This window comes from Chenopodium quinoa, unplaced genomic scaffold, assembly GCF_001683475.1.
Source record: "Chenopodium quinoa cultivar QQ74 unplaced genomic scaffold, ASM168347v1, whole genome shotgun sequence".
Classification (NCBI taxonomy): domain Eukaryota; kingdom Viridiplantae; phylum Streptophyta; class Magnoliopsida; order Caryophyllales; family Amaranthaceae; genus Chenopodium; species Chenopodium quinoa.
The window spans coordinates 7,471,392-7,543,480 of NW_018742390.1; the positions used below are offsets into that span (position 1 = coordinate 7,471,392).

The window sequence follows — 72,089 nt, forward strand, 5'->3', positions numbered from 1 at the left end:
AGAGAAAGCACTAATAGTGCTATCGAATGGCAGCGCAGTCGAGCAAAACTCCAGTCCCGAGATGAGACTGAAGTCGGTTGGGGTGATAGTCATCTCACCCCAGGGAAAGTGAAAAGTGTTGGTGGTGTCCAAGAAGAACTCCACCAAAGCACGAACCACGTGGTGGCCCACGTCAAACGAATACATGTCCTGAGTAGCCTGAAATAGGGCAGTCAGCCCACAGGACTCCCAAAGCCATTGCAGCCCCTCATCGCCGCAAAAATACCTGTCATATAGCTTGCCTATGGTTTCGTTGCTTGAACTATGGGCACGCGTCCTACCGCTAATGATCCCACGACGCACCCTATCAGAAATGTGGTGCTCGGGGGCAAAAAACAACGTCCGCTCATCCCACTCAGGGAAGGGACCGAGAGAAGTGGACGGATCCGCATCCTCCTGTATGGGCTCGTGCTTCCGTCGTGTGTCTCGAGACCGGGAATCAGAACCTCGCTGTATAGCCATACTACATTGTGCAAAATTGACAAAAAATAAGGCTCTATAGTATCTAAGGTTCTCCTAGCCGCATGATACTATGTTCGCAAAAAAAAAACATAAAAAAAAACAGAGTACGTAGTACTAAAACAGAGCACAATTTCAATTCAAGTATATATGGCATTTTTCAAGCAATCAAACAATTTCTTGCAATTTTATGATAGTTATTGTGACAAATTGGACAAGAATTGCTAGCAAAAAGTCAAGAACAAGCCACATTGTTCTCACGACTTTAAGGGGTTCAACAATGGTGAATCGCTCATTTCTCCACCAAATTAAGTCAAACAAGTCTCAAAATACTCCCAAGGCAACATACAAACATAATCAAGCAATATCATGGCATAATATTTGACAAACAAAGTAAATTGAGCAATATAAGTTCCGAATTTTCAAGAAATTTGTGAATAAACATGTGCAAAATTCAGAAAAAATCGAGTGAGTTTGGAAAAAACTTACATAGATCAGCAAACTACATGAACAAAGCTTCAATTTGCAACAAGTTTGAGCGAATTTGGTTGAGAAACGAGCAAAAACGGACGATTTGAAGTTTCGTGGCGAAATTTCGAACGAAAAGCAGCAGCGAAATGAGGAAGAAAGGGCTTTTTATTCGGAAAACCCGAGTGCAGCGCCGTGTGAAAGAGGCTGTCGCCGGGCGACAAGAAAAAATCGCGGTGACAGCAGCTTCCAGCAGCCGCTGTAGTGGCGACAGAACGTGAGGCCTTTCAAAATGATTATTTAGACCTCGTGTAGCAGTTTGGGTTCCTTGGTACGCCAGTTAGCCCCTCTAAGAATCTTGACATGATTTAGTAATCGACTCGGTTACAAACACATTAAGTGATCGACCTGATAAATGATCATCTCACTTAGCTTAAAGCGGCTAAACATTGGCCCATCGCAAAAGCACCGACATAATGGTTCATAAGCAGCAAAGGCACCGACGCAATGGTTCATAAACAACAAAAGCACCAACATACTGGTTCACAAGCAGCAAAAGCGCCGACGCACTGGCATAGCAAAAGCGAAGTTCAAGCGAACTTTAAAGGATCGACAGGCGTTGATCTTCGGTGATGTTCTTCGGAATATTATTGCAACAAATGAGGATGGCTTCAGGCGAAGCAATCTTCGATCATATTCCGTAGCTTGCGGAGGATGGTTGCAAAGCGGTAGAAGATCGTTTCAGGCGAAGCAATCTTCGATAGGATTCTCTGGCTTGTAGAAGACTATCACAGCGGAAATTGGAGGCAGTTACAGGTGTAGCAGTCTTCAGGTGGCGGTATCCCCTAGCTTGAGGAAGATCGTCAAAGCTCTTTGTTCAGAGACGCGTGGACATATTAACATCAAAACAGCAAGATGGCGTTCCCTAGCTTATGGAAGGTTGTCACAACGACAAATGCAGCAACAAATTAGTTACTAATAGAGACGTGAGCTTGACGGTGCAAGATACGCGTTTCTTAACTCTCTTATCTGTTTAACTAACGCTAGTTTGTAGGTATCGGCGTTACAAGAATGATTTAGGATCGCAGAACGTTCTGAATCATTCTTCGTCCCTATCAATACTCTGACTTTTGTTTTCGAAACTTGTGTTTCTCCAAACTTAGTCAAAGTGGGGGTTTATGTAGACACCCATTTGTGTCTCCCCAAAAACCAAACCCGGTAATGAACATCTTTCACGTCAAATCATAATCGAATGAAGTGAAAGTATGGAAAGTCTAGTGTCACGGTTAGTTTTAATTCTCTTATTTCTCTCTGTTTTCGAAAACCTATTTTATGAAAATAGCCAATAAAGTTTATTTTTTTGGTCCATGGCAAGGGTCCAATAATAGTGTAGTTAGATCGGGTTTGAAAAGAGCTTTCCAATGATATATTATAAGCCCAATTCCAATGAATAATGAGGAAGTTATGGCCAAATTACTAAATTGGGCCCGGTTTGATCTTTATGAGCGGCCTAATGATCTAGAGGAGGTCCTATTATGATTTATCATTCCTAATAAAATTAGGTTTGTTTATAGTCTTATAGAATCTTCTAGAAGGTTCTTTTGAATCCTAATGTGATTAGGATTGATAATTGAGTTTTATGAGTTTTATTTGGATTAAAAGAAGTGTTTTAAATGAAATTACGAATTTACCCCTCGTACGGACTTTTACGCTTAATTATATCAAAAAATAGAAAACGTGTGGGAAAATTTCCTACAGCGCCGCACACTAGGCTGTCGCCTGGCGACAAGCTTGTCGCGCGGCGACAAAGGTTATTGCGGCGCCAACGTCGTGTTTTATTCCTCTTGAAACTCCGATTCTTTTTTTTTTTTTTTATCATATTCCAAACTATTTTTCATTATAAATAGCGTCCTTTAATCTTTGTTTGTAATTACCAACTCTTATCAAGAAATCTTGATTCTCTCTCTCTCTCTTTTTCTGAACCAACTTTTCACAGACAAAACTACGCATTCACAAGATCTGGACACACCTAGCCCAATTTAAAGTTGCCTTCGCCCTAGACGTGAAAGTTTTGGTATTTCTGAGGGTTTGGTCCTAAATCTCTCTTTCAATTATTTAATTTAATTATTTTGATTTTATATTTTCCTTGAAGTTACTAACGTGTGTATTTTGTTATTAGAAAGAGGTACGAGGCATCCAAGTAAGTGTTTTAACTGATCTATTGATATTATGATATAGAAATCATGTTTAGGTTGTTATTTTGATTCCTAATATCATGTTAGGATACTTTTTTTAGTATGATGTTTAGGGTGACAACAATAAGTTCCTTATATCAATTATGATTTCTATGATGCTTCCTATTGTCTTCCTAATATTATGTTTGTATCATGTTAGGGTTAAATCTTTGATCTTTTATTGTTTAGTAACATGCTAGGATTTGTTATTAACCTCGTTAGTATCATGCCTAGGATCTTGCTATTATTATGCTTTATTTTCAACATGAACATGATTATTTTAATTATGATTATAATTATTGTTATTATTATGATTATGTTGCTTGAAATATTATTTTTATTGCTTGATCACGCCTGTTATGCATGTTTAAAGGGAATTTGTACTTATAATCACGCTTAATAAGATAATTTATAATCTTGTTTAGGGTTAATTTGATTATAATTCAAGTGATCGCCAATAATAGTTTTGTTTGTGCGTTAATATTTAACCAACATAGATAAATAGATTTAGGGTTAATCTATTGATTGCATGTTAGTCAGAAAGCGCACATGAATACGAGAAGAATAAAGTAGAGGCCTATTATTAGGGCAGGTTCAGTCTCTTTTAGATTGGATTTGTACCTTCATCCCCGAACTTCCAGTCTTGGTTCCAGACCTATTAGAGTTAACGATCTCCTGGATCGTTAAAGGGTGTAACCTTCATCCTGTGAAAGGTTTACAAGTTCCTAAAACTTGTTGGCGACTCTTTTGCTCTAGCTTCCTTCCCTTTGGACGCCACCATGCTTAATTGTATGATCACAGTGGGGTTCAAGTTTTGGGTAATGCTTGAAATATTCCCTACACGACTCATTCAAGTAGACCACTCATAATAAGCATACATATAATTCACTTTTAATCTTATTTAGGACAACGATGTTCACATAACAAATTGACCTTTAATTCCATTATATTCCAAATTATCCATAAGTGTTGAACATAGTCAACCTACTTAACCATTTCGGATTAATCAACTTTAACTCAGCATACTAACAAGTCATGTTTGAGTAATAAATTAATAATAACCTTGTGGAATAATTAATAAATTCATTCCACTTAAACCATTCAGTTCCAATCCTTCAATAATCCAAATGTGGTTAACAAACGAATCCAGTAAAAATATGCTTGTATCAACATTCCCTACAAGAAATTAATCAAATATAAATCAACATGCTTGCATCCATAATTCCATACAAACATAATTAATTCCACCAAAATATGTCTCATAAACATAATCACATGAAACTAAGGTCTTTCCTTTCTGTACCTAAACATGATACTACTTACAACGAAGTAGACATGTACGTACTTTGTATAAACAATCCTTTGTGCCACTGTTAATCACTTAAAAGTCTCCTAAGAAATAATCACTTTCTAGAAAACAACCAAAAATCATAAATTAATACTTAAACAAATTTCCAACAATATAAATTTGATTAAAACTCCTTAAAACTTCCTTCAAAACATGTTTTTATGCTTAAAAATTAATAGAAATTTAATAGGGACAAAAGCCCCAATTTAATTGATCATAAGAACCCTAAAATCCCAATTTAAATAAAGGAAATTTTTTAAATTACCACCCAAAAATGTATCCATTTTCAAATTAAAATAAACCCCGTTATTTTTTTTTTTACTTTACCACCCCTTAAATTCAAAAACTACTCAGGTTACCACCCATTTTAAAATTCCGGTGGATTTCTCTTATGTAGGCCCCACCCAACGACTCTTAGTGGTGACAGTAAAAGATTATCAATAGTAGTGGCAATTCAGACAACAAGCTCTTGGATTTTTTAGTTATTTTCTTTTGGTTTTAGGTTGACTTGTACTCAATAAACTGGTTTAAGGGGGAGGTGGAGTGAAGACAGGGTTGATTGTAATGCTTAAACATAGTCGTTACTAGTCGTTGAGTGGGTCCACATAACATAAATTCACCGAAATTTTAAAATGGGTGGTAAGCTGAGTATTTTTTAATTTAAAGGGTGGTAAAATAAAAATAAAAATAAAACGGGTGGTTATTGTGAAAATGAATACATTTTAGGGTGGTAATTTAAATGTTTCTTAAATAAATTAAAACCCTAGGTTCTAAAACTCATAAAATTTGAAATTTAAAACATGATTACAAATATGAAATTAAAAAACATGAATAAATGGTTAATTGCAATTTGCAACAAATGAGTTGTGTGCGGACTCTAATGCAAAAATTTTATTACTTGTGAATTGTAATGTAAACCCATGTGATTAACAATAAAAAGGAGGGAAAGAATTTTGGGCCTACATAACATTTTTAAAAATGGAGGAAATCTGATTTTTAGGTGTACTTTTCCTCCTAAACTTTACATCCAAATTCAAATTTTTGCTTTCAAATTTACCTCTAATTGTTTTTCCTCCTAGCAATTTAACACTTGCTAAGGAGGGTATAAATATTACAACACTTTATAGAAGTTTCAAGAATTCAAAAGATACAAACCATGGCTTATCACTAACCAAATTATATCAACAACTTTAAACCACAAAACCTAGCACTAAATATGTTCTACTTTTAGCATAATTACCCAAAAACTACAATCCTAACTCTAATGGTGCTACATTAGTGACAACGTCTTCTACATCAATTGAGTCTTACTACGGTTCAGCTTGAGTTGTCCAAAAAAAGCCACCTTCACTTCATCACCTTTTTGATCTGCAAACAACAGAATATAAAAAAGGGAGAAATCTTTGAAGAAGACTTCTATGGGATTGATCAACTACTCATGGAAGAAGACATGCTTTACTGTTCAGATTTTAGTGACTGAAAATTCATCAAGTGAAGAAGAAAATGCACAAACTGAAGATGCAACTAACCAACAGATCCCACATGGTAGGGGCAGGTCTAAAAATGTCTACGATTTTGGGGACCCTGTTCAAATTTCATAAATTGGGCCTTTATTTTATTGGTAAGAAATTAAAAAGCCAAAAAAAAAGAAACCTATAGGTTTTGAACCCTGGTCTTGAGGTTATCATAAGTACAACAAAACCACTGATCCAACTTCAACTCTATGTAATTAGTAATGGGGGCCCTTTGTTTTTAGGGGCCCTAAGCTGTCGCCCACCTTGCACCGGCCCAGCCCCGCCACTGCCACGTGATAGAGGTCCAAAATATGGCAAGAAAGATCTAACTGTTGAGCAATCAAGACAAATTGCTGATGTAATTTTGCTAAAAATGACAGATGGTGAATTGCCAAGGGAAATTCTGACTCAACAAGCAAAAAAATTCAATGTGCATAGATCCACATTATCTAGGTTATTCAAGAGAATCAAGAAACAAATTAATAAGGGGAATGTAATTGATGTCAGGTCCAATAAATTGGGTAGATGTGGTCCAAAACCAACAGAATACTCAGATGAGTTTCTGATGTCTTTCCCATTATACAAGAGGATCACAAAAAGAAGTTATGCAGCAGCTTTGAAAATTTCACATGTCACATTGCATAAGCTAGGGAAAAAGGGCAGGCTTAGAACTCACACAAGCACCAACCACCCATCCCTTACTTCTAACAACATGATTGCAAGGATTAAGTGGGCTTTAGCTCACATAAATCCTATACCAGCAGAAGGGAACCCCAAATTTGTTAACATGCAACAAGTTATCCACATTGATGAAAAATGGTTCTACTTGAACCTAGAAGAAAGAAATTTGTATCTCCTTCTAAAAGAAAAAGACCCTTATAGATGTCAGCAATAAAAAATATTCAAGGTTAAGGCCATGTTTAAGGGAATGATAGGGAAGCTCCTATATAGCACACATGTCAGCTTCTAAATTTAGGAAAGTATGTAATTTTTCCTTTGGTGTACAAATCCAGGGTAAAAAAAAAGAAGCAAGAATAGGAAGGTTGGTATACTTGAAACAAAGGTTAGTCAAAGTGTCAATAAGGAAGCAATTAGGACAATGTTAATGGAGCATATAATACCAGCAATCCACACACAATGGCTTGAAAGCTTACCAAAAAGATGTGCTCATTCAGTGGGATAATGCTAAGCCCCACCAGATCCCAATGATCTAGAGTTCAGAGTAGCTTGTCAGGCAAATGGGTTTAACATACAACTAGTGTACCAACCAGCACAAAGTCCTAACTTAAATGTGTTAAATTTAGGGTTGTTCAAATTGATTCAGTCATTACAGTACCAGTCATTCCCATAGACAAGTGATGATCTCATTGAGAAAGTTAAAGAAGCATATGGAGAGTTTGATCCAATTCTTAACAAGTACACTTGACTCAGTCTACAAGGTGTGATGAAGAAAATACTAGAGAAGGATGGTAATAATAACTTCAATACCCCATATGGACAAAAAAAAGTTAGATAGGTTGAGAATTCTCTGTAACACCCTAGAAATTCCTTTCCTTTAAAATACCTGTTTTACTCTTTAAAACTCGAATTTGGAAAATCTAAGACATTACCGCCACCGTGAAAACGGCTAAGGCAACTATCAAAGACGCACAGTGGAAGAATAATTTCAAAACCATTAAAAACAAGTCAACTTAAAAGTCAACCAAACGAAGGTAAAGTAAAAAACCAAAGTCAAATGAAGTCAAATAAAATCAACCTACAACTTGGAACCATTGTAGGCCCTTATTAAATACCAAGTCTAAAACTTTGTGTTAGTCCCACATAATAATAATAATCATAATTAAATCAAAGCATTAAACAAATCATAAACTAATAGAAAATAGCATGATTCGCTCTTCACTCATGCCCCGTCATGAATATGCTTCAATCACCTAAAAAGCTTCTCCCTACTTGTTCCCACTACTCTCCATTAAAAATGGGTCATCATAGGGCCAAGGTAAAGAAAATGCCATTAAACAAACAAACACACAATCATCAAAGCTGAGTACATACGCGCATTCAAACACACTAACATGCTCTCACCTATCAACACACACTTATCTCAATGCACTTGTATACAAGCACACAACATTCAATAAAACTTTTTAACTAAACCCTAAATAATTTATTTAGCATTGATTACGCATCCAGCGGGTTTCCCAACCAACCTCCTCCAATAATTGGGGTTTCTAACGCGAGAGCTAACCGTGCTAGCATCAAATAACCACTCGTACGTGGCGGAATCCATGCGCATAATAATAAATAAATGGAATGTACAGTATCTTGTACTCCAGTAGAAGTTATGGTTAAATATAAAATCCCATAACTCCCCCCATGTGTTCATACTCAAGGTATATACGTTCCAAGAGTTTTGGTGCTTAATCTCTTTCCCTTTACATTATTTACATATTACTTCCTCCGTTCTATTAATATTGCAACAATGGACTTTTGCACTATTCATCACTCTTGTTTGACCTTATAACATAGATTTATACGTTAAGTAAAATATAGTCATGTGGGATTTTATTGGATTCGTCTCATAAAATACTTTCACAATATCAACTTTTTATAATTTTTACTCTTACACAATTATAGATATTTAGCATATAAAATGTGCTTTGGGATGCGTAATTTTCTCCTTGTTGCAATATTAATAGAAGGGAGGAAGTATTAGACTTGGTGATGATTCTTAACTATAAATATGCAATCCACAATAATTATTCAAACAAACAACGTACCAATTTAATACTTGAATAATTAATGACCACATAATATTTTATGTTGAACCCTTTTTAAATCTACCTCTGTGTCAAAAACACCTTAAACACATAAAGCGCCACAAATCCTATCCCTCGATGTTAAAAGCACCCTAAGTGCACTAAGGCAACAACATTCAATTTATTCCTCATATACATAGACACTTACATAGCTTCTTTCTCATGCTTATAGCATTAATAAAAATTATATGAACCATAATTAGATTCCTTTTCATTATTCTAAACCAAATTAAACATTTAGTTTAATTAAACATGCATTCTAACATGCCATAAATAAAAGTGTCGTTCATACAAAACATGCCAAACAATAGTTTCCAATCCATATTCCATCACCAACAAATCATGCTTCATAATTCAATCACCAACATCAATAATCTACAATTCCAAACATAAATCTTAGCATGATACTACTTGTAATTAAATTATCCAAACCTAGCATGCTACTAAATTACTCACAAATATGCCAAGTACGCGAACGTACCTTGAATATGATCTTAAAATTGCAGCGACTAAGCGAAATCACTTAATTGGAATTCTCCTACAAACCAAAATCATAATGAGGCATTCATATCCACTCTATACATATTTTCAACAATATATAATCTTATTAAACCACCCAAAATTAATTAAAAATATGTTGAAATTTATTTAAAACCTCGTACTTTAATCCTAAATAATGGGTAATTAAAATTCTTTAAAGAAACTTAACTTTTAGCATATTACCGAAAATTCTAGCATTATTTAATCATGAAAAATTGCTGTAATTATGATTTAAAACACTTGAATTAAAGGTTTAATCCACCCTACATCATAATTCTTCAATAAATAATAATTTATGAATTTAGGGTTTCAAAATTGAGGCTTTTTAATTAGAATTAAAATTTGAAAATTTAATTACATATTAATCATAATCAAACATCATAATATAAATCACAAAACCCATAATTAGAAATTAGATTCAAGATTAATCAAGAATTTAAAACAAAATTAATTTTTTTTGGGGAAAAACCGAGCAGCATCAGCCACCTCAACACAGCTGGGCTGCTGCCGTGCCCCGCCTGTGCCGTCGCGGTTGCTGGTCGTGCGTCGGTGGCCTTAGGTGGTGGTCGGTGGTGTGATGATGGTGGCCAGCCGTGCAAAAAAAAAAGGGGAAGGGGAAAAGAAAGATAGAAAAAGAAAATAAAAGAAAAATAAAGGAGAAGGGAGAGAAACTTTACCTTGGGTTTTCTCCACTCTAGGAAAAGTTTGATTTGCCTCAAGTGTTGAATATTTATACCCTTTTTCTCTAGAAACCCTTCTTAGTTCTTACCTAAACTTTCCTTCTTTACTCTTTCCTAAAAATTATTTAAATACTATACAAAATACATATTTTAAATAAAATACGGGGCATTACATTCTCCCTGAGTATTTAGAGGTGGAAAGGGAACGCATTGAAAATGCTGTCACATACCTCAACACACTTTTCAAACAAGTAGGTGAAGCTAATGTGGATGATGCAGGAATGGAGGTGGATGCTGATTAGACAAAAGTGTTGATGTTTGTAAAACCAATAGAAGGACTGCCACACATAACCATTGAAGAAAGAAGAAAGTATGCATAATATTAACATGTTAGTCTTGTGTATATCTTTGTTGTTTATTTTGGGAATGTAAGTGTTTTTGGTTCTTGTACTGTGGTTATGTGTATTTTGACAAACAATGTAAATGTAGGATAAGGCAGTCCTTTATCAGGTTTTATGTTCTAAGCTATGTGTAACAACTTCTTATTATTGTATGTCATGTATGAGGTATTTTGACAAGCCCTTAATGAAATGACAAACAATTGATTTTGCCTCATTCTTACCTAAATCATTGGTCATGTTGTGTAACTCCATCAGAAAGAGTGTTTGTATGCATATAAAATGTCCATGAAGTTACCTCAACAACAATTCATTACTGAATATGTTGGAGCAAATCAAACAAAGCTATACATCATTTGAAGTTTTACTAGGATGCACACATTCAAGGGAGGGACTCATTTCACATGCAGGCAACCACCAACCATCAACACAGTCACAATAAGGTAAAAATTAAGGGGAAGGGCTCATTTAAATTGTAGGCAACCACTAACTATCAACACAATCACAATAAGGGATGAAATAAAGGGAGGGACTCATTTAAAATGCAGGCAACCACCAAGCATCAAAACATTCACAGTAAGTCAACCACCAACCATTGACATAGGAATTCAGAATTAGGCAACCACAGACAGAAAAAACAAAAGTTACAAACAACATCAGGGACTCTGTTCTCTTACATAATGTCATTGAGAACAAATTAATTTAGGCCAATTATCAATCCAATTCTATGAAAAACTATGAAGAAGTTACATACAAGATCATCATCCATCAATTACATTCCCCAACAGCAAACACATGCAACAATTGTAGTAAAAGGCAATCATTCAACAACAATAGCCAACAACCCGGCCAAAAAATCACAGTAATTACAAGTAAATGATGATAAATCAAGGGTTTGATAGTAGTTACGCTGCGAAATCAATTGTCATGAAACATTTCTAGATGGAACTCCTTCAAGTAAGCCAGATAATCCTCATCATGTTGTCCATGTCAATTGGGTACCCATAACGATCCCTTTTATGCCCAGAAAGAGGACCCTTGCTCTGTTGTTTAGCAGGAGCAGATCTAACTGTCTCAAGGTTGCTAATGACAGCAACCTCATGGGTATCATCAACAACAATAACCTTCCTTTTCAGATTTGGGCAGAGTATCCCAACATCAGGCTTCACAACGATTTTTTTACCTAGATCTGCATGAGGACAATTCTCTGCTTCACTTTTTTTCCCCAAATTTGTATCATCCTTATATGATATTTACTCAGAGATCTTTGCACCGTAACCGCTTTTTTGAATCTCATTGTTTTCAAAGTGCACCGACGAGCGAGTTTCATTTTTTCTATTTTGCGCTCACACTTGTACACCTGGACATCGAGAGGGGGAAGGTCGGTATCATCTTTCTCAACTCTCAGATTCTTATACGCGAAGAGATTGGAGGAATTTTCAGGTGGGGAACTCATAATTTTGGACGAAATTTTTAGAAAAAATAATGCCAGTAACTTTGAGAAGAGAGAGAGAGAAGAGAAGTTGGGAGATGAAGGTTATACGCGTGGAGTGCAAGGAGAGGGGGTTTTATATGTAGAGAAGAGTTAGGGTTTAAAGCCTTGGAGTAAATGCAGGTGGTTGAAGGTTTCAATGAATGAGTAAGATGGGTAGTTGAATAAATTTGAGGGAAGTCAGATTAAAAGGAAATGAGAGAGGAAGTGGGATCTAATTTTTTTGGTGGGAATGGTTAGACAGTAATGTTAGATTAGGATTTTAATTGGTTGTAGTTAAGTGTATAAGTGTAGGTTAATTAGTTTATTTTAAGGGTATATTGGTAATTTTGGTATAAAAAAACTTACTAAAAATGGAAAGAAAATTGTTGTAATTAAAGGTTAGCACCCATTTTTAGTAATTGTTGCAATTAACCTTTAACGGAAGAAGTATTAAAAACATAAAATTTATACTATAAAATCAAAACTCAAACAATTACATGTAAAATTATTCAAAATAATAAAAATAAAAAGGAGGAGGAAGTGGTGAGGGCCACGTAGGCCACATATTGGGTTTTAATCTACAGTCGACCATGACCGACATAGATCAAAATAGGTCTACTTTGAGTATCATAGATCAACGTTGGTCTATGCTGAGTACTGTAGATCAACGTTGGTCTACTATGACAATCATAGATCAATGTCGGTCCAAAGTGTAAGAGTAGACCAACGTTGATTTACAATGGCACCGTAGACCACCATTGATCAACAATTGGTAGATCAACGTCGGTCTACTCTAAGCTCTATAGATAAACTTTGACAATATGTTCAAAAACAGAAATTGAAGACTCATATAATCATAAGAGCTATAGATACATTGAGCTATAATGTATAGCTCTTTATTAACAATCTCAAAGAATTCCATGATTTCGGCGATGTAATCTCTCTGTCCTTCCTCTCACTGGAGAACGGGACATTATTGAGTAAAATAAACACTTGCAACAAGTTCAATTTTGTATTATAGATATAATTTTTTTGATCTTAGTGTTGGAAATTTTGATGTGTCTAAGGGTTCAGGGTTTTAATATACATTCGACAAAGTTGGTCTACGTTGAGTACTATAGATCAACGTTGGTCTACTATGACCACCATAGATCAACGTTGGTCTATAGTGTAAGAGTAGACCAACGTTGATTTACAATGGCACCGTAGACCACCAATGATCAACAATAGGTAGATTAATGTTGGTCTACTCTTAGCTCTATAGATCAACATCGGGTCAAATCAGGTCGAGTATAATCAATTCGGGTCACAATCAAAACCATGTTCCTAGGGGTGTCAATTCCGGTCAACGTTTCGGTTTTGGGCTGGGTTTATCAGTTTTGAATTATAACGGGTCGAGCAATAAAATATTTAAACAACTAACGGATTGGTTCGGATCGACTTTGAAAATTATCGAGTCGATTAGGTTTTTTTTTATTTATTATGATTTTATTCAGGTCGGGTCTTAATCGGGTCAGTCCTTAATCGGTTCGAGTCCTTAAATTCGGATTGGGTTATTATTGATTTAGGTCATAATCAGTTTGGGTTGAAATGGGTATGTTTAAAAACAGGTTTTGACCTAAAACAAATTGGTTTAAACCAGGTCAAGTCATTAAATGAGTTACGAGAAATTACTTGAAATCGTAAACAATCTCCCATAAACTAATCAAAAAATTTCACACAAAACAAATTCAATGTTATACACTAGACTAAATTTACCCCAGCACACTAGCAGAAAACTAGGGTAAAATTTGACCAACAATATGCACAAATGACCTCAAATAATCTCAATTGAAATACAGAAAGCTTAGCAAACCGAGAGTAAATTAGCAGCAAATATAACAAAAAAAAAACTCAATTTGCAAACCAATTCAACCAAAGATACCTCAACATTTTTGTTTTCCCCATTTCTTTTTTGGTTCTTACCGGTTTCTCCTTTGCCTCTCATTAAATTACTAGCTGTTTTCAATAGCAGTAGCGCCATATATAAATTAAAAAGCATAAGAGAAATTACTAGTTTATTGATTGATTTGAATAGTTTGGGTGAGAAATTGCATTAAAAGCCTATGCCACCTAAGAAAAAAAGCAAAAGAGAGATTTAATGCTAGTTTGAGTGTAGAGGTTTTCTTTTTTTTTTTTTTTTTTCTTTTTTTTTTTAAGGAAAGTTTGAGTGTAGAGGTCGAGGAGAAGTTGGGAAATTCATTTATTGTGCCATGTACCAGGTAGGGGTGTATAAAAGAATCTAATCCGAAATATCCGATCCGATAATCCCATGATCCGATCCAAAATTTTGGGTATCTGATCCGATTTTAAAGTTTCGGATATTATTAATCGGATATCCGGAAAAAAATTTGGATTTTTGGATCGGACCTTTTCTAAAAATTTTAACTATCCGATCCGAAAATTGGGAATGCTGACAAATTATAACCCTAAGGTCATGGGTTCGAGGGTTGGTACAACTGTGATTTCGTATATGTCTAAAATAAGATACTTCATCCGTCCCTTTTTTACATTCTTGTTTGTAATACACGGGAATTAAGGAAATAAGAATAAAACGAATAACAATAAAACAAAACACAATAGGAAGTACAAAACATTAAATGATGTCTTTGAGTAAAACAAAGATAGATTAATATTTAATAATGATGTAATCCTTTGCAAAAAAAAAAAAGACCAATAACATGCTCCTACTAGAAAATTAAGAACCAATCATATTCATCTAAATTTAGGAGTGAGAATAGGAAAGTAAGAGTGAGAAAATAAGAGTGAAATTAATTACATAACAGAAAAAGGAGGGATAATTTGGGATATTTGGAAAAAAAATACTTACTAAAAAAGAAAAGGAGAAATATAATTTTAGAATACCTAAAAAGGAAAGCAGGAATGTAAAAAAGAGACGGAGGAAGTATTCTAAAATATCTTTTTATAAGCAGTGCTAATATTCGGTATGGTTTGGGAAATCAGGGAAATTCGATTTTCAGTTCAAATTTGGTTTGAGGATGTGAAAAACCGAAAATCGAATTTGAAACCGAGTTATAAGTATAAGCTCAAATTATCCTATAGTCCAATTTGAAAACTCAGCCCCGAATTATAGCAGGGGATAAGATAGTAGGGGTTAGGATAGTAGGGGTTAAGTATCCAAATGCTAGGCTGTTAGTGGTTTTACCCAAGGTATCCTTCCCAAGGGTGGACTTGTGGGTCAGGGTTGCGAAATATCTTGATTCACTTAATTAAACTAATCTCTTCCAATTTTCTCTCTTACACTTCCCATTTATCTCACAACGCTTGACAATTACCTGAACAAGGTATGCTTATGAGGATTTTGGTCGCTGTGAGTGGGGTATTTTGGGATTATTTTGTGAATTCTGTTTTATAATTTTTTTTTTTTTCTGTTTTTTGCATTTTTTGTGCAAATTATTATACTTATTGGTGCATCTAAGATTGTAAAGCTTGTTATCTTCTGTTTTTCTGACTTGCTTAGCTTTGTTCTATAGTTGTATTGGTTCACCAATTCAAATATGAGAATCTTTGACTTCATGCCTTTCAAATGTTTGTCTAATGCTATTTAAGCATAATTATGTTCATAGTTGTGCATCTACTAATCCATCTAAAAGTATGATACCAAGCCAGAATAGAAAACTCTTTATAATAGACTAAGTACCACCAAAACACCAACATTAACCAACACCAAGGGCACAACACGCACATCAAACGTATTAATAAACTAGTTAAATTCTAATTAATATAACAAAAGATCTACCTATGTTGTTCTAATGAACATATATTAAGTTCAAGGCCAGATTGTTTTGGTACAATTACATAACTGCAGGTCAGCAAAAACATATCTTCATCTTCTTAAAAATGTGGTGTCACTTCAAAGGTCATCATCGGTAGAAATATCTACAAGAAAAATCCAGAAAAGAATAAGTGTCTTTCTCATTTAACAGCCAAAAATAAAATAAATTACGATAAAACAGTGAAATTGTATACGTTATTCCAACCATTATTTTGAGGAGTTTCATACACAGAGATATTACCATTATTGACCAAAAGGTTAGTAAGATCTTTAATAATGTCAACCAAGGAATTGTTTGATATTTGTGATACTTCTAAAGACCTCAAAATTGCTTCCCTGCACTTTTCTTCGGTGAATCTGGGAGTAGCAAGGGTATTTGTGGAAGGCTGGCAGGGGATACTTGTGGAAGACCGGCATGGTGTTGTAGGGGATTTGGAAGGCACTTATGCCTCAAATCCACAATCACCATCAGTACCCTACCAAAACATGTAATTAGACACGGTTGATAATACAATACCATAAATGGGTAGATAAGTGTATTATACAAACCTTAGAATCATGGACAACACCAATATTTCACCTTTTTCTTGAAGGTATTGCGGTAGTATCCCTTACCACACTCGCAGAGTCTTAGTTCGTCTTGAAAAGAATAGAAACCACAAACTCCATGTTCCTGATAAAATAAGTGCATACAAAATTAATTAAAGAAACAATGTACTCAACATTTCTCAATTCTGCATTATTGTTCATTTGTAATTTTCTGCAAAAGTTGTCAATTTTGTAACAAGACACTACATCAGCATTCATAGAAACAAAGAGTAAGAATCAGATGACATATCTTACAGAAGGACATTTTAGATACTTCCTATTGTGATCCACCCCTGTTTTTTTGTTACTGCCATAATAAGACCGTCTGCTCCACATGGACATGGATATCTCGTTGCCATTTCTACAATTTGAAAAATAAAATAATTTAAATCGTACAAACAACAAAAAAATTAAGACCAAGTACAATACTTCAATTAGATATTGTTAATTTAGATTAGAATATAAAATAAAATTAATTTGTAATGTAAACTTTAATTTTAATAAACTTTAATTGTAAATATCAGAAACTGTAAATTAGAATCGTGGAATTAGCAATTAGAATAACAAAATGAAAAGATGATAAAAACAATCATGAATTATATATATAGACAACGGTTGATCTAGGAGTTAGGAGACGGGAATAAAGATTAACAAAAAAATTTACAGAAAAAATTTCACAATCAAGCAACGTCTGAAAAAAAAAATAAACGGAAAAAATCGAATAACCCAAGAGCTAGACTCCCTAGAAAATTAAATGAAATTAGTCAAGAAAATTAGAGCTCGCAATACAATTAAATTAATGAAAAAAAAAGAAACATTACTATTTCACAAATGAGGAGGAAGACGAATGAATTATGGAGCTGACCAAAGTATTCGAATTGTGATGAATTCATCCATTTTCGAAATTGTGGAGCTAAGAAATTAAACCACCTTTAAGCGTCAAAAATAAGTGAATAACTTTAAAAAGATGAGAATAAGTTACCTGTGAATTGGGGTCAAGACAAAATGGCGTCACGAAGAAGAAGACGATTTTTTTTCTTAGGAAGAACAGTAAGACGAATTATGGAATGAGGAATGAAAATTAGTGAATTTATTTTATTTTACTTTATTATATTTTTAATTAAGGGCCATACTAACACCATTAGAATCCAGCCCACTAAGTCTGTCTATGCCCAGCCCACCTCTCCCCTTCCCCGACCCCCGAAACAACCCCCTCCCTTGAGTACTTAAGGGGCGTCAGTATGAAAACTGCCAATGAATTTTTAGAATATGTTACAACTTTCATCTCTATTACGGGGTGTCCTCCTCGCTTTAAGGTAATTTTATGACATACTTGTTATTATATCTACTTCATGGATCTCTTTCCATAATTATTGTTGGGAAAAACCCCAATTCCCAAAATACAATTTTGATTTTAGGTCAAGTCAAGAAGAATTTTAAGGGCCATGCTAGCCTACTGAACTCAGTGAGCATTAGCAATCTGGGCATCTGTACGATATAGATTAAGCCAAAAATAGGAAATATTGAAATTAGAAATCCCAAATTACTTGGAGCAACTGAAAGACCCTGAACCAATATAAATGATGACAGAAAAGTGAAAATAATTTAAAAATTGATAAAACTGAACAGGGGAAAAAAAAATCCTACCATTGCCAAGCTTTTGAATGATCAAATCCATCTTCCTAGGTGGAGTATAGTCTAGAAAAACACTAGCCTTATTTGTATTATCAATATCCAACTACTCTACTACATTACCCAACATCTCAAACTTCAGCCTATGGTGTCGCACTAATTCACTAAAGGCCACACGTAAAGTTGTCCTCCGCTTATCTTCAGGTGACTCTTCTACTACTCCATAACTTGCTGTGGAGCGGGGTCTAGACCGTGCCCTACTACGTGACCTATTACTACTGGCTTCACTGCTTGCCCCAAAGTCTACAGGGGCCCTAGGCACTTTAGGGACAGGGTCCCATTGGTATATAGAAGCAATCTTCTTGTCCAACAGTTGGAGTAGCACCCTGCCACGCACAAAAGATATATGAGTATTGTTGAACAAAGGAACAACTACAATTTGTCACCATGTTCTAAAACAGAATTTGAAGACTCACATAATCATAAGCTCTATAGATACATTGATATGTAATGTATGGCTCTTTATTAACAGTCTCAAAGAATTCCATGATTTTGGCAATGTAAACTCTCTTTATTTCCTCTCACTGAAGAACAGGACATTGTGCAAAATATACACTTGCAACAAGTTCAATTTTATATTATAGAATTCCTTACTTGGTAGTTCAATTTTTTATTACAGAATTTGTCAACGTGACCATAAAACTACTTGGATTTAGACAACTTTTTGCCGTTGTTGCTCTAAGATTTGTTGATGCAAAATTTTATTAAGTCTATACAATAGATTTCCTATTCCAATCATGGAAATCAATGTAATTTGATTTAGAATTCTATAAATATAAGTGCAAAGTATAACCATTTATCAAGAAAATAACATAATAAGTTTAAAATTTAAAAGCATACATGCAAACTTTCAATCTTATTAGACGTCTTATCCACGCACTAAATTTGTCCCCATTTGACGTGAATAAGGCGATTCTAAGATCCAAAAAATCAATGAGTGATTCAGCATGCTTTGGCTTGTCTTAACACTTACTACTCTAAGTTAAGCAACTCTTTGATAATGGATCTAAGCCACTCTTGGTAAGATAAATCGTCGCATCTAATGCTTTCGTGACAATTTATCTCTTTTGCCACCACATGTTAGGACTCCATCACTCATATCGTTGAGTCTAACCAAAATCAACATGCATATGATGTCTTGCTTTGGAAAACCCATCAACATACCTTACGTTCCTAGGAAAGTAGTGATGTATCGCTTTGGCGTAGTCCATCACTATTCTCAGTAGTTCGCTAAGTGTTGTTTTGGAACGTGTTGTTTTGAAATGACAAATTTTACTCAATATTTTAGGGACCTAGGGTTTAAAGTTTAGTGCTTAGGGTTTAGGGTTTAGGATTTTAGGGTTTAATACATCAAAAGATAAATGCGTCATAAGTTTTTAGGAATTTATTATACCGGATACACGCAAGAAGTGGTCCTCTACTTCACTCAAACAACTATTCTATCTGTCTCAAAAAAAAATTAATAATAATTTACTCGTATTTTAAAATACTAGTTGTCCCATCTCGCGCAAGGCGCATGATAGTCCAAAATGGTTAATATTGGGTGTTTATATTGTTGATCGTTTTTCTTAGTTTTAATTTCTGTATATACTTTGAGAATTTAGTGTTTTTCTTTAAATGTAGGAATAATTTGTATTGTAAAATGAAATAAAGTATGTTTTTTTTATAAAAATAAGTGGTATTACAATCTCACAATAATGATATTTTGATGTGTTGGTTAAATATATACTTCGTATTGTGTAAGTAAGTTGTGCGTATCAGTTATGATTCCTTTAATAAAATAAAATTAAAAAAAAATCGAGTGATTTTAAAGTGTGTGTAAATGTTTTGCTAGTTGTAAGTGGAAACTTTCGTGCCTTTTTTTTAAGACGAAAAAGTTTAAAATTTTGAGTGAGCCATTCAAACTTAGAAGTCTATGTTACCGAGTGATTTTTCGGCGCGATATTTTTGTGGTACGATAATTTTGTACTAATTAGATTGTACGTAGTATATTTTCAGCTTTTTTGCTATTTTTAGAATGTTCTCGTTCTTATTCTTGTGTAGTACGTTTGCAGTGTTATTACAAACAAAAGAAGAAGAAACATGCATCACAATTTTCAATGGCACTAATTCACTGTTGCAAATTGCAGATAAAGAGACACGAAATTGACATAATGGTTTCATTTTGCTATTTATTTCTTTTTTTAAGCGGTTTTCTTTGTGAAATTCTTCTTCCTAAAAATGATCTCAAAGAGACACCCTTTGAGTTCCTCTGAAAATGGCTGATTTTAATGGTGGTTCCTCGTCAAAGTTTCTTCAAGTCGTTTTCTAGGAGGAAAGCTGAACTCGAAGATTCCTTATCCGTGAATTTGCATGTCCTTATAGAGGCTGATTGGAGATGTGAGGTTTTACGGCGGGAGTTGGCTGAGTTGGAGGCCGAGATGTCTCAGTTTAAGGATTTTGAAAAAAAAATCATGGAATAAGAGGGTTAGGGTTGATAGTGATTGTGTTGGTGTTATAGAAGTTGTTAGTGGTAGTGATGGTGAGGCGGAAGTTTGTTCTAAGTTAAAGGCGTCTAGGTCCGTGGGTGTCGCAGGAGAGACGTCTGGTGTGGTGGTTAATGTCGAGGGTGGGGTTGTTGACATGGAGATTTCCTCAGATGATGAGGATGTTCAGTTTTTTGCAGAGGTTCCTTGTCGAGTTTTTGAGGAGGTGCAAGGACAAGGTGCTGATCAGGCTGCTTTGGTGGTTCATCAGGAACCACAGGAACCACCAGTGGTTCATGAGGAAGTTCAGCCTGAATTAGAAGAGCAACAGGAAGAAGATGAGGAAGGAGATAAGGATGAGGCACAAGACGAGGAAGAAGAAGATGAAGAAGACGAGGAGGGTGAGCCTCAAGAAGAGCAGGTTCAGGGGGAAGTGTTTGAAGAAGAGGCAGGGGATGATGATGATGAGGGACAAGAAGTGGATCCCGGGGAGTGTAATGTAGATTCCGATGATGAATTTGGAGATAACATATATCATTACTCTCCCGGGGATTCTGATGTAGATTCGGAAGCATTCAAGTTTCCCTCGCCCTAATAGTTCAGGTAGTGGTTTGTTCAGGGGGTTTTTTTTGGCAAGCTTTTGAAGTTTAGATTATAGTTTTTTGTATTAGTTTGAAGTTGTTAGTATCTTTTTAGTTTATTAGATGCAAATATATATAGCTTTATTAGGTAGTAGGTTGTAATTGAAAATTCTAAGTAAATGAAATATGGTTAATATTCAGATTATTGTTTTTGGAGTTTTGTTTTGTTCTGTTTCTTTGTTTTTAAAAATAATATATGCATCTTTTGTAACATTGTGTGCTGTGATAGTATTTTGAGATGTGTTATTGGCTTTGTCATGGAATGCTATTATTTTTCTTCCAAAAGATTTGTTGTTTTGAACTTGTATGGCTTATTAGGATCATTTTGCATTTCAAGCAAATTTATGTTGTGATTAGCTATCTTGAAAATACTGATGAGAGTGTCGAGGGAATAAAAAATGAGGTCTAACTTAACTATTGTGGCGGAGTGGTAGAAGCTTTAATAATTTTAGACTATTTGAGCACTCTTAAGTATTGGATCAGAAATTTTAGTGGTGACACAATTCGAAGGTTGTCTAATGATATACATGCTTATAGAGAAACTAAGTTATAAAAGCTTTGAAAGGTTAATATTTGTAGCATGTTTTTGTCTGACTTTTAATGCTGGATCCATGGAACTTGATGCTAGGTATAGAATGTCAGCCTTAGAAAAAAAAAGGGTATTTTCCTAAATTTCAGGTCATTTGTTTAAGTTTCATATCAATATACAAAGTCTGAATCAAAAACTCCTACATTTATGCCTTTAGATGAGTGTGATCAGGTTGCATGAGCTCTTAAGTCAAATATTTATGTTGGAGATGTTATTATAATTAATTGCATGTTTGACTCACGCTTAAACTCTTTTATTATTAGTTTAAATTCTGGATATAAATTGAATACTTCTATATATTTTTTCTAGTCTTGTGGTCTTTTTGGGTAAGGATGGTAAAAAAATGTGGGTGAAAGCCTCTGATTCAAGGTTAGTCTTCGATGATTGAGGTGAATTCTTGGGCAAATAGTATGTCAGCTAGCTGTGAAGGGGCAGATTTTCATTTTGTATTTTCCGAGTGCTACCATTCAAATGGAATTATTGTATGTGTTGTTTGGAAAATTGAATTTATAATGTAGTTTGCTTATGTTTTAGTCAATCATATTTTATTTTTTTTCATTGACACGTTTTCGTGATGCAGAATGTTCCATTAGATTTTGCTGCGACTTTATCATACAGAGTTCAAAGCCAAATTGAAGATAAATACTTAGGATGGAAGAATGGTGCAATGTTTTATTAAGGATGGAGTTGATGCAGTGATCGATGAGTACAAAGTTCAAGTTGATAAAGGTGCTGTAATTGGGCTTTTGCAGCGGAATCCTATTGTTTAATATATAAATTTACAACTGAGTACTGATTCTTGATGTATTAATATTGTAGGCAAGAGTGTTGAACTTGATATATCTGATGATTTAATAAATTTAAGATTTTTGATGATTTTGGTATTTTTGTTTATATAGTTTTGTAAAGCTTAAGTTTTACATGACTTGATGTTTATTGTTTTTAGTTTTGTTTGAGATTTTTCTACATTTATTAATAAAATATTTCATTTTTAAAATTTTCACTACCTACATTGCTGTATTTGTCTTTCTGTCCATATTCAGGAGTTTTTTTAGATCTACATAGAAAGAAATGTATAATTCAGTGATTTAAAGAAAAAGAAATGTATAAAGGAGGAAAAAAAGGTTGTGAGAAAAAGTAAGGGAGGGATGTAGTGATGATTTAAGAGAAAAAAGAGGTTCTGAGATAGAGAGAAGAAGGGGTATAGTGATAATTTAGAATGTAATTAAGATATCTAGGAGAAGATGGCAGAGTTGGTTAGTGATGAGTAATAACTTGAAAATGCTAAATATCAAGGTGTTTAGAGAGTATAATATCAGAAAATTTATGTCTGAATGGTATATAGTGTGGCTTGTTAGTTTGCTAGTTTTCAGAGTTTAAGGCTAGAAAATATGAGTAAAATCACATATAGGACAGTAATCAAAATTCATGCACAAATCAGGAAAAAAAACTTAGTAAAATATTAAAAGCATTTCAAACATTTAGGTTGTTTTTATGACATTTAAAACATTACTGTTTATTTATCTTTAAAATAACTTGTCAAAGGTGTCAATATCTTCAACTTAGGCTCCTCTTTCCGTTGTCTGATTGCAGTAGTCAGAAGCTATAAGTTAGACAAGGAGTTTAGAGTGTTAAGCTTAATGAAAAGTTAGTTGATAGGTAATGCTAAAAATGAATGCTTGATAATTAGAGTGTGAGGCCTAATCAAGAGACTGTTTGAAAAAGGATCCAAATTTGTAAAGTTAATTTGCTTTACACATCAGTGGTTTGTTGAGTGTGGAGATAATTTAAAAGAGTTGATTTTGGTAGCACTTAATTTCTAATTTTGGTGCAGAACTCTTAGTTTTAGAAGATAATATTGGTTTACATTGTTTTGTGTGAATGTGGTGACAAGGAGTCTTTATGCTCTTCTCTGTATGAATGTTGTAATTGCTATTTGATTCTATCTCACATCACAATTTGTCCATGAATACATATTATGGCATTAATTTATATTATTGTAAGTTAAATGAAAATTTAGTTAGCTATTATGGCATTTACTTGACTTTATGTTTTTATTGCTTTTATTATTGGTGAAATGGAATATGCTGAAGTTACATTTGTATTGTGAAGGTTACTTGTAGAAGTGTTAGTTTTAGTTCAGATTTGAATTTAATTAATGGTGTTGTAGTTTCAAAGTTTTGACTTAGCTTATATATTGAATAATTTTGTGAAGGGTATGAAGTATTTTAAGTTAGGAAAAATTGCTCCCATTAATCTGAACTTTGCCTCGTCCGCCAAAAATAATCCCAACTTTCATTTATTATCTATCACTCCTAACTTTAGGGGATATTAACTTCTATTGCACCCAAATGACTTGCAACCGGTTAATCAGGTAAACATTGCCGACTTGTGATTAATTGCACACGTGTCGCATCATGGTAGGTTTAAAAAAAACATTAAAAAAACCCACGCACAGCCACCCTCACCACCACCACCACCCTCAATCGCCGAAACCCTAACCCCGACCCTCAATTTCACCGTAAAACGGTCGGACAACCTCCGACTTCCACTAAAAACCACCTGCCTTCCTCCACCACCCATCCCAGACCCTAGAAACAACCTTAGCATAGCTGTATCGTGGCTAATTGACGGGGAAGGGAGTGCCGTTTTCGTGGTTAATTTTCGGGGAAGGGGGTAAAATTGAGGGTGAGGGAAGGGAAAGGGATGGATTTCGAGGGTGAGGGAGGGATGGGTGCCGTTTTCCAACAATGGGGGAGGGGTTTTCGGGGGTGGGGGAAGGAAGGGTGAATTTCAGGGGAAGGGGGAGTACTGGGCGGCAGATCTGGGGTGTTTGGGGTGGTTGTTCGATGCAAGGGAGGGGTTTTTGGGGGTGGGGGAAGGGTTTTCGGGGGTGGGGGAAGGGAAGGGGTGGCTGGGCGGCGGTTTTCGGCAGTAGGGGGGTTTCCGGGGGGTGGGCGCGAATTTCTAGCGGGGTGGGGGTGGTGATGGAGCGTTTTCCGGGAATAGGGGGTAGTGGCTGGGTTTGGTAGTTTTTTTTTAAAAATTTTTTTTTGTTTTTATTTATGTTTTCTTTATTTTTTATTTTTTTTGGACCTATCACGTGTTGACACGTGTCTAGGTAACCTGCTACATCAGGTTGGATGACCTGTTGGGTGCAATAGAAATTAATACCTCCTAAAGTTGGGAGTAATAGATAATAAACAAAAGTTGGGATTAATTTTGGCGGATGAGGCAAAGTTCAGATTAATGGGACCAATTTTTCCTTTAAGTTAAGCTATTACATATACTTACATTTTAATTCATTTGTTTCGAGTTCTAAGTATTCTGACATTAGAAATTTCCATGGACAAAATCTCTCTTTCGTTTACCATTCTATATGAAAATGATATTCAACAACATGAAAAATTGGTATGCATTCTTGTTTCTGTTTTTGTTTTTTGTAGTTGTATTGTTATTGCTAATTTGCGCTATTTAATTCATTTTTGTTGATGATTAGTTTTTGGAATTTTGATTTTGGATTATGATTTTGTGCTTGTACTGTGGTGTGTGTTTCTTGTGTGCCTCTAAATAGCGTATTTCAGATGGCTTTAGGGATGTCCTGGATGATGGTTTTTTTAACATAGAGTTGTTAGTGGATGGTAAGGACAAGTCATGGTTTGTTCCTTTAGTGCATGAAGAGTGTGGTAGTGGATGGGGAACATATCTTGATGCTGGGTGGTCTGATTTTGTAGAGGATAATAATGTAGATGCTGGTGATGCTTTGATATTTGCTTATTTAAGGGATAGCTCATTTGATGTTGAAATCCGCAGACCCAGGGGAAGTAAGAGAGTTGAGGAAAATGGATATGGTGGAAGTTCGGTTACTTCAGGTAAAAGTTGTGGGAGGAAACCTGCTATTGAAAGGCTCTCATCTAAAATGATCGAAACTAATGATTGCCTTGCCAAGCTTGCAGCTTCCTATTGTGAACATCATTTCTTATTAACTTTTACCAATGCTTATGTCGATCAAGGAATTATAGTATGATTTTTGTTAACTATCTTCAAGTTTGTTTTGTTTTTTTTTTTATTCTATTCTTCTTTCTCTTGGCATAAATATTTGATTTTGTGTTTTATTTTCAATGACAGAATGTTCCATTCGATTTTGCTAAACGGTATTTCATTGATTTCCCTGAGACTACTGATGTCATTCTTCAGCTTGCCGATACACATTTCAATGTGCAGCAGAAAGTCTTGAAGAAACAGAGAGCTATTAGTAAATGTTCCATTAAAAATGGTGTTAGTCAGTTCATTGATTTCTATAATGTTCAAGTAGATGTAGGTGCTTTGATCAAATATAGAAAAGGAGTCCCTATTGTGTTTCACATTGATTTAGTTTCAATGTAAGCCTATAAAATGACCATCTTAATCAAGGCCTTGTTGTTGTTAGGTTTCCCTTTTTTTAATATATAATAATGGTTATAAATTGTTTTTGGTGGATCTTACTTTTCTTTTTTGTTCCACACATCTGAATAACTACATGATACGTAAATTTATTTCAAGTGGAAAATGATATACTATAATCCGATTCTATATTTTTATAAACTAAAAACATCGGTTACATCTTCAAGTATAATATATACATAGCTGTTGATTTTTCATATAACTATTACTTGATATTGTAGATTGCTACCTATTTACATATATCGCATACTATATAGTTATTACATTAGTCTTAACACCCAAAAGCATTATAGTTCCTAGCCGGTTGCAAAATATTTAAGTGCCTAGTTTAGGCTAATCCCTTAATAAGTGGTGTTATTTAGGAACAAGTAATTTTAGTATACTTGTTCCTAGTTAATGCCACACATTACAAAATATTTATAAAATATATTTTTGTGACTGTTGATACTTGTTGAAGCTATTGTTGACATGATCTTCTATGAGAGTAGTTTCATGATTCTAGGAATCATCTTGATCATCATCTTGCAATATGAGTGTTCGGCGCCTGGTAACCCTTTCCTGCTTGACTTTGCATAACATGATTTCAGATTTCACCTGCTCCTCAGACCCGATAGCCTTGCCTTCCTTCACACCTACAGAAGCTTGATCTGATTCCATTGCACTGTCAATGACTATTTTGGTAGTTGTGTCTTGAGCCGCCATTTCAATCACTTTTTTCGATGGTGTGTGGATATCTAATTCTGCTTCATTTTCAGGCCTCTTCCGTTTCTGGCTGATATCTTCAACAATGTCTTAGTTTTTGGTATTTCTTGTAATCAAATATTCAGCAAAAACACAAGCATCTTCTTCCTCTTGGCTGGAGATTGTAAGATCATCCTCATGTGGCGTTTCTTTTGTGTCACTTGTGCTTGCACGTTTTGCTGACTGGAGTAGTGTCTTCTGAATCACTTCACCCTCTGCATTTTTTTGTGCTAGTGTCTGTTGCTGCTTTCTTGTTTTCATAACCAGAAATAGCATTTGATGCGCTGACTTGTTCATTGATGGCTGCTGTTGGTTCCACTATCCTATGCACACCCTTAAGTCCCCATTGCAAAACCTTTTTCTTTGACAGTGCAGTTGTGGGTCCAACTTTAATCAGGAAATGCTCTTCTGCTAACTTGTAAACTATCTCTTGGAATTTGTCAAGTAGCTCCTGATTACATAGAAATCAAGAATAAAGTAAGATTCACATTTGTAGTATGTACTGAGGCTAGTGTTGTATAATGAAGTGATAATTATTGAAAAACATGTTGTATACCATTGTTTTCATTTCATAGATGTCTTAAATTGACATTCGGAAAAGCTTATCACAAAGTTCATTGAATGCAGTGAGTTCCAATGATCCAGTTCCATCAGAGACATTGAAAGTTATGGTTGTCCTGCTCATTGAAAGCAATAGTGTTAGCATGATTAGATGTATAACAACATTCTTGTGAAAAATTTATTGAATATACTATTTTAATGATTATTATACCTGTGAGAAGCATGTATGTCTTTCCTTGAGCATGCGTTGCAGTTGTAGACAGTTCCAAGAGCGAGGTATGTTCGCTTTCCACAGTGGGAGCATCCTATATATGCTCTTAATCTTTCAAATTCTATATCAATAGTTACAACATTCAACCAAAACACTTCTTGTGGAAGTGTACCTGTTGACTGCATTGTACATATATAAATTAAGGTTGTTATGATGTTAGATGTGAACATGTTCTGAAATAGTGTTTGTTGTGTTTGCTGATACTGTTTACCATTTCAAAGATATGCTGCAAAAATATACCTTCTTGGTTTTTAGGCGACTAATAGTTGTCACAACGTTTTCTGCTGTTGGATTGAAGACTTCCTTGATTCTGTGTTGTTCAATGATCAGCATACTTCGATATCTTTTTGCCCTTTTTTACAAGAATAATAAAAAATTGTAAGAAGTTTATGGTCTTGTAAATTACTGTATGTTCAATATTAAGAGAAACTTCACGGAAAAGACTCGGCATTCAGGCAAGCCGCCCGGCATTTAAGCTATTATTAGTAAATCAAATTAACAAGTGAAATATCAATGTGTGTTTTATACAAATCACAAAAATTGTAATTTGGATTTCTCTTAAAATTCTGAATTCATGATCAAGAAATTATTATGCTAACACTTTCAATATTCAGAAAAGACATTTATTCAAAACTTTACCATTCAGCTAAAGCTTCCGCCTTTTCACCTTGAGGGTCCTTCAGAATGAAAGTTGACATGGTTGATTCAAGTGAAAATCCTGACATTTAAAGAATACCAAAGCTCATGTTATGATTCTGATATTTTAGATATGTTTGTCATTTGAACATTTAAATATGATCTAATTTGTTATATCACCTTGTCGAGTCACAGGTCGTAGAGTTGTGATACCAATTACTTTGAAAGAATCACTGTTTGAGACAATAGATTCTAATTGTTCTCCAGCAAGGTCGTTCTAAGTGCATACTTTCATTGGCTGATTAGTGCTGGAATTAGAAGATTTAAAATATTCACTTTGTGTTAGTATAACATGTATTGAAATGAATACAAAGATATTAGTCCGTCTTTAAAAGCAATTACCTGTGATCTATCACCATAAGATCTCGAATTGATGTCTCTTTGTTAGCTGCTGTCACTATTCTTCTTAGTTCTTCTGATGCATATAGAACTATCGCGAGAATATCTAAAACAGAAAAATAAAAAACTAAATATTTATATTCTGTATTATGCCACTCTAGTATAATTTACATATTTTATTGTTGTATATGTAATTTATATAGTCTGTTTACCATGTTTGTCATCGTCTACATGGATGCTTGGAATAGAAGCAAGTGTTTGATATCTGGGGTAAATTGTTTCTCCTTCAGGATCCAAAGACCGAATGACAGTCTTGCTTCCTAATGACAAATGGAATGGAAGATAATCTTCTCTAGCTCTCCATTGTGCATCCAAGTTCCTTACTACAGCATCAGCAATTTCTTAATTTCCTCTGAAACTAATAACATCCCTGTATGCTTGAATTTGGTCACCAAAAAGTGTCATCTTCATTCTGTTATTCTGTAAAAAGCAAGAAGATGTTCATTTTTTTTAGTGTTTTCATTAACTTGTGCAAAATGAGTGTTGAGTTTGAAAATGTTTGTAGAACAAACTGATATACCTTGTCATCATTGAAAAATATACACTGATATCGTGTATTTTTTTTTATGTCTGTGGACGACCTTTTTCTACAACTCTTACTTTGACCTTTAAATTTTTTGTAGTAGTATCAATTTCATCTAGGAATTTTCGATGTGGCGCCATGAAACCGTTCTTTGTGTAACAATTTTTGAATTACATGATCAAAGTAAATATATTTAAATACTACAAACATGTTTCATATTGCATGCCTTAAATGGAAGAAATCTGAATTTTAATTAATAATCTTTATGTCTGCAAAATGTTAGAAATATAAATATCATTAGTCTTCTGTTTTTTATTGAAAACTATTTAATGTAAATGATTTTTAAATCATTCTACATGCCTTAACTTGATGTTCAAGAAGAAGAAATCAAAGATAATAATGCATGCAATATGTACAGGTTCAAAATACATTTATAATTCTGTAGGTTTTTTAAGTTTTTTTTTAGGATTTTTTATATTTTAAATGTATGAGTATTATTGTATGTCTTTAGTGTATGTTTTGCAAAAATAAATTAACAATTGTTGTGCATGCAAAATGTTAGACATGAAAATATCATCAATCCACTGCTCTTATTGTACAATATTTGATGTATATGATTTATAAATCAGTTTGTATGCCTTGAATTATTGTTTATAAGGCATAAATGTAAGATAACTGTGCATGAACTTGTAGGTATTCAGAATATATTACTTATTATGCAAAATCTAATAAATTTTTGAAGCATGTTGTGATTTAAAAATAAAAGTTTCATACCGCACGCTTAAAACAGATGCTTTGCAAACTTAAATTAGTAATTATCAGCATGCAGAATGTTTATAACAAAGAAAATTAAGAGGCCATATACTGAAAAATAACAACACATGCAGATCTATCTAAATTCATGAAGTAAAATCAGATTTTTTTGTGTAAACATGAAAATTAGATTGATCATACCTATGAAGTAGCCAATGATTGATTGCTGTGTGTTGAACCTAGTAAAGCTTAACCAATTGTTTAGGTATTTGATATTTTTTGATATGTATAGCCTAAGTTTAAATGTAGAGGTTTTTTTTAGAGAATGTAAATGATGTTATACATTGCTTATATAGTGGAAAATTAAGTGGAAAAAGAATGCATGCGCAAGTTGACGTGGGAAACTTCCATCCCCTTTCTAACCTAAAAGAAAATTGCATGCACATAACTATCTCAACATGTAATAGTGTTCTTGTTTCCTCCTTTTTCTTCCTTTTTTTTAAAAAAATTTTCACCTTTTTTTTCCCCTTGATAATGAAAATAAGATTAACATATCTAATTTTCCATTATTTACATTTACATTATAATATGTGGCATTATTCTTACAGAAACTTCCATCCCCTTTCTAATCTAAAAGAAAATTGCAAGCATGCATAGCTATCTCAGCATGTAATAGTGTTCTTGTCTCCCCCTTTTTCTTCCCTTTATTTTTTAATTTTTTAATTTTTCTTCCTTTTTTTTCCTTGATAATGAAAAGAATATTAACATATCTAATTTTCCACTATTTACATTTACATTATAATAATATGTGGACATATCTAATTTTGCACTATTTACATTTACATTATAATATGTGGCATTACTCTTTTGGCTAAATTCCAAGCTATTCCATTACTGCAAAAACATAGAAAAATAAGTAGAAGTTATACACAAATTAAAATAATCTCTCAAATGGTTATAAAAAAATATACACAATCTCCTAACTAATATGTATGAAAAAATGATGATAACTTACCCTTTGAATCTGCTAGATGATTCCTGCCAAACGAAGAATATCATAAGATACTATATTTTTCACCTTTGTTTCATCTTGTTGCTTAGTGTTAGCTTCAGTTATTACACTGACATTAGCTGATTTTCGAGCTCTAGAGAGCGCAACATATAATTGTCCATGTGAAAAACATGATCGTGGTAGAAAAACCACAACTTGACTAAGTGTCTGTCCCTGAGCTTTATTGATTGTCATTGCAAAGCTAAGTTTCAAAGGAAACTGTTTCCTCTGAAATTGAAAAGGATAGCCTGCTGAGTCTGATGGGCGTACATATATTCTCGAAATTAACACATGCTGAACTTTGTTATGTCCAAGAGCAATAACACACTCGATGAGATTACGAAAAAATCGTTTACATATTAGTCTTGTTCCCTTACACAAGCCAGATGATGGCAGAATGTTTCTTAACAGAATAACAGGACTATTTACTTTCAGCTCTAGCACATGTGGACTCATACCACCAGGACAAAGCTTGTTTAGAAATTTAGTAGGATATACGACACAATATTCATCAATCATTTGTCATAGCTTTTATATACTACTGATTCACCTAGGAATTCGCAAATCAAGCTTGAATTAATAGCATCAACATCCTCATTCATCGGTGTTAGTATAGCTCTTGTGATAAAAATATCTGAGCTGAATGGAAGCATATCCATTTCTGGAAATGCTACAGCTATTAGATGTACATCATCAGCTTCTCCATTATAACAAGGCTTAACAATTTCCAGTGGCAGCTCAACAAACGCATCCTCGGTGTTTTGCAATTCACCATTTCCCAGTGCCAACAAAAAGCGGCATATGCAGGATCATCTTTAGCTCTTAAGTTTTCAGTAAGCCTGAACTTCAGTAGCTATGGCCTTAGAGAAAAAGTGACTTAACTCGCAGATACTGCCTCTCGCTGTGTTTTGCGTGGAACAATAGGAAGAACTTGTCTAAAATCCCCACCAAAAACTACTATTTTTCCTCCAAATAATTCACTTGAACTACAAATATATCTGAGTAGTGAGTCGAGGGATTCGATATTCTCCTTTTAGCCATAGAAGCTTCATCCCAAATAATCAACGTTTTTTCCCTTAGAAGTGTAGCTAGACTTCCCTGCTTAGGAACATTACAAGCAAGAGAGCCTAAAGGATCTAAAGGGATTTTAAACCGTGAATGTGCAGTTCTACCTGAAGGAATATTGGCTGCAGCAATACCTGAAGTGGCTGTTGGTAAAACAATCTTATTCATTGATTTGATTTCTGCATATAGAGCATTATATAAAAAAGTTTTCCCTGTTCCACCAGGACCATCTATGAAAAAGGCACCGGGCTTTCCTTTTGTAACATGATCCATAATGACATCAAATGCAACTCGTTGAGCCTGATTTAACTTATCTTTACATTTCAGACATTTTGGTGGTATCGGTGCATTCAATGCATCTTCTATGTCTTTGGTTACATGTATAAAATCACCATCATCTTCTACTAAATCATGTAACCCAAATGCTTTCAACGTACTTCCCATTGACTCAACAAACTGCTCAACTGATCTTATGGTTAGCTGTTTCACTCTTGCAGCATCTGTAGGATGTTTATGTCGGAGAAAATGAATCATAATATTTCAACCACAAAGACAAAGGATTGCTAGGCTGACAGAAAATAAGTAATGTAGCAAACAATTTTCGAATAACATGAGGCATCTGAATGGCACATACTTTAGTTAAGCACAACTCAATTGCATCATCCTCTTCCATTAATCCCAACTTTAGTGCTGCCTGCTGAAAAGTGTGACACACGTAGCCATTGACTGTTCATAGATCTTCAAACGACTTTGGACTCCTGAAATTGTGAAGCAGCAACCGTAAATAGTATCTTTCACCTTCAGAAGGTCCAACAAATACTAACCTTCCAACCTGAATTTTCTTATTCTTTCTTTTATACCACTGCTTATCTGATGAATCCCACCGATAATGTTCTGAAAATTCATTGTATAGCCATCCTGTTCCCAAAGATGATTTACAATTCATTTTGAAGAACTCTTTTAAACAGGTCCTAGTACGCTTATCATCTGAAACAATTGACGTAAGATTTTCATGAGGTCTCATTTGTATCAGCTGAGAGTTAGGCAAGTGAATAGGAAGAGGTAAAACTGAAGGATACATTTCATATATATTAAAACCAAAAAGGCGTCACGCAGCCTCACAGGGTGAAACCCATCGACCTAATTGATACTGTTCAATTTCATCCTGTACAGGAACTCCATCTTTTGTCTAGACAATATTGAATGATATCCTGTCATGTCCTTTATAAACATACTTATACAGATACTTCACTGTTTCAATAGTTGAACAAACTTCAACATTTAAATGACAATTGAAATGTGCTAAAAGATATGGATTATATGGAATCACCCATGAATTATCCATTTCAACACTCCAAACTTTAACAATATCACACGTAGCTCTCCTTTGATACATAGGATATCCATCACGATTACTTTTAGTTTCTTCACAATTTTGCTTTGGATAACCATACATACAATGTCCACGTCGTTCTTTATGTTTCATAGAAGGCTATTCTGGATTAAGATGACCACATGGACCAAGCATTAAATGCTTGATCACAATTTCTCTTAAATATCCATTCTCAGAAGATGGAATTTCAGCACAAACAAACTTATCAAAGTCATCAGGAGTCTTTATTTTGAATTCTGATTTCAAATAATGAGAAAATAAGCATTAGGAAAACCTCTTTTTTGGAATTCAATAACATATATCATTGCAGCTACTTCTCCATATATTTTTTTCTTCCTGATTAAGTGTTTTAAAGTAAGTACCTTTTCTCTAAAAACTCTTGAGACAATATCTGGCCTATTTTTTGCTTCTTCTCCAACATTGTTTAATTTCAAGCTAATTAGGATTGCATGTCATAGTTATAAATAAATCAGGCTTGCCAAATCTCTGAACTAATGACATTGCATTCAGATATCTCTTCTTCAAATCTCGAGGACCACCTATAAATGTCGCAGGAAATATAACTCGTTTTCCAACATTTGCTGCACATTCTTCTCCACAGCCTATGGTATCAAGAAATCCCTGATAAAGATCAGCCCTTATTGTTTGTTGGTTTCTTCGAAAAAAATCTAAGCGTGTATTCTCTACCTTGACATACATATCAACGATATATTGCTGAAAACATCTTCCAGCTTTGAGCAAGTATTTCTCGGACGACACTGAAGTCTATGTGCATAATATTCTCAAGCTGAAATATGTTTATTTGCCTTGGATGAACCTCCATTTGCACCTACAAATCAAAGAAAATAAATAAGTAATAAAATTATATATATGACATATATAAAATCAAATATACTTTAATAAGAATAAACTCATACGCCTAGATTCTTCATCTAACAACCGTTCGTTAGTATGTATACTACAAGAAGAAACTGGATCTGTCTGAGACTGTAACCGTTGTATTCCACCCAAAGACATCTTCTTTAAACCTTGAGTCCACCCATAATCACCATATGGAAATAGCAATGGATATTGTAAAGGATCATAGCAACCATAATAGGTATTAATCATATGAGGAGAATCATTTACACTAGTGACTAATATGTGTGGACTTTCAGACTCACTGGAAGAAGTATTCTCTGGCCAAATAACAGCAACCTCATCCGAAGTTGGAGCATTATAAACACGTTGATCTAGAATTGTAGTCTTATTCAACAGAATCTGTGTTGAATCACTAATTGAAACTCCCCTCAAAGTTCAAAAGAGCCTGGCATACGGATTTAGATTTGTAATCTCCATCAACATAGCCAAAATATTTTCCCTTAATGTAGAAAAACACTTTACACGATTAGCGAATTCATGTTGTCCATCATAAAAGTAAAATTGCATAAATTGTGGCCCTTTTTCACCAGGAACTAAACTGGGTATATTATGATAAATCTTTCCATTTAACTTAAAAACATATATCACATTCTTTGTTTCAGCTTTGTGATCACCGCCCAATGAAGTGAAAGCGAACAAATTATTATACAATCGCACATACTTCCTGAAATGTTTTGCTTCTTCATCTGTAGAAGTTAATAACCACACAAGCAGTGGAGGGTACTCATTAACAGCAATCCTGATTTCTCCATCATCACAACAGAAGTAAAGTGATTCAAAAGCAAATTTTTTAGCCATACACCTATGACAGTAAGTAGGTGTAGGAAGCAGATAAGACTTAGTAGGAATTTTTTTCCAATTAGAGAAACACATCCCCCTGTGAAAAATATGAACAATGTTCATTTCAGGGTTTTTAAAATACAAATATTTACTGTAAAATTGCGATATCAACAAAGTAAAATAAAAAATTACTTATCGCTTGGAATTTACTGATTTCTTTATTCTGAAAACTTGCATCAGATTGTTCCTTTGAACTTTAAGACAGTATTTGAAACACATATTCAGTCAAATTCTAACTATGAAAATTAATATCAATAATATACCATAAAGTTTTTAAAAACCTTTGTTTTTGAACACTGCATTCACCCTCCAAATTTGTACGATGTTTATTCTTGTAATCCTTTGCCGAGGAAGCTGTTTATAATAGTAAAGATCAAATCAATTTCAATAGCCAGAAGCTCCAAACCAGTTGTATATAAAATTTGCAACATCAACAATGAGAACAAAAATTACCTGTCAGTTGAATTGCAGGTAATGCAAAAACCTAAACTAAAACTCTTTCACTAGTTTTTGAAACAAGACCATATATAAAAAATGTGATCAATGAAATTTCATATACGTTTTTTTTAACATTAATACATTTATTATGTAAAAACATGTAGAAGTTTCCAAAAAATGACAGTTTATTTACTTGACACTTCATTTGTGCTCCCTTTTTCTTTTCCAGAATTTTCATTAGATTACTCCTGTAACCTTTAAAATAAAATTACAAAAACACATATTGAGTTTTAGTTTAAGAACATAAATCAATAACAAAAATATAGCAAAACTTAATATACTTTTTTATAACACCAAAGTAGTCAACCTCTAAGTACCTTTGCATTCGATCATTACATCCTCTCTCCAAATCCATAAGGCGGCTATTAGTGTATCTTCTTTTCGATGAAGGTGCTTATTAATAATGAACATCAAATTTATAAGCAGTTATCTCCACATCAATTCAATTGTATATAAATAAATTTGCAACATCAACAATGAGCCACTAAAATTACCTGTCAGTTGAGCTGCAGGTAATGCAAAAACCTGAACTAAAACTCTTTCAACAGTTTTTGAAACAAGACCATCTGTAAAAAAATGTGATCAATGAAATTTCAAATACTTTTTTTTTACATTAATACATTTATTATGTAAAAACATGTAGAAATTCCCTAAAAATGACATTTTAATTACTTGACACTTCAATTGTGCTCCCTTTTTCTTTTCTAGAATTTTCATTAGATTGCTCATGTAACCTTTAAAATAAAATTATAAAAACACATTTTGAGTTTTATTTTAAGAACATAAATCAATAACAAAAACATAGCAAAATTTAATAAACTTTTCTATAACACCAAAGTATTCAACCTCTAAGTATCTTTGCATTCGATCACTACATCCTCTCTCCAAATCCACAAGGCGGTTATTGGTGTATCTTCTTGTCGATAAAGGTGCTTATTAATAATGAACACCAAATTTATAAGCAATTATCTCCACATCAATTCAATTGAATATAAAATATGTTTACTACAAATAAGAGTTCTAAAATTACTTGTCACTTGAATTTTTTTCCTTGATTTTTTCTTGGACTCATTACCAGCCTCTACCTTATCACATCCACTTTCTAACCCTCTTTGACGTTTAATTCTGTATTTTTTTTGAATTCGTTGATGCTTGTAATAATCGATCTAGACAATTGGTGATCAACGTTAATCTAGTAAACTATTACCCTCAAATCATTGCACTATAAATGAAACTTTCCTAAATCTAAATTTTGTTAGATACATGAAAAAACTCACCCATATCCTATTGTTCTTTGCAAATTCCACGATATGTTGTCTTTGCAAGCATTGTTGTATCAGTTAACTATTTTTTTACTACATAAAGCTCGTGATCTAAGTAATCTGTATTTTCATAACAAGACATACCATAAGCTTTAAAACTGCATAAATCAAGATAACAACAACAAGTAATTGAAAACAGGAAGATTAGAGCAAAAAACACAAAAAATTCATTGTCATTAATTATATATAATCTATTACAACCATCACATAGCCAAGTTCTTTAATACAAACTCCTATCTAACTGTTTACTTTAAAGAGTCCAATGCACAAGCATCACAAAAAACTATCATGTGCAACATACAAGAAGCTAATTAAACAACTTCAACTTCTTGCTCCAAAAAAAACTATCCTAGTTGAAGCATTCAACAACAAAAGACCAAACAGTGAGCAGTTGACACTCCTTTAACTCCAAGCTAAACCTAAAACATCTAATCCCTTAAAAGCCTCACACGCTTAAAACGTCCAATGTAAATATTCTGACTCTACCCCCTTTGGGATTTATTCAATGCTAGAATAAAAAATAGCAAATGATTATGCAACTTGAGACTTAAGTTCAATCTTATTGAAATCTATAACAGGTGGATTAGGCATTGGAGCTTGGAAATCCTCTCCAACGGGAACCACGCAATCCTGCTCTACAAGACTAGAAGTAGGTTCCAGGTGTTCTTTAACGCCCAACACACGTTCCTTTGCACTTAAATAACTTTCCCTCTCCAGAACACATAACACAGCATCAAAACTACATGTCGTTGCCCTATAATTAGCATCCACTATTTCAAGATTACACACATTAATGAGATAATCAACATCTTTTCTAGCTAGGTCTTGCTTAGCTGCAACCTGACTCAAACAAAAATCACTGAACAAACACCTAAATCCTGAATTGTTCCTATGGTGAATGATGGTAAACCAAGAAACATATTGATTTGGGAATTGTTCAATAATTTCAATTGGAGTGCATTTTAATCACATCAACACATCTAAAAATAGACCTCAACACCTCAAGGAAATCTACAACAACTATTCTTTGATTATGACCAATTTCAGTAGAAATATCTCCATGAAAATAAACCTTTGATTTTCCTTTTTCAATTGCCTCCAATTCCTCTTTCTTGTAACCATACAATCGTCCACAACGTTCATACATTTGTTTATGTAAAGCAGTTACATCTTCAACAACTATGTCATAACTTTTTACAAGATCATACACATCCTTTTTAGCTGCATTTTCACACGATTCATCTACGTTATCAGTATCTCCACCAAGATAAACAGTAGGAACAACACTATTTTCGCTCCTTATAGCCACACAAGCAATGCTTTTTCGGAGATTGAGATATTGGTATTCTAGATCAGGGAAATCCAAACATCTGGTAATTTGCTTCAATAAAGGACGAAATGATATCACTACTTGTGTGAGCGGAGCATCCATAACCTATAACTCACGTACAATCAACCAGTTCAGACTAAATTCATCCTAGTTTAAATGTAACTACAGACACCAGAGATTAATCACTTGACACCCAAACCATATAAACCAGCTACCAACTGGCCAATAAGCATTGTTAACCGAAACTTTATAATACATAATGCTAACCTCAATTAAACCCACAAACTTCACATAAATTGCAAGCAACAATTTAGAATTTGTAAACCATCTCAAGCCCTTATCAATATAAACCAATCAAAATAACGAATCTAAAACTCGTATCACTCTCACTTGTGCTACCCTCAAAACATGAATCTTATACTCAAAACACTATCACACTACAATTTTTTAAAAATAAAACAAAAGCTTTCAACCACATATACGCATGACAACTTTAAAAGCTAAAAAAAATTACATCTCAACATCATACATGCATGACAACTATAAAAGCTCAATAAAGACTACACCTACAAATTTACTTGCATGCAAAAAAAATAATTAAATACTTAGTATCCAAAATCTTTTTACTCGAAAATATGCTTATATAAAATAAAACCATCTAAAAACGTCAAAATCAAACAAACAAACAATATATGTAAGTATGTAGAATCACTCACTAAAATTGAACAAAACTAAAATTGATGAATTAAAACCATAACATGTCCAAGTAAACCCACAAACTTAAATTGTAAAAATAACTACAAAATAAAACCATCTTAAGACATCAAAATCAAATAAACAATCAATACATGCAAATAGACTCACACTCTAAAATTAAACAAATAAAATAATTAGCAAACATTAAACCCATAAATATGCTTGCATGCAAAAAATAGTTGACTCATACACTAAAATCAAACAACATAATTCGTAAATTACACACTTCATATCTCAAATGAAACAAAACCATAACATGTCCAAGTAAACCACAAACTAAAATTGTAAAAATAATTATAAATTAAAACAATCTAAAAACATCAAAGTCAAACAAACAAACAATATATGCAAGTAGACTCACACACTAAAATTAAACAAACAACATAACTAATAAAAAATACACCCATAAATATGCTTGCATACAAAAACACACATAGTATCTCAAGAACTAAATTAAAACCATATCAAAAATTCAAAATCAAACAAAAAAATAACATGTCCAAGTAAACCCACAAACTAAATTTGAAAAAAACAACATAATTACAAAAAATTTCACCCAAAAATTTTGCACACAAACAAATACCATAATATATAAAAATTTCATCCATAAATATGCTTGCATGCAAAATCAAATTTTGTATATCAAGAAATAAAATAAAACAATATAAAAATTTCAAAATCAAACAAACAAATAACATGTACAAGTAATCCCACAAACTAAATTCGAAAAAGTATCATAATTAGAAGAAATTACACCCATTAATTTTGCATTAATCAAGTTCATAAACTACTAAATGCTTGAAAATTACCTAAAAATTTTCCAACAGAAATCGTGAATTGGAAGTGCTTCAATCACTTAAAATTTTGCATATAATAAAAAATTAGAAAATGAAGTTCTTTTATCGCCTTTTTCTTTTTAATTTTTTTTTTAAAAATACCTAACCCACCCAAAAAACACATGCCACAAGCCAAAAGCTATTTCTTTCATAATGTATAACACAATGCAATACATGTCCACTTCACCACTTTATTAATCACATAAACCACAATTATATGTAGAGCTGTCAAAAGCTAACCCGACCTATTACCCGACTCATCAGAATCCGAAAAAAATGGTGACCCGAACCCGACCAGAAACCAGCCCTAGACCCGAGTATTTGAGACTCGAACCCGAACATTAACCGACCTAGAGACGACCCGACCTGAATGTAACCCGTAAATTATTGACCTGAACCAAACCTGACCTGAACCGAAATTGACCCAAACCCGTTTTAACCCGTCAAAACCCGAACTCAACCCGACCTGTTCCTAACTCAACCTGAATTTAACCCGACTCGAATTTTAACCCGACCTATTACAAACCCGACCCGAATCAACCCGACTTGTTATTGACCTAACCCAAATTCAAGCCGACTTGTTACTGAATCAATATGTATAGGTCATTGTCTCATGTTAATATTGGAACGGAAATTGAATCCTAACTCTATTCCTTCAATATTTCACTTTGAATTTTAAGAGGTTAGTTTCACAACATGTTTTTAGGGACGAATTTCAGGGACAAAACATGTTTTCCGCAAATTATTGACTTAAACCGAACCCGACTCAAACCCGAGAATGACTCGACTTGGAAATGACCCAACTTGATTATAACCCGCAAATTATTGACTTGAACCGAACCCGAATTGAACCCGAGAATGACCCAACCTGATTATAACCCATAAATAATTGACTTGAACCGAACCCGACTCGAACCTGAGAACGACCCTAACTCATTTAAACCCGTAAAGACCCGAATTTAACCCAACCTATTTTTCACTCGACCCGAATGTAACCCAACCTTTTACTAAGCCAACCTAGACCCAACCCAAACCCGATAAGATGTATGACCCGACGTGACCCAACTCAAGCATGACCCAACCCGAAACCGACACACATATGTTACGACATTAACCCGTATTGACCCGACCCGAGATGACCCGACTCACACTAACCCGACTCAAACCCGACCCGTTTACCCGAATTGACAACTCTAATTATATGAATGAAAATGAAGGAAGTCAACAAAAGTCTACAAAAGTAAACAACTCTTGATGAATTTCCGGAAAATAACACCATATCTAAATTTCAAAATCAAACAAACAAATAACATGTCCAAGAAAACCAACAAACTAAAATTGAAAAAATAACATAATTAGAAAAAATTACACCCATAAATTTTGCACACACACTAAATACAAACAAATAACATAATATATACAAATGTCACTCATAAATATGCTTGCATGCAAGATCAAACTTAGTATATCAAGAACTGAATTAAAACCATAACAAAAATTTAAAATCAAACAACAAATAACATGTCCAAGTAAGCCCACAAACTAAATTCGAAAAAAATAACACAATTTTTTAAAAAATACACCTATAAATTTTGCATCAACCAACTTCATAAAATATTGAATGCTTGAAAATTTCCTGAAAATTTTCCAAAAGAAATTGTGGATCAGAAATGCTTCAATCACTTGAAATTTTGCATGCAACAAAAATTTAGATTAGTAAATATTACACCCATATATTTACACACACACTAAATATGAACAAATAACATAATATATAAAAGTTTCACTCATAAATATGCTTTCATGCAAAATCAAACTTAGTATATCAAGAATTGAATTAAAACCATAACAAAATTTGAAAATCAAACAAACAAATAACATATCCAAGTAAGCCCACAAACTAAATTCGAAAAAATAACATAATTAGATAAATATGCTTGCATGCAAAATCAAACTTAGTATATCAAGAATTAAATTAAAATCATAACAAAATTTAAAAATCAAAAAAATAAATAACATGTCCAAGTAAGACCACAATTAAATTTCTTCAATAACATCAAATTAGAAATTGGTTTAATCAATTTGGGGCTTTTTTCACACAAAATCAAATCTGAATATATGTATATATGAAAGAGAGAGTTTACGTCTTTGGATTATCGCCTTAGGCTAAAATCTAATTTTTGCATTAAGATGAGCATTTATACTCCTCTCTATAACCCTCTCCCTCCTTGACTTTCCCATTTTATCTTTAATGATTCCCACTTCAACTTAAATTGGTCTTTTGATATTATTTAAAATTCTTTTGACTTTAAAACTCCTTTATAAATTAATGCCCCAAAATTTATAAATATAAAAATAGAATATTTTCAAAACTGTATAAATAATTAATTTAAATACTCCTTTTTAAATATTAAAATAACGTAAATAATTTATTTTAAATTATTTAAATATGTTGTAAAATAATACTTTAATTTATAAAACGTATAAAAATACAGGATATTACACTGCTGTTATAGGCAGCTGATGCATAGGTCGTGCATGTGGTGTGAGTGGCCTGGGAAAGGGGAAAAATATATATAATGTATATATTAACAACCTACAATTAGTTTCTCAAAAAATAAATAACAACGTAAATACAAATTTTGTACTACCTCCGTTTATTATTATGTGAAACTTTGATTTTACTATTATTTCTGCTATACATTATGTGCAACTTAATATATTCTTTCTATTTTTAGTAAACAAAAACCATGGAAATTACATATTTACCCTTACTTAAAAATAAGAATTTGTTAATTTTCCCCTTATTTTATTTTAAATACATTAACCTACAACTAATCAAATTACCCTAATCTAATTACTCCCTCCATTTATTTTCCCATTTCCCCCCAACTACTCTCATTTACTTAATTTCCCAACCACCCAAAATTAATTGCGATGGTTGGGTTTGTTATTTCTTCTGGAAAATTTCCAGATGAACCCTATTTCTTCGTTTTCCTCTTTCTTTCTCTTCTCCATACCTAGTTTTCTCCATTCCCTCTCTCCAGATTTGAGTTTCAAACATCAGATCATTCACAAATCATGTCCCCAATCATCATGGTTAACCTAGAACCACTCCACGACGCTTTCACTGCCACTGACGACGTTGGTGAGGGTAATTTGATCCTCTCCCTCACTCTATCGATTGAGACCTATTCTCCTTTTCCTCACCAATTCTACGAGTCAGGTGAGGCTGGTCCATACTATTCTTCAACCACCTACAAGACTTTGGGTCAGGTTCTTCAAAGTATGGAGGAGGAGGAACTCCTGACTAGGGCTGAAGGTCAGGGGGAGTACCATGGTAGGAAATCCCTACATTTTATTGACGTTGTTGTAGCTTTGGTCCCTGAAGTTGGTGAGGGGAACTTTGTACCTACCAAGAAGCCCAGATCTAAGAGGGCTAGGCCACCGGCCAAGATTTGACCTAAAAGGAAGGCAACTATGGTGGCTCTTTGACGGATAAGGGGGTTTCTAGATTAGGAGTTTATTGTGGTTTCCTCTGACAGCGAGCCTGAGAAGGAGGGTTCATCACCTCCTCCAAACAAGGCTGGTTTTGGTCTCCCTCCACTTGACATTGATGACATTTAGGGCTCTAGTTTGAAGCATTATGTGAGTAGGATGAACCCTAAGGTTCAACCCTCCGAGTGACTGCTTGCCCAACGAACCCTAAACTTAATTTTTTTAATTTTATATTTGAGTCCTTTTCCATTGATTTAGTAGCTTTGGTTTGATCCTTTGGATTATTTTGCATTGTTGGTTAATTTTTATTGTTTTAGCTTGTTGGATATGTTGGTTAGATCTGTTGCCTTGTTGGTTGTGTAGTTGGTTTGAGGTCTGATCTGTTAGGTTCAAAGTTTATGTTGCCTTGTTGGTTTATGATGGCTTGTTGGTTTATGTTGGTTTCTTGGTTTATGATCCCCTGTTACCTTTATATTTTATGTTGGGTTCTTTGTTTATGCTTCCTTGTTGCCTTGTTGGTTTATTTTTGCTTAATGTATGCTATAATTACTATGAGTCCCAAGCTTTGAATGTGTACCATGATTGTTGCTTACTGGTAGATCTATCTTGATTGTGGGTTGCTGTAATTCATTGCTGGTTAGTGTTGGTATACATTGTTGTATCTTACTAATATCCGTATCTTGCTGTGGGTGATTAATTTTGGCATCTATGATTTTCTAATGTTGAATATTGCTGACCCTTTAAGCTTTTTGTTTTTTGTTTAATGGTTGGTGATGCTTTTGGGGGTTTGATTGATGACTGACGAGACTATTATGTGCTTTGTCTTGTTGACATTGGTTGTTGGTTGTCCTAGTATTTACAATGATCATTGAAGTAGAGAACAATGTCAGTCCCTTTACAATGTTTGGATTTGTTCATGTAAGAGTCCTTATGTTTTAGATATTAACACCCCCATATACTGAGTCCCCCAATTTTTTGGTTTTAAATTGAAGGGGTGTTACCTAATCCAAATGATGAAGGGACTTCATTGAATTACACTTCAAACAAGTGTTTTTCTCCAACAATCCCATTAAAGGGGTTATTTTTTAGGTAACCTTGTGTTGAGGTGTTGTATTCAACAATCATGCACTCTTCTGATGGATTCATCTTCCATAAATTTTTCAATAATTTTGATTCCATTCCATTCAAAATGTGGCTACAAGAACAACCTAACTTGTTAAGAAAAAGTTACATATAACTGCCTTAAATGTATGAATCATCCTAATACACAAAATACACCTAACCACCTATTCAATTAGACTGAAATATAAAAAAAACACTTGACAAGTAAGTGGTTATGTGTGGCAATCAATGTACAGTTGTTCTTATGATTTACCTTGCATTTTTCCTTAGTCTACATCTACCTCCATGTCTTCTTCTGCATCATGTTTTCCTTGAGTTGTTGGCCTTAACATAGTGTTTAGGTAATCAACAGCCTCCAACACAACTTGCTTTTGTACATCTACTTGATCTGGCAGATCAAATAACAAGATTTTCCAGTTTCTTTTTGTTCATTTGTGGAATTTTATACTTATTCCCTCCTTATTCCCTCAGAATATTTATCATGTATCTTTGCAATGTAACCCAAATGTACTTGTTCACTTCTGGCTTGAATGTGTCATAAGACTCTATGACTTTGGCAACTAGCTCATCTGGGTTTTCAGGGAAAGAATCATATTGCAAGGCTTGAATTGACCTAAACAAACCTAAATCAGGTGACTGTATGTTGTGGTGGTTGGAATACAAACTAAATGTTGAACCCATTTGCTGTTGATGTTGCAATGGACTCCATCTCTTGGTATTTGATGGGGTCTTGCTTTGTCCCATTGGATAACCACATTTTTTTACAGACTTTCTAGCCACTTGGATACAATAGCTGGTATGACCTTGTTGAGTATCATCTCTCTAATGACATCTTTATTTACATTTTGGAGTTCCTTTGTTCCAATGTGTCTGCTGCTTTATTCTTACTTGATATCTTAGCTCTCTCTTTGACTATGAATGGGAATATTCCATACTTTCCATCATGTAGTAATTCCCCATTTGTGCCATACAATGGCTTTCCAATGATTACCATGAACTACATTTCCTTTAGCTTGAATCTTCTAGACTATCGTGCCATGTATGGGTCTTTTTCACTAGGCAGGAGATAAAATCTCCTCTTATTAGGGTTGAGGTAAAAGCATTTCTCATCTATGTGTATGACATGGTCCTCACTTTGTTTTACTAGGTTTATATGGAACAGAACCCATTTCATTCTTGCAACTTTGTGATCTGAGGTCAATGTTAGCTTGTTACTTGTTGTGTATGTCCTAATCCTTCCCTTTTTCTTCAAATTATGAAGTGCCACATGTGAAATCTTCAATGCAGCAGTATAACTTCTCTCTGTCTGCTTTAGATGTAGGGGGACTGACTGTAGGAATTCATTTGTAAATTTCCTTGGCTTTGGACAAATTCTGCCTATCTTCTTAGTCTTGACATTAATTAAATTCCTTTGGGCCATTTGGTTTTTTTTTTTTTTTTTTTTTTTTTTTTTTTTTTTTTTTTTTTGTTTAGTGAATATTCTAGTGATTGTTGATTTGTGAACCTTGAATTGAAGTGATAATCGTTTCTTGTGACCCTTTGGTAAATTCCCCTCTTGCAATTTAACTAACATTGAATCAACAATCTCCTTTTTTTGTTGCATGGTTAGCTGTTTTCTATTTGTGAATTCACTGGCTTGTTCAGTTGTTGCATGTCTGTCTTCATTGTCTTCTTGTTGTTGTGTACCACCAGTTCTAGTTTCTTTCTCTTCTTCTTCTTGTCTGTTTCATTATTAGATTCATATTGATCTATGTCTGCATCTTGCCTTTCTTCTTCTTCTTCTTCTTCTTCTTCTTCTTCTTCAACAAAGTAAAGCTCTGTTATTTCTTCCTTTGTCAAAATTTGATCAACATAAAAAACAGAGATTAATCAAAATATGCCATGCCTTGTCAATTTTTTTTTCTTCGGAATACTGTTCAGCAGATTTAAAGCTGGCTGATGAAGTTTTTTTTTAGGAGATGAAGTTGCCCTAAGCTAATTTGTAGATAGTGATAGGCTAAAGTCGTATCACCTAATCAAAAGTATTACATAAGTCCTCTAACTAATGTAGATAGGGAAGTAGGGTCGAATCCACTGGGAAACAAGTCTTTCTATTCCTAATTAATTAATATACTCTAAACTATTAAGTAACCAAAATTGTTGTTATTTAAAGGGAACTAACTACGAAGATTAAGAGTAGGGAGAATCAATGAAAAGAAGGCCTAGGGCATAGGTTCACCAATAATTAATACTCCGGGGTAAAACATAACAATCAATCATCAATGCATCAATTAATCAGAATATAAAGGGCTTTTGCTATATATATTACAATCACATAATTAATGTACCAGTATTAAATCTTATCTCTCGAATCTCGACTTAACATCAATTCTCATCTCTCAAATCTCGAGTTAATATTTATAAACTCATACATATTAAACCTGCACAAGTTTTATTGCATAGCATTAAATCAATCAATAGGAAATTAATCAAGCATTGACAATCAACAATAATAAATCACCCCTTCATATTATTTATGAATCCCCAAAACCCTAGAAAGAAAACTACTCACACAAATTTAAATCTAAACTAAACAAAACAATTAAAGGAGACATAAACCAAAAGTGTATGTAGAGAAAACAAGAGAAATAGTTCTAAGAGTTTAATTAAAAGGAGAGAGAGAAAAGTTAGAGAGAGAAAGGGAAAAGAAAACTAAACTAAAAACTTAGGGTTCGTTTGACAATCACGTAAACACACTGATTCATATTTACATATTTATATTTTTTTATTTTTTTAATATAAGATCATGCATATGTTGGTACGTCCCTAATTTTGTTATCATATGATATAATGTTAATCAATAAGTATTACAAGTCTCTTTGGTTGATTAATAAACTCTTACATTTAGTTATGTAAGACCTTTATTTGAGTTTCCCCAACTTAGTTTTATGTCATTTTTCCTGAGAGTAATAGCATTCATATTTCCATTGTATTTGACTTCATATATTAAGAGAATGTTAGACTTTATAATTTGATTAACACTAGTTATGAGTGCATTAGTAATTTCTGCTATATTTTATATTATTGTGGTTGCTATTGATTTTATTATCATGACTTTGTTTTAGTGTTGCAACATTTTTATTTTGATCCATGCATTATTCTTGATTAGTGTTTGGCTAGTTTGCTTGATTAAGTATATATGATTATCATACATATTAATATATGATCTTAATATTAGCAAGCCTTTATATAATGTATCATTTGGTTATAATAGTATTGCTTAATTTTATTTTGTCAATACATGTTAATGCCTTTTATTATCAACCATTATAATTTGATATGAATATGTTTGATATTTTATGAGATCTAATTTTGAACTATATTTGTATAGTGAAAAATGTCGAATCTTGTCAAGCTTGGATTTGTGGCCCTTGATATTACTGGAAAGAATTATTTATCATGGGTGTTAGATGCTGAAATACACCTAGATGCTAAAGGGGTTGGTGAAATAATCGAAGAGTCTAATGAGGCAACACCTCACGATAAGGCTAAGGCCATGATATTCCCTTGCCATCAACTCCATGAAGGACTTAAAAATGAATATTTAACTGTGAATGGCCCACAAATCCTTTGGAGTAATCTAAAGGAAAGGTATGACCACCAAAAAACAGTAATACTACCTAGAGCTCGTTATGATTGGTTGAATTTGATATTGCAAGATTTTAAATATGTTAGTGAATATAACTCAGCTATGTTTAAAATAACTTATCAATTGAAATTATGTGGAGAAAATATTACTGATGCAAAAATGCTTGAAAAGACATATTCCACTTTCCATGCTAATAATATTGTCCTGCAGACACAATATAGAGAAAAAGGCTTTCAAAAATATTCTGAATTAATATCTTGTCTTCTTGTGGCTGAGGAAAATAACGAGATGTTAATGAAAAATCATGAATCACATCCTACTGGCATGGCTCTACTGCATTCCCTAAAGCGAATGTGACAACCCATAATGGGAAAAAAAACAGAGACCATTCCAGTAGTAGTGGTCGAGTAGAGGTCGTGGTTGTGGCCAATGGTGTGATCGCGGTCGTGGGCGTGGTTTTAGTGGATATGGTAGAGGTCGTGGATGTCATTTCACAAACTCACATTCTCACCAAAAGTGGGAATGTAGAGATGATAAAGAGAAAAGTGAGACCAATATATGTTACCATTGTAGAGGAAAAGGCCATTGGTCTCGGGTTTGTAGAACTCCAAAGCATCTTGTTGAACTTTACCAAGAATCATTGAAGAAAGGAAAGAAAGTTGAGGCAACCTTGTTCTTGAAGATGGTGAAGGTGATTTTGATTTTGGCAATGCAAATCAATTCGATGTTGCTGATTTCCTTACTTCCTCGGAAGAGAATAATTTTTATTTAGGCAGTACAACTCATTTAGAAGTTGATGATTTCTTCACTGCCCCAGAAGGGAATAATTAAAATTATATTGTTTTGTGTCAGTTTTAAGTATTAGACTTATGTTTGTTTATTCTAGTGATTTACTTAAGTTAATTTCTATGGTTGTAATAAGGACTTTTGCTTCATAAATTTATGAACTATTTGAGTGTTTTTATTGATTTATTTATTTATCATCTTTATTTTTATGCTTAATAATTTGACTTGTATTTTATTTCATGAAGAACATGGATATTACTCAAGTTCATTTTGCTATAAACGGTGAAGAATTATGTCTTACTGACAGTGCAACTACTCATCAATACTTTAAAATAAAAAAATATTTCTCTCATTTGATGATGAAAAGGATTAATGTCAGTACCATATCGGATAGTCTAAATATCATTGAGGGCTCCGGAAGAGCCACTATAAAATTATCTTGGGAAACTGAAATTAAAATAATTTATGCTTTATACTCCCCATTGTCTCAAAGAAATTTATTAAGTTTTAAGGATATTCGCAACAATGGTTATCATATTGAGACAATCAATGAAGAAAACAACAAATTCCTTCAAATCACGAATATAACTCAAGGCACAAATCATGTTTTGGAGAAACTCCCTACATTCTCCAGTGGTTTGTACTACACAAAAATCAATACTATTGAAACTCATGCTATAGTAAACCAGAATTTTACTAATATTTTGTTGTTTGGCATGACCGGTTAGGCCATCCCGGTTCAATAATGATGCAAAAAATAATTACGAATTCATGTGGGCATTCTTTGAAGAGTCAGCAGATTCTTCATAATAATTTTTCATGTGCTGCTTGCTCAGAAGGCAAGTTGATAATTCGACCATCACCAGCTGAAATTAATTTTAAATCAATTAGTTTTCTGGAACGTATACAAGGAGATATTTGTGGGCCCATACATCCCCCATTTGGACCATTTAGATATTTGATGGTTTTAATTGATGCATCAACTAGATGGTCACATGTGTCCTTCTTATCAACTCGTAACCTGACGTTTGTGAGATTACTTGCCCAATTGATTATGTTACGGGCACATTTTCCAAATACTCCCATTAAGACTATTCAGCTTGATAATGCTGGTGAATTTACATCTCAAGCTTTCATTGATTATTGCATGTCCATTGGAATAAATGTTGAACATCCTATAGCACATGTTCATACACAAAACGGTTTGGCAGAGTCATTAATTAAATGTATTCAGTTAATTGCTAGACCATTGCTTAGGAAATCCAATCTCCCAATTTATGCTTGGGGACATGCTATATTACATGCAACAGATCTAATTCGCATTAGCCAACAAGTTATCACAAGTTCCCCCCATTACAATTGGTTTATGGTCAGGAACCAAATATTTTCCATTTAAGAATTTTTGGATGTGCAGTTTATGTTCCAATAGCTCCACCACAACGCTCTAAGATGGGTCCTCAAAGGAGATTGGGAATATATGTTGGGTTTGAATCCCCGTCAATAATTAAATATCTTGAGCCTACAACAAGGGATTTATTTACGGCTCGTTTTGCATATTCTCATTTTAACGAGTCACTTTTCCCAACCTTAGGGGGAGAAAAGAGAGCTGGAAAAAGAAATTAAATGGAATGAATTATCATTATCTTATCTTGATCCTTGAACTAAACAATGTGAACTGAAAGTTCAAAATATAATTCATTTACAAAGTTTAGCGAATCAATTGCCAGACTCGTTTGCTGACCCAAAAAGAGTGACCAAGTCACATATTCCAGCTGTAAATGCTCCATTTAAAATAGATATCCCATAAGGACAAAATAAATTTGGTAATGAGTCTAAACCATGTCAGAAACGTGGAAGACCAATAGGTTCCAAAGATAAGAATCCTCGGAAAAGAAAAGGAGCATTGATTGATGATGGTCAAATTGAAGAAACAATTTTCGAATGATCTCCGGAAGATAATTTAGACATGATACAAGAAGAAATTCAGGTACCTGATACTGAAGAAATTTTAACAAATTATATCATGTCTGGAATTACATGGAACCGAAATCAGATCGACGTCAATGATGTTTTTGCATGTAATTTAGCATTACATGTTATGGATAATAATGAGGATCATGAACCAAAATCCATTTAAGAATGTAGATAGAGAAATGATTGGCCAAAATGGAAAGAAGTAATTGAAGCAGAATTAAAAACTCTTAGAAAAAGAGAAGTATTCGGACCTATAGTCCATTCACATGAAGGTGTGAAGCCAGTGGGATATACATGGGTTTTTGTGCGAAAGAGAAATAAAAAGGGTGAAGTTGTAAGATATAAGGCATGATTAGTTGCATAAGGATTCTCAAAAAGACCTGGTATTGATTATGAGGAGACATACTCTCATGTGGTGGATGCACTACTTTGATTTCTGATTAGTTTGGAAATAAGAGAAGGACTTGACTTACGTTTGATGGATGTAGTCACAGCTTATTTATATGTCCCACTGGATAATGACATTAAAATGAAGCTCCCAGAAGGATTCAAGCTTCCAAAAGCAGCAAAATCTAGTTCTCGAGAACATTTTTGTATTAAATTGAACAAATCTCTTTATGGATTAAAACAATCTGGGCGTATATGGTATAACCGTCTAAGTGATTATTTGTTAAAACAAGGTTATAAGAATGATCCTATCAGCCCATGTATTTTTATAAAGAAATTTGGATCATGATTTGTTATAATTGCAGTGTATGTTGATGATTTGAATACCATTTGAACTCCTGAAGAGAATTCGGTGACTGTCGATTGTTTAAAGAAAGAGTTTGAAATGAAAGATCTTGAAAAGACAAAATTTTGCTTGGGGTTATAAATAGAGCACCTAGAGAATGGAACCCTTGTGCATCAATCAACATACATAGGAAAAGTTATTAAAAGATTTTCTATGGATACAACACATCCATTGAGCAACCCTATGGTTGTAAGATCACTTGATGTAGAGAAAGACCCGTTCCGACCTCGGGAAAATGATGAAGAAATTCTTGGTCCTGAAGTACCATATCTTAGTGCAATTGGATCACTAATGTACCTTGCAATTCATACACGACCTGACATATTATTTTCAGTTAATTTATTAGCAAGGTTTAGTTCATGTCCAACCCAAAGGCATTGGAATGGCATTAAACATTTACTTTGTTATCTTCAAGGTACAAAGGATATGGGTTTATAATTCCCAAAGTTGTCCAAAGAAAATTTAATTGGTTTTGCAGATGCAGGTTATTTATCTGATCCTTATAATGGTCTATCACAAACTGGATATGTTCACATATGGTGGTGCTTACATTTCTTGGCGTTCCATGAAACAAACCGTTGCATCTACTTCTTCCAATTATTATGAGATTTTAGCAAATCACGAGGCTAGTCGTGAATGTGTATGGTTAAGGTCGGTAATTCAACATATAAAAGAAGTTTGTGGTTTATCGTCTGGGAAAGAGGCACCGACAACTCTATATGAGGATAATGCAGCTTGTATTGCTCAACTTAAGGAAGGATACATCAGAGGTAACAAAACAAAGCACATCTTACCCAAATTTTTCTTCACTCATGATCTTCAGAAGAATGGAGATATAAATGTATTGCAGATTTGTTCAAGTGAGAATTTAGCAGATTTATTCACTAAGGCTTTTTCGACCGCAAAATTTAAAAAATTAGTTTATCGTATTGGATTGCGTCGTCTCAAAGATCTTCGGTGATATAATAATGAGGGGGATTAATTGCGCGCTCCACTCTTTTTCCCTTATCCATGGTTTTTTCCCACAGGGTTTTTCCTAGAAAGGTTTTTAATGAGGCAACATATATGCGTATTAAATCTATTTTAGATAATGTTCATCCAAGGGGGATTGTTACAAAGTATGTTTATTGCGGATGGTCATTATAGCTTGTAATGACTATCATAAGAATCTTTGTAACATCCTTTGTAACTCCCATATTGTCATTAGTTCACATTGTAACCCTTTCATGAATGGACTCTTCACTTTCCATATAGGTTACATTGTTCACATCATGTATATATATATATATGTATATATATATATATATATATATATATATATGGTCATGAAATGGATGAATAGACAACACAATTTCCTATCTACATCTCCCTCTTATATTCTCCCTTTTCCCTTATTTTATAATATTAATGTATTAAAACACTATGTTTTAATGTGTACATAGAGAAAAACACTGTGCATAGAGTGTGGAATTGAGTCTTGAGTTTTGAGTTTCCAAGACTATCTTGAAGACTTCACTTCAGATTTTGTAACACTTAGTTTCTTTTAAAAAAAATTTAAAAACTTGTTTTAAGACCAAAAAATTAAAAATAAATGATGTCACCCTGTGTCTTAGGCCCTGTTCAATTCATCTCAAATTCAGTTCAGTAAATATAATTTTAGTTTAGCAAAAATAATTTCAGTTCTAACTTAACAGTAAAAATCAGGTGGAGTGAAACGGGTCTTAAGCAAATATTGTTGCTACTTAACATACAATTATTTAATCCTTTTTTTTTTATTTACATCACTTTTCTTTTTGGGGTGTTTTTTTTAAATGCACCACTTTTATGTTTTGTAACTTTATACTATGTTTTATCATTTCTCTTTCTTACTTTAAACCTCACTCAACTTATTTTATCATTTCTCTCTCTTCTATGGTGTAGACACTCATTTGTGTCTCCCTAAAACCAAACCCGGTGATGAATACTTTTCACTTCAAATCATAATCGAATAAAATGAAAGTGTGGGAAGTCTAGTGTTGCGGTTAGTTTTAAAATCTCTTCTTTCTCTCTGTTTTCAAAAACCTATTTTATGAAAATATCCAATCCAGTTTAGATTGGTCCATGGCAAGGGTCCAAAAATAGTGTAGTTGGATTGGGCTTGAAAAAAGCTTTCCAACGATATATTATAAGCCCAATTCTGATGAATAATGAGGAAGTTATGACCATATTACTAAATTGGGCCCGGTTTAATCTTTATCTGCGGCCTAATGATCTAGAGGAGGGCATATTATGATTTATCATTCCTAATGCAATTAGGATTGATTATAGTCTTCTAGAATCTTCTAGAAAGTTCTTTTGATTCATAATGTGATTAGCATTGATAATTGAGTTTTATAAGTTTTATTTAGAATAAAAGAAGTATTTTAAATGAAATTACAGTTTTACTCCTCGTACGCTTTATTTTATCAAAAATATGAAAACGTGTGAAAAAACTGTCTGCAGCGCCGCACCACAGGTTATCGACTGGCGACAGGCCTGTCGTGCGGCGACAGAGGTTTGTGCGGCGCCAGCGTCGTGTTTTATTCTTCTTGAAACTCTGATTCTTTTTAATCATGTTCCGGCTTATTTTCGTTATAAATAGGCTCCTTAAACCTCCGCATTTAATTACCAACTCTCATCAAAAAATTCTTGATACTCTCTCTCTCTCTTTCTAAACCAACTTTTCACAAACAAAATTTCGCATTCACAAGATCTGGACACACCTAGCCACGTTCGAAGTTGCGTTCGCCCTAGGCGTGAAAGGTTTGAGTAAAAATAGTGAAAGCAGTCCCAGATTAATGCTTCAGTAATGGCGCAAAATTTGAGCTGCAACGCTGAGTGACAACTCTGTCGTTTGGCGCTGCACTGCAGTGTGCGACGATAGTCCTGTTGCTTTGGGGATAGTTCAGGATTTTGCTCGAGTTATCACGACGAGTCTAATTAAATAGTTTGTTAATCACTTCGATTATTTTGTTAATAACAGTACCCTTGTTTAGTCCTTAATTGAGTCTAGGCACTTAGTCCCATGGTCTTACACAAGAGTTAAAGCATGACACTTACACTCACAAATAAAGCACACACTAATATGTATATACACTTTGACCATGTCTAGAGAGTCTTGTATACGCGTGTTTTCCGTCATTTTTTTTAGGGGGGTAAGTCAGATATTAATCCTTCAATTAAACCACTTGTTTGAACCCATATACTTGATTTCCAAAAATATACACCCTATTTTTGCTTTTTTTTTTCTTTTTCTATATAAACCCGTAAAGTCAAAGTCAATTTGAGTCAAGTCAATAAAAAAATGGTTTAATTTACAGCGCGTGGTCAAGAAAGGAAGGGCGTTTGATCAAAGACAACCTTTTCGTTCAAGTACAGCTTTTTGACAAACCAATCGTTCGGAAAAGGAAAGCCAAGAAGATAATGGCGAGTCAAGAGGAAGTTAATGAGCTCAAGAAGCAAATGGCTAGTGTTACTGAACTGCTAAAGATCCTAACTCTCCAAATAATGACCCTGTGAAACAACAACAAATGGAGCTCATGCAAGAGAGCTTGATCAAGATATCCAATGATTACAGGTTTCAGGGCATTAGCTCACAAGGGGTTTGGGTGGACAAGGAGCTTCTTCCGCAGAAGTTCAATGCCAACGACATCCCAAAATTCAAGGCAACTGATAACCCTTACTTTCATTTAAGAGCTTTTGAAACTATAATGAATATTAAGGGTATTGATAGAAAAGTATTTCATTCTTTATTTTCCTTATCTCTTGAGACCGTTTGCCAACAATGGTTCTTCTCCCCTGACAAAGAGAAAACCTCTACTTGGGAATCAATTGTAAACGCTTTCATTGATAGGTATAAATGCAATATTCATGTTGAAACTGATCATAGGGAACTTGAAATACTTAAACAGAAAAAGAATGAAGGTTTCACTTTTTTCTTCAATAAATGAAGAGAAACCTCTGCTAGGATGAGTAAAGTAGCAAGTGAGAAATAATCTGTAAGGATGTTCATTAAGAACCTCCAAGAAAAGTACTCCAAGCACCTTAAGTACCAAAACAATCTTCATACTTTCAAGGCCGTCTATGACATTGGGATTAATATTGAAGATGACCTGGCTAGACAAAAAGCTGCTAACAATAACTCCAACAGTGGCTGGAAAGACAAGAAGAACGACAACCCTTCTTCTTCCAAAACCACCCACTCAAATATTGTTAGCACCTTTAATTTGAGTGATGTCCTTGCTATGAACAACCAAGGACAAAAGAAACCATTTAGGAGGAACTTTACTCCTATTGGTATGAGTTATGACACCGCATTCGATCGACTGAATGCAAAAGGTCTTATAACTCCTATTGGACCATTCGAGGATCTAGCTATTGAAAAGAGGACAGCCAATTGGAACCCCAACGCACATTGCAAGTATCATCAAGGTAGGGGCCATCTCACAGAGAATTGTTGGAAGCTTAAGGAAGCTATCCAAGATTTGATTGACAACAATAAGCTACCATTGCCCCTTGTAAGCAAAAAGCCAAGTATTAATAATGAACCTCTCTCCGATTCCTTGTCTATCTCTAATGAGGAATACCATGGTGATCCATTATCTCTCATCAAACCTGTTGAAGAAATTCATGCTATCGAAGAAGAGGAGGAAAACCTGTTTCGATGCCATGGATGATTTTCCTTCTAAACAAGAACTTGCAACCAAGGAAGAAGTATGGATTCTCAGACGATCAATCTAAGAGGGAATACACTTGTTACGTGAAGCTATTGAATTAGCGAAGAAACAAAGAAAGGAGATTTAAAGCAAGCATGCTAAAGTTCCATCTATGGAGAAGAGGTCATTCCCTCTCCAAGTAATTGACACACCCAAGAAGAGTAATAAACTCTACACTCCAATTGGGACTTCCTATGCTAACATGTTCAAAATGCTCTCCGAGAGTGGTACAGTCAAACCTTTCAAACCGAGACCATTTGAGTCATTAAAGAGGATAGATAGATTTTACTGTCCATACCATCAATTAGGGGGATATACCATTGAAAACTGTTTTAAATTCAAAAATTTAATTCAGAAGATGATTGATAACAAGTAGCTAGTTCAAATCCCACAAGAACAATATATAAGCATCAATGGGGTTTGGGACAGCGATGACGAAGACGTCTATCTTAAGGATATGTAAGAACCTCCACTTTCAATCATATATCCTGTAAGCGATTTTTGGGATGAAGAAGATTCACCCATAGACGTCCTCACAAGATCTGGGAGAATGCAATCTCCCATCTCTACACAACCCATTCCTACCGTGCAACAAGTTCCCATACCAATTATAGAAGCTTAAGACAATGATATTGTCAAACAATTCAAGATGACCAAAGTCGAAATGAATGTATGGAAACTTCTAGCTACATCTCGAGAACATAGGCTAGTGGTAATGAATGCCTTGGATAAGATATGGATAGATTCCGACACCACTCTTGAGGGGTTAGCTAATTTCCTTACGAGTGATCTCCCTAGTCCTATCTAATCACCTTTTCTGACAAGGATTTACCTTTGGAAGGTGATAAACACTACAAAGCTTTAAACCTCACGGTCGTCTGCAAGAGGATGAATGTCCCAATGACTCTTGTAGATAATGGATCGGCAATCAATGTCTGTCCACTCAGAACTGCAAGAATGCTAGGCATAAGGGATGAAGACTTAACCCCATCAACGCAAGGAATAAGATCCTACGACAATACTCGTTTCCAAGCTCTTGGAAAAATCACTATGAATGTAACAGCGGGAGCAATAGAACATGCCACTACCTTCCAAGTGGTAGATATTAAGGCTTCCTTTAACTTATTGTTGGGACGCCCTTGGCTACATGACCTTAAGGTCGTCCCTTCATCTCTTCACCAACAAGTAAAGGCTATAGTTGGAGGGATCCCTATTACAATCGATGCTTCACCTATAAGGATTAAAGCTGTTGAAAATCCGATCATTAATGGGGAGCACGATGAGAATGATGAAGACTTGTGGGGCTTTAATGAAGAGGTCTCCTTAATCAAAGAGGATGAAAGGACCCCTCTTTGTCATGACCCCCACTCTAATATGACGATAAATGCTATTCTCAAGAGACAGGGACACTTTCCCGGAATGACTCTAGGAAAGAAAAAGGAGATAGCAAAACAAGTGGAATTACCTGGCCTCCCTAAGTTAGATACATTCGGATTCAGTTTCGAACCAACTCGGGAAGATCTTAAGCGAGCCCAAGAAAGGTCTAAGGCGCGTATGAACACTCGCACCCAAAAGAAAGCAATCCCAATGGACCAGGCCAGTACCCTCTTACTCTCCACGGAAAGTTCATAAGAGAAGGAGAGGACTATCCATGCTACGAATTTCCCGAACCTTTTGTTGTAAATGGCATAAGGCAACCTGGGTTTGAAATCTTTCTGGATTGTTACTTTCTAGATGAGATCCCAACTCCTATTCACGAGGAGAAAGCACCCCCATGCTTTGAATTTAATGTCATGGGATTACTCTTTGGGTGTGAAAAGGATGAGCCGAAATATGTAGAAGATAATTCCTCGCTCATCCAAACGGTCCTACAAAGCGAGAACTTTGTCCCTTCGAAGCTCATAACTACAACGGAGGGTTTAGTGCAAGGATGGCGCAAGACGGTCAAGGTGACTACTCCGAGTGGAAGAAAAATCTCAATAACAACATGGAAAGGACCAATGTTTGAAGAGTCGTCAGAGTCAGAGTCTTTTCCTGTAGAGTCTTCCAAGTCCTTAACTGTTGCTCCCCCTAGTTCTAATTCTTCTATTTCTACTCCTAGGATAGTTAGCAATCAAGTCCCTGAGGATATTTCTTTATTCAATGTAATGATTTTTGAATTCAATAATATGTCTTCTTCCTCTTATTCCTCGTGTTTTTCATTAACCCAAGATGACAAGCATTGCTTAACTAACAATGAAAATGACAAAGAAATTATTAAAGCAATGGAAACACTTGAAAAGAAAACACCGATAATTGAGGATATTGAAACGGTTGATATCTCAAACGATTCAACCATTAAAAGAGAAGTTAAAATCGGATTAACGCTTAATAAACAAGAAAGAACTGATTTAATTAATCTACTCAAAGAATTTATCGATGTATTTGCTTGGTCATATGAATATATGCCAGGGATTAATAGAGAAATAGCTCAACACACTATACCACTAATTTCAGGAATGAAACCTGTAAAACAAAACTGCGATGAATGAAACCCGACGTAGCTCTTAAAATAAAAGAAGAAGTTCAGAAACAAATAGCTGCAGGTTTTATCAGGGTATCCAAATACCCCGAATGGGTAGCAAATGTGGTCCCAGTTCCGAAGAAGGATGGAAGGGTAAGAATGTGTGTTGACTATCGAGATTTAAATAAGGCAACTCCAAAGGACGACTTCCCTTTACCACACATCGATATTTTAGTAGATAATACAGCAAATCATGCGCTTATCTCATTTATGGATGGATACGCGGGATACAACCAGATTCTTATGGCAGAAAAAGACATGGAGAAAACGACATTCATAACACCTTAGGGTACTTTTTTTTTTGAAGGGGAACACCTTGGGGTACTTACTGTTACACGGTAATGCCATTCGGGTTGAAAAATGCGGGTGCTACTTACCAACGAGCAACAACAGCCCTACTCCATGACATGATGCACAAAGAAGTCGATGAGTATGTAGAAGATATGATTGTAAAGTCAAAATATCGCCCAAGACATCAAGTAGCCTTAAGAAAATTTTTCAAAAGGCTAAGAAAATATAACATGAGGTTGAATCCATCTAAGTGTGCTTTCGAAGTCACCTCAGGAAAGCTCTTGGGGTATGTCATAAGCTCTAGAGGAATAGAGATAGACCCAACCAAGATCAAGGCGATCATGTCAAAGCCACCGCCCAAAACCGAGAAACAAATTCGAGGATTTATTGGCCAGTTGCAATATATAAGTAGGTTCATATCGAAGCTAACAACGATATGCAAACCAATATTCAAGAAGCTCTACAAGAACGTGCTAGTAATATGGGATGATGAGTGTCAAAAAGCCTTTGAGAAGATCAAAGCCTATCTCGCAAATCCTCTCGTATTAGCACCAGCGCTTCCAGGGATCCCACTTAGGTTGTTCTTAACAGTCACTAAGGAGACAATGGGGGCTATGCTTGCACAAGAAGTAGAAGGAAAATAAAATGCAATCTACTATCTAAGCAAGAAAATGCTCGAGTATGAAGTACGCTACACACCGCTTGAGAAATCGTGCCTCTCATTGGTGTGGGCCACAACCAAGCTAAGACATTACATGCTCGTGCATACGGTCTTTGTAGTTTCTCGAATGGATCCACTTAAGTATCTATTCAAAAAATCTACACTCAATGGGCGCATATCAAGGTGGATAGTCAATTTAGCCCAGTTCGATGTAAGATTCGTGCCTTAAAAGGCTATCAAAGGATACGTGGTCTCGAACTTCCTAACGGATTTCCCAATAGAAGATTCGACGCTAGTACATGACAATGAATTTCCAGACAAAGACTTGATGGTCATAAAAGATGATAATTGGATCTTATACTGCGATGAAGCCTCAAACCAAAAGGGATGTAGCGTTGGAGTACTATTAGTATCACCTAAAGAAGAGCATGTTCCAATCTTTATAAATCTAGATTTCGACGTTACCAACAACGCTGCCGAATACGAAGCATGCGTGGTAGGCCTTGAAACAGCTTTGGCATTGGGAGTGAAGAAATTGCGAATATTTGGAGACTCTTTGTTGATCATCAACCAAATTTACAAAAAATGGAAAGTAATGAGTGAAAGTCTAGCCCCTTACCAAACTTATATGGAAAACCTCACCAACCAGCTGGAAATGGTAGAATACACCTATCTACCTAGAGAGGACAACCAATTTGTTGATGCCTTGAAAGACTAGCCTCAATGGTTAGGATTCCTACGGAAATCGAATAAATGCCTCTAACCATAGAGAAAAGGCATAAATCGGCTTACATTCAAGCTATAGAAGATGATGAAGTTGTCCAAGAAGAAGAAGAAGAAGAAGAAGAAGAAGAAGAAGAAGAAGAAGAAGAAGAAGAAGAAGAAGAAGAAGAAGAAGAAGAACTGTGGTATACGGATATACTCAATTACGTCACCAAAGGAGAACATCCTCCTCATGCTAACAAAAGAGCAAAACGAGCATTAAGACTCTTGTCTTCCCAATACGTACTCATAGACAACGAGTTACACAAAAGGGTACCTAAAGGTTGATCTCTCTTATGTGTAGGGAAAAAGGACGACCAAAGATCTATGAGGATATTCCACGAAGGCATTTGTGGAACCCATGTTAATGGAAAAATGCAAGTCCAAAAGATAATGCGAGAAGGGTACTATTGGAATACCATGAATAGGGATTGTCATCAATATGTAAAAAGATGCCCTAAATGCCAAATTTATGCCAATTTACAACATGTTCCTCCGTCTCTACTTTACACCTACACTTCACCATGGCCATTCTGTACACGGGGAATTGATATTATCGGTAAAATTACCCCTCCTGGGACAGGAGGTCATGAATACATCTTAGTAGCAATTGATTACGTCACAAAGTGGGTTGAAGCAAAATCATATGCTAAACTCACTGCAGACACATGTAGCACTCTTTATCGAAAGGAATATTATTTGTCGATACGGAGTCCCACATGAGATGGTAAGTGACAATGGAACTCACTTTCGAGCAGAATGTGAAGAATTGCTACAAAAATATGGCATTCAATATCATCATTCTTCCCCTTATAGACCTCAAGCAAATAGAGCAGTTGAGGCAGCTAATAAAAAATTTAAAGACTATTATCGAGAAAATGACAGAAAATTATAAGGATTGGCCTGACAAACTCCATTTCACACTTTGGGGTTATCGCACGTTAATTCACACATCAACAGGAAATACGCCATTCTCCTTGGTTTATGGAATGGATGCCGTAGTACAACCTGTAGAGCTAGAGATACCATCTCTACACATTGCACTAGAAAGTAAACTCAATGAAGTCAAATGGAATAGAGCAAGATATGAAGAACTAATTCTACTCGATGAAAAGCGACTAGAAGCTCTACATCATACTTAATGCTATCAAACCCGTATGGCTAGGCACTTTAATAAGAAGGTCAAGACAAGAAACATCAAAGTAGGAGACTTGGTGTTAAAAGCATTAAGGAAAAATGTTTTGGAACCAAGAGGCAAATTTAGGCCTAATTGGTCCTGACCATATATTGTCAAAACCATTCTATCAGGAGGTTCAGCAAAACTAACTAACATGGATGGAAATGAGTTCTCAAACATGACGAACCTTGACCAACTTAAAAAGTACTACCCATAATTACTTGACTAGGACAATCAAGAGAACTACGTTTGGCCTGATTCTTTAGGAAAGGATACGTAGGCAACCCTTTACAGGATGCGACCACTTTAATTTTCGCAAACCTCACATCCCAGAAGCAATAGAAATTAAACGCAATAACAGCGCCATAGAAATAAGTCTGTCGCCGGCCGATAGACTGCAGCGCTAAGCGACAGAGTCTGTCGCTCGGCGATAGGCAGAAACTTTTGGCAATAGACGCAAAACAGCAGCACTGCTTTTTCTGGGAATATCTGGGCAAATTTCGGTGTTTTTCGAAAAATGTTCGACTTTCGTACTCGAGAATATTTCTGGAAATAATTAAAGTTGTTTTCATTGCTTTAATAAAATAAATTTAAAATGTTGATTTAACTAAAAAAAAAAGCTGAAATTTCATTAAATAAAATAAAAATTACATTATTGGTGGAATTTAAATAAAATCTTAATAAAACAAATTAACTTTAAATTTAAACTAGTCTAATAAATTGGAAGTTAAGCAATGCTTCAATCTTTCTTCTCTTTCTTTGCCTTTTTCCAATTTTTATCTGCATCCTCTTCATCGTCCATGCCTTTAGCTAGTAGGCATCTGTAAGGAAGGGGTTCCCATCGTAAGGGGTCCTCTCTTCAAATGCCCATGGCCCTTTAAAAGCCTAGGACTTTACACTTGTTAGGGTGTAGTAGGATTTGAATTCCTGACTGTTTAGGGGACCTTGAATTAGAATTGATTCTATCATTACGCTTTTTTGTAAGAAGCAAGTAGGGAGTCGCTAATGAGTTTTAGGAAAACTCCTAAACCTCGTTCATGCCTTTCTTCCATGTGGAGTTCATGGAATAATTAGCACGAATCATAAGTTTACCCATGCCCAATTTGGTCTATAAACCAGAAATGAATTCGGGAGCGAGGACACTAAAATAAATTTCCCCTTAGAGAGGAATCGTTATCCTAGCCCTAGTGCGGCCCCTAATAGCTCTTTCTTTTTTACAATTTCATCACCAAACAATATATGCAACGCGATACCTAAATCTATGTTAGATGATTTTATTTACACATACCAATTCACGTAGGAATTACATCATAATGTCTTTATTCTTTATTTAATCAAATTCGTGAAAGGACAAGAAAATAAGCAATATTCGCCTTGGCTTAAGTGATCAACCAACAATTACTTAATTCAATTCTAATCTTTATTTAACGCAAGATACTATGTGGAATTGATTAATTAATTATTGTAAAGGTGATCAAACAACACTAATTAATTAATTAGGGTTCTTTTAAACAAGAAAATTAGTGTGATTTAACTAAGAGCTTGAGAATTTACCACTTCTCTTTTCTAGATCTCTGTTTAGAATACTTATGGACTCCTTCTTGTTGGGGAACCTCCAACGTAGTAACAAAATATAAAAAGGGTTGAGTGTTTAGGACAAGAGGGGCTAGGTTGCACAAGTTCACAAGTATTTTGCCAGAGTTTAGGGTATTTTTCTGTCTATTTAAGCCTCGGTTTAAGCTCATATTTATAGGGAATGATTACGTTTAGGGTTACGAGCATTCTGCATCAGTAGGTGTCCCGCGCAACAGGATGAGTTGCGCGCTGCATCCCAGCGCAAGTGATTAGGTGGCGCTGCCCACAACTAATTATATTGCGCGCGACTTTATGGTAGGATTCGATTTTATATTTTTCTTATAATTCTGAATCTTCCGCGGCGCAACTCTAGAGGTTGCGCTTGGGTGTTGTGCGCAACTGAATTAGTTGCGCGCGACTGCCCAGCGTGACTGTTTGAGATGCGCGCAGCTTTTTCTGCGGCAGCATTAAAATTTAACCTAGGCGCTCCTAAATCTGTCATTATTGGGTTTTAAGCACGGGCTTAAGCCTAATTATGATCGGGTTTAGTTAATTGGACCTTTGTTTTGGCTTTTATCTTTAATTTGGGCTAGTCTTTTGTGTTTTGTGGATAAAAGGGGAAGATTTCCTCTCAATCGTGTCATCGTTGGTCTAAAGTCCCTCGAAATGTCATTGTAACTTCAGTTTGACTTTAAGAAAGTACAAAAAAAAGATGAAAAGGGGTTTTCGGTATTCGAGCCGAAATGGTCCAGTATTCGCGCCGGGTCCATATTCGAGCCGGATGTCCACAGGATAGAAATACATGTCTCAGGACTGGAGGCACGCGACTACATAGGCGCGACAACTCTCTCAGCAGTTTTGTCCACAAGATGAGTACACGTGTCCGAGGACTGGGGGCACGTGACTAAATAGGCGCGACATCGTCTCGTTGTTTCTTTATACAGGGGGTGGTCGAACACCCTAACTGTCTGGTAAGTTAGTAAGCGCACTAACTACTATATTTGCTCCCATTCAAGAAGTGCCTGTTCCTGATGGTTCGGCACGCCTGTCGACTCGTGAGCTAACGCCTACAGCAATTCTCTACCTTTTAGTTCCGATAGGTAGATCTCGCAAAGCTTGGGCTGAAGTGAAATTTTACGCAACACCTACGTCGTAAAATTTTGCGCCGTACGATACGCTATTTGCATTTTTACGCTGCATGAAAACGCCTTCCTTTTTGCTTCGAACGTGAAAAAAGAAGAAAACCCTAACATTTGTAACATCAGTACAGTAAAATGACAAACCTGTCTATGGGTGCTTTTACGTAAAGCACCACCACGGAACGTCTTAAGCCACTCTTACGAAAAACGTTCAAAATGTATGCTTGGGGAAGGCACAAAGCACGGTGTGCATGCAAGAATGATGCAAAAAACTAACAAAGAAGAAAACAAACTACAATATGTAAAGCAATTTAAAAATATTATGATAATTTGCGCGCCATTACGTCTAATAACGAGCAAAAACCGTTGAAAATGATCAAACGGATCAAAATCAAGATTCCGGTCAATTTAGTGACCAGTATCCGCACGCAACTCAGTAGGTCGCGCTGGCCAGACGCACGCATCTTTCTGAGTTGCGCTGGTCTGTCACGCGCAACTGATTCATTTACGCTCGACACTCAGTTCAGCAAAAAGAAAATCGCAAAACGCGATTTTTCATTTCGCTTTCTCCCCCTTCCTTCACCTATTTTTGCCTCTTTCTCTCTCTAAAGAGCTCGGTTTCTTGCGATTTTCAAAGCTAAAGGAAGCAAATTTCGTCCTTAAGTCATATTTGTCGTAATCCAATGTAAGTTTTTTGCTAAAACTTGTTCTTTTCTGGCTGAATTTGAACGATTTTCGAATCGTTAAACCTTGTATGAGCATTTCTTTATTCAAGTTCGTTCTATGTTTGCTCTATGTTTTCATGCTATGTTTAAGGAGTGTTTTGCAACAAATTTCATGAAAAATGGTTAAGTATTGAACCTTGTATGAGCATTTCTTTGTTCAAGTTCGTTCTTGCTCTTTTCCATCGAATCTTGCTTGATTTTATTTCTTTTTCTTGCTCATTTTGGTTATAATTGTTGATTATGAAGTAGATTATAGTGATGGAACCAATATTACTTTCATAATTCATTTTCGCGAATTTTGAATTGTTGAAAAATGGCGTGAAACATACTCTTAGCTTATTCTTGCCATGTTCAAGCTTCAAAATTTTTTGGTAGACGATAATCATGTTTACAATACTGTTACTCGTCTAGAAGTAGTTGTTTTCTTGAGATTTTTGAAATACAATCCCTTGAATACTTAGTTGAAACTGGTATGGGATGGCTTTTGTGGGTGTTAGAAGCCCCCATTTACTAAGTTTAACTGCAGGTATCGTAGCCCCCAAGTATGGGTGGCGTTCAATTTTTGTGTTTTCCCTATCGGTAGCTGTTATGCTGCCGAAATGGGTCTAGAATACGTTTATTAGTTTAGTTTAGGAAATAAAGTAAACTAATTTAAGAAACTTTATCCATCATAGCATGGACTCGCCTCTATTTGTGGATGCTGAGGAGATTCTAGGTGGTCCTGACGAGGTGATTCGCCCTCGGAAGAGGGTGACCTGTCCTCGAGAGGAGGTTCGAGAGCGACGCGTCGCAGCTGATCGACGTCGTCAGGAGGATGTGGTTTGGGAGGCTCCTCTCAATTGGGACCCTAGGGTCCTTAAGTGGGACCCAGACCATCATGTTTCGGTCAGAGGGTGGCGCGGCATCATGAGTTCTTTGCGCTTTTGTTTCTTTCTTTTTTCTTTTGTTTCTTCTCCTTTTTAAACCATAACCGTTTTTTTATTTTTATTTTTTTATTTTCCTTAGAGTGAGTCTAGCATGCGTTTATACGACTCTGGTGACCTGCGAGCCCGGTTTGAGAGTTTGCCCGAGGTGGCAAAGGAGATTGTAGCACTTTCTGGGATTGACTCCCAGCTGGCAGCTCTTTGGGATTTATCGAGTCAACCTACATCGTCAGCTTTCCTCCGTGGATTGCTGGAGTTTTGGTGGGATTCCACCAACACTTTCCACTTTCCATGGGGAGAGATGACAGTTACCCCTTTCGATTTCTCTATGATTACGGGTTTTTCTTTTGGAGGCGAGCCCGTGGTCATAGAGTTCGTTAAGGGGTCGGACGAGAGACTACGCGACCTTGTGGGAAATCGTCTTGCGTCGGCCCTTCACGTGTACGCGCTGACTTGTCCGTACTTGGTTCTTGCCGATGAGTGGTCGGCTTACGAGCTTGATCGACAGTGTACACCTGAGCAGCAGGTTCGGATATACATTGCTCACGTTCTTTCCTTCACTATCTTGAGTGATCGAGGAGAGCGTTTCGCCATTGGATTACTTATTTGCCTCAGTGATTTGGGGCAAGTAGGTGACCTAAGTTGGGCGGAGGTGTCGTATGCCCGTATGCTTACAGCTATGGGCAAGGCGACCCGGGTGATGGATTCTGCGGAAGCTACTGAGGTGCCTCGGATCTCCCTTACGTGGCATGGTAGTATCCTTGAGGTACATGTTTTAAGCTTCTTTCGGTTATTACTTTTGCTTTTCTCCTTTAGGCTTATCTTTTCTCTGTTTCAGGCTTGGGGATACTCGTACCTGCCTTTTTTAGCCCCCAGGATGCTTGGGGCTGCTCGTTTTCCTATCGGCCATCGATTGGTCACAATTAAGAAGAGACGAGCCACTTCTGTCGGCGAATTTCGCCAGAAGATCCTTTCGGCGACTCGTGCGTCGGTGAGTATTCCAACTACATGTGCATTTTTTATTTTATTTATTTTCTAACGATTTTTCATGTGTTTGTGTTTTATAGATCGATCTCCGTCCTTGAAGTTTGATCGTCGGAGTCCCTGAGGTTATCCGGTCTGGCATGGTTCGTTGTCGTTTCCGGGCCCTCTATCCGGGACTCTCGGTGCTCCAGAGGACAGACGCTTGGTTATTAGGAGAGCGTGTTCTCTGGAAGCTTTCGTCCGAGGAGCCTTTGGTTCCTGCGGATCCTCCGATCCGGATGTTACGTCCGGACTTGCTGTTTATTAAGGATCGAACTCGGGCGATCCTTGGTTATCTAGCGGAGCAGCTGGTGCTGCCGGAGGTTTCTTGTCCGGCTTTTATTGCATCCAGGCTGACTCCTTTTCCAGCTTTTGTTCCGGTTAGTACTCTAATTCTCTCTTTTCCTTATTTCTATTTATTTTTCGGAACTTTGATCCTTTTATCATTTTTTGTCTTATATTATTATTATTTTTTTAGCGGGTCGAGCTAGGTGGTTGGGTGCCTTCTTCGGCGGAGATCACATATACCGATGGTGTCAAATTTGTAATTCGTGAGACCCTTCTAGCAGCGGAGGATGATGAGGGGATACTATTTGTACTTGAGACGGTTAAGTCGGTATGTCTTTTGTGTATATGTACTTAAACATTTCTATTTATTTTTTGTTTCATGTACATTTGTTTACTAACTATCCTTGTATTCTTAGAACAGGTTCCGCGGGAAACCGTGAACGGCATGGTGAGGACTATACGTGCTTTCCGAGCTGCTTATCGGAGAGCCCTCGTGACTTTGTCATGCCGTGATCATCGGATGATCGCGGTAAGTTTTATTTCTTTTCTTTTCAACGAAGTTATAACATTTCATGTATTAATCTTCGTTTTGGATTTTGCATGATGTGCAGCAACCGTCTAGTAGTCGCCGAGCACCCTGATTCCCTTTGTACACATATTATTATTTATTTTAGGAAACAGATGTATATATATTTTTTTGCATTGTTGTACATATGACACATTTGTATATATGTCATTATTATTATAATTATTTTGTTTCCATGTGTACATTATTATTATTTTTATTATTTATTTATTTATTTTTAAAAAAAAGAAAAAAAAAATTTCGAGGGAGGCAAAGGGTTCCCGACTTACCCCCCTCAAAAAAATAACCAAAACTTGAAAAGGGAAAGAGAAAAGAAAGCAAAAAGGGAAGAAAAAAGAGAAAAAGGAAAATAAGAAAATAATAATAAAAAGAAAAAGAAAATAAGGAAGTAGGAAAATAATAATAAACAAAAAAGAAAATAAGAAAGTAGGAAAGAAATGGGACACAAAGCGTTAAAAGGCAAGCGTATGATTTGTCTTAATATTTCGTGAATATTCCGTCATTATGTGAGCTAAAATACGGAAATAAACCTAACTCACATGCTGCGACAGGGGAGACGCGCGCAACTGAATGAGTTGCGCGCTGTTGTCGCGCGCATGTGAATTGGTTGCGAGCGGATGTCGCGCGCAACTCATGAGTTGCGCGCACCACATGTTGGTGAACTTTCCTTTAAGCCAAATTTTCTGAAAATTTACCCCTCTTAGGTCTAGTTAAACGTGGTTTCATGTAGGCTTTTGATCATCTTGCATTCATTCGCTTAGTAATATCATAAGAAACTACAATGAATTTATCTCTCTAAATTTTCACTCTCTTTTTTTTTGAACAATGGCAAAGACCTTTGAACAACGTTTGAAACAATGGGTCACTTCCCTTTCAACCGAGGACAAACTAGCTTTCAAAATTTACCACCAAGACCCTCTATTGAATTATATGCAACTAGTGGTTAATTTTGATTTTCTTCATCCTGCAGTCAACCATTAGGACACTAACCACCATCTTTTCTTGTTTAAAGGGGACAAAATTGTCCCCCTACTCGGTGAGTTTGAGGCCTTGCTAGGTTTCCCTACAAATACTCTCCCTATGACTTATTCACCTACCTTGTCAGATCCCAAACCTATATTCCAAAGATTTTTTGGCACTGAAGAAGGCGTGAATTTTATTTGATTTATTGAACATTTTTTCGCCCCTCGTGACAACATGACTAAACAACGCTTTAAAATTCGTGCTTTATGTTATTGTCTTGTGTCTAATTGTTTACTTAGGACAGGCAAAGAATACGGAGATTATTCCATGGTGTCCATAGTAGAGCAAATAGAGGAATGTCATTCACCCGCTCCTTTGGCTTTGGCGAAAACTGTTTTATGCTTGAATCGCCTTAGAGGAGACCCTAATGAAAACGGTTTCACGGGAAGTCCACTCCTATTACACGTACGTTTTTTTTTATTTTTTTTCCGTCGCTTATCAGCGCAAGTTACGAAGTTACGCTGGCATGACCAGCGTCTTCTGGACTGCGCGCGGATGACGCGCGCAACTGGTTTTGATGTGCGCGCAACTGGTTTTGATGCGCGCGCCACCTGCTTGTAAAAATCGCAAACTGATTTTTTTTCTTTTTTTATTGTAGATTTGGCTCATGGAGGGTTTGTGAATTGTTGATCAGCCACAAAACCTTGAGGCTAATGGAGAAAGGACATTCCCTGGATGTCGAATCCTTTATAAGCATAAGAATGAAGAGGAATGGACGTTGTTTATCTGTCATGGGGTTCCTAACATACGTTTTTTGATTCCTTGGTGGAACATAAATAGTATGGTTGGGAATAGTCTCAATTGCCCTTACATTAGGCTATTGGGCCTATCTAGTACTACTTATATTTGTCCTTGCAGGGTAATGAGACAATAGGGATGAAACAAATTATTCCCCCGCAAGATTGTGATGCCCCTAAAGATGTGATTTTTAAACCCGAGCGAATTTTTCGTTGGATGAAGTATTGGTCAAGTCTTCCTAGATGGGTAGTACAAAATCCTACTACGAGTATTGCATTATCTTCCTTTTACAAAACTTGGATGAATGCGGCGGATAAGGGCGAATTAAACAAGGCTCGATCTCAATATCAAGCTGTCACGGCTCGCAACCAACCTAAGCCCTTGATGCATTCGGCCACCATTACTCCTCCTAGTGGCCAGAACAAAGGGGTGAGAAGAAAATTAGACTTCTCATCTCCTAAGGTGCGTTCGAAGGAAATAAAAAGGAATGCTCCCTCCAAACCCGCCAAGCGAGGTGTGATAATCAAGGAACCTTCGCAACAAACTCGAAAAAGGACTCTAACGAAATCTTCGGAAAAGGGAAAAAAGGTTGAAAAGACCCCAATTCCCAAATTGAAAAACAATGTATGGGTCAAGAAGAGCGTAGGAGAAACCTCTAAGGTTTCTGAAAATACTGCGATGGAAACTACTCCTCCATCGTCCGTGACAATTGAGGACATAGTAAAACCTTAAAGTGTTACACAGTTTCGGTATTAGTTTTAAATTGAATAAAGTGTAATCACTACTATGTTTTTTTTTTTTTGCTTACAATCTAGTTCAACAATGTCTCTCTTTTCTTTAAATTTTTTATGAAATAAAATGAATATAAATGTTTTTATATTTTTATATGACCGAATCATAAAGATTGCCTACGTATTCGCATTAAGAAATCAGGTCTTTGTGTAGTTTTAATTTTTTTGTATGTTGTTGTTTTTTTTCTTTAATCTCTTAGGTAGAAATTAAATGAAAAATTAATCAAACCTTGTTTAAAAAGAATTAAATCAAATTTTAAATTTATTTTCCGAGTATATGTTATATTTAAGAAACACCCTCTTTTGCCGCAAGTAGAAGTCGCAACTTCATTCAAACGTAAAAATTCGGGTTCACAGTTCGTCATCAGGTGGCGCGCACAACATCTGTAGTTGCGTGAGCCTGTTGCGCACAACAAAATATGTTGCGCGCACTATGTGAAAAAACGAAATTGGCACCGGTTCAAAACCCCTCAATGCCACCGATTTTGAACCGGTTCCAATGTGGGGGGTGCCAATTAGTGCATGAAAAAGCTACCGGTTCAAAGCGGTGGCAAAAATTGTTATTGGCACCGGTTAAATGCCCAAAAAAAATATGATATCCTCCTTTTGGCACCGGTTAACTGATGTCAATGTCCAAAAAAAATAAAAACCAAAAATTTTTTTGGTCTTTTTTCTCTTAAAAATTAGCAGAAAAAATCATACAACACTAAATATAATCGAAATTCATAATCAATAATTAATTACACACCAAATGCTACAAGTACCATTGAAATTCATATATAATCACTAAAATGTTATATATAAACATTTCTGCCAACAATAATACATTAATACATAATAAAATTGAAATTCATCATCTGTAATTTTACACTTGCCAACAAAAAAAAATCAAATGGATTAACCAAGAAGCAGAAGCAGTTGCTTAATAGTAGAAGCAGTATCGGCCATCAATTTTGCTCCTCCGACCCCGAATCGACGAAGATACTCATGAACTGAAAAAAAAAAAAAAAGCCAGAAACTCAAAATTATAAAAAAAAATTGAAAAAAACAAAAAAAAAACTCGAGAAAACTCAAAATAAAAAAAAAATCGGAAAAAACACATGCATGTACC

General features: G+C 35.0%; 3 protein-coding genes and 1 long non-coding RNA gene across 5 annotated transcripts; 2 read left to right on the forward strand and 2 right to left on the reverse strand.

Moving 5' to 3' along the window:
* Positions 1-5,966: 5,966 nt before the first annotated feature.
* Positions 5,967-6,957, forward strand: LOC110701338. Its single transcript, XM_021878987.1, has 2 exons — positions 5,967-6,093; positions 6,443-6,957. The coding sequence occupies exons 1-2, from the start codon at positions 5,967-5,969 to the stop codon at positions 6,955-6,957; spliced, it is 642 nt and encodes a 213-aa protein (XP_021734679.1).
* An 8,681-nt stretch (positions 6,958-15,638) lies between these two features.
* LOC110700613 lies at positions 15,639-18,207 on the reverse strand. 2 transcript variants are annotated; one of them, XR_002507251.1, is made up of 5 exons: positions 17,376-18,207; positions 16,649-16,754; positions 16,355-16,478; positions 16,047-16,281; positions 15,639-15,909 (listed from the first exon to the last, which is right to left on the reverse strand). It is a non-coding gene; the product is annotated as an uncharacterized LOC110700613 (long non-coding RNA). The 2 variants fall into 2 exon arrangements; XR_002507252.1 differs by lacking the exon at positions 17,376-18,207 and adding an exon at positions 17,215-17,354.
* Positions 18,208-33,775: 15,568 nt separating this feature from the next.
* Positions 33,776-34,375, reverse strand: LOC110701346. Its single transcript, XM_021878999.1, has 2 exons — positions 34,156-34,375; positions 33,776-33,912 (listed from the first exon to the last, which is right to left on the reverse strand). Exons 1-2 carry the CDS (start codon positions 34,373-34,375, stop codon positions 33,776-33,778), a joined length of 357 nt encoding a protein of 118 aa, XP_021734691.1.
* Positions 34,376-48,175: 13,800 nt separating this feature from the next.
* On the forward strand, positions 48,176-48,784 carry LOC110701356. Its single transcript, XM_021879008.1, has one exon. The coding sequence runs from the start codon at positions 48,176-48,178 to the stop codon at positions 48,782-48,784; it is 609 nt and encodes a 202-aa protein (XP_021734700.1).
* Positions 48,785-72,089: the final 23,305 nt, after the last annotated feature.

What these genes read in the sequence shown, in the direction of transcription:
- LOC110701356 (XM_021879008.1), top strand. Translation starts at nt 48,176, where the DNA reads ATGTCGAATCTTGTCAAGCTTGGATTTGTGGCCCTTGATATTACTGGA.
- LOC110701338 (XM_021878987.1), top strand. Translation starts at nt 5,967, where the DNA reads ATGGGATTGATCAACTACTCATGGAAGAAGACATGCTTTACTGTTCAG. An exon ending in TAACCAACAGATCCCACATG is followed by an intron (nt 6,094 to 6,442) that starts GTAGGGGCAGGT and finishes TAAAAATGACAG; the next exon opens with ATGGTGAATTGCCAAGGGAA.
- LOC110701346 (XM_021878999.1), bottom strand. Translation starts at nt 34,375, where the DNA reads ATGTATGTCAAGGTAGAGAATACACGCTTAGATTTTTTTCGAAGAAAC. An exon ending in GTCATTAGTTCAGAGATTTG is followed by an intron (nt 33,913 to 34,155) that starts GCAAGCCTGATT and finishes ATTTGAAATCAG; the next exon opens with AATTCAAAATAAAGACTCCT.